Source organism: Gossypium arboreum, chromosome 8 (genome assembly GCF_025698485.1).
Source record: "Gossypium arboreum isolate Shixiya-1 chromosome 8, ASM2569848v2, whole genome shotgun sequence".
Classification (NCBI taxonomy): domain Eukaryota; kingdom Viridiplantae; phylum Streptophyta; class Magnoliopsida; order Malvales; family Malvaceae; genus Gossypium; species Gossypium arboreum.
Window position 1 is genome coordinate 138,845,424 of NC_069077.1, and position 54,421 is coordinate 138,899,844.

General features: G+C 31.5%; 6 protein-coding genes and 1 long non-coding RNA gene across 11 annotated transcripts in view; 4 read left to right on the forward strand and 3 right to left on the reverse strand.

Moving 5' to 3' along the window:
• The first annotated feature begins 6,133 nt into the window (after positions 1-6,133).
• Positions 6,134-7,193, forward strand: LOC128296447 (uncharacterized). Its single transcript, XR_008287064.1, has 2 exons — positions 6,134-6,213; positions 6,904-7,193. It is a non-coding gene; the product is annotated as an uncharacterized LOC128296447 (long non-coding RNA).
• Positions 7,194-10,578: 3,385 nt separating this feature from the next.
• Positions 10,579-14,866, forward strand: LOC108469762 (SURP and G-patch domain-containing protein 1-like protein). Of its 4 annotated transcripts, none has more exons than XM_017770781.2 (9): positions 10,579-10,747; positions 11,201-11,723; positions 12,228-12,354; positions 12,465-12,571; positions 12,836-12,967; positions 13,417-13,551; positions 13,660-13,842; positions 14,169-14,347; positions 14,450-14,866. In XM_017770781.2, the coding sequence occupies exons 2-9, from the start codon at positions 11,333-11,335 to the stop codon at positions 14,474-14,476; spliced, it is 1,281 nt and encodes a 426-aa protein (XP_017626270.1). In that variant the 5' UTR covers positions 10,579-10,747; positions 11,201-11,332; the 3' UTR covers positions 14,477-14,866. The 4 variants fall into 4 exon arrangements, with proteins under 4 accessions (XP_017626270.1, XP_017626272.1, XP_017626269.1 ...); XM_017770783.2 differs by having other exon boundaries at positions 11,268-11,723; XM_017770780.2 differs by having other exon boundaries at positions 10,581-10,747; positions 11,282-11,723.
• A 7,236-nt stretch (positions 14,867-22,102) lies between these two features.
• LOC108470099 (transcription factor bHLH130-like) lies at positions 22,103-25,162 on the forward strand. 2 transcript variants are annotated; one of them, XM_053031889.1, is made up of 7 exons: positions 22,103-22,347; positions 22,553-23,118; positions 23,979-24,271; positions 24,350-24,508; positions 24,603-24,668; positions 24,752-24,820; positions 24,931-25,162. In XM_053031889.1, the coding sequence occupies exons 2-7, from the start codon at positions 22,722-22,724 to the stop codon at positions 24,964-24,966; spliced, it is 1,020 nt and encodes a 339-aa protein (XP_052887849.1). In that variant the 5' UTR covers positions 22,103-22,347; positions 22,553-22,721; the 3' UTR covers positions 24,967-25,162. The 2 variants fall into 2 exon arrangements, with proteins under 2 accessions (XP_052887849.1, XP_017626797.1); XM_017771308.2 differs by having other exon boundaries at positions 22,123-22,347; positions 22,701-23,118.
• Positions 25,163-25,721: 559 nt separating this feature from the next.
• LOC108470098 (uncharacterized) lies at positions 25,722-29,041 on the reverse strand. The gene is made up of 7 exons (XM_017771307.2): positions 28,627-29,041; positions 27,684-27,857; positions 27,493-27,585; positions 27,335-27,403; positions 26,738-26,944; positions 26,121-26,246; positions 25,722-26,037 (listed from the first exon to the last, which is right to left on the reverse strand). The coding sequence occupies exons 1-7, from the start codon at positions 28,891-28,893 to the stop codon at positions 25,882-25,884; spliced, it is 1,092 nt and encodes a 363-aa protein (XP_017626796.1). The 5' UTR covers positions 28,894-29,041; the 3' UTR covers positions 25,722-25,881.
• An 8,619-nt stretch (positions 29,042-37,660) lies between these two features.
• On the reverse strand, positions 37,661-42,098 carry LOC108469079 (sister chromatid cohesion 1 protein 3). The gene is made up of 12 exons (XM_017769971.2): positions 41,783-42,098; positions 40,610-40,871; positions 40,410-40,506; positions 40,266-40,303; positions 39,804-40,180; positions 39,581-39,707; positions 39,360-39,496; positions 38,778-39,286; positions 38,619-38,658; positions 38,484-38,529; positions 38,258-38,393; positions 37,661-38,098 (listed from the first exon to the last, which is right to left on the reverse strand). The coding sequence occupies exons 1-12, from the start codon at positions 41,904-41,906 to the stop codon at positions 37,985-37,987; spliced, it is 2,007 nt and encodes a 668-aa protein (XP_017625460.1). The 5' UTR covers positions 41,907-42,098; the 3' UTR covers positions 37,661-37,984.
• Positions 42,099-44,291: 2,193 nt separating this feature from the next.
• On the reverse strand, positions 44,292-50,980 carry LOC108468816 (protein N-terminal asparagine amidohydrolase). Its single transcript, XM_017769677.2, has 10 exons — positions 50,658-50,980; positions 50,268-50,456; positions 49,105-49,169; positions 48,916-49,015; positions 48,774-48,812; positions 48,486-48,671; positions 46,713-46,891; positions 46,237-46,356; positions 44,811-44,975; positions 44,292-44,580 (listed from the first exon to the last, which is right to left on the reverse strand). Exons 1-10 carry the CDS (start codon positions 50,727-50,729, stop codon positions 44,484-44,486), a joined length of 1,212 nt encoding a protein of 403 aa, XP_017625166.2. The 5' UTR covers positions 50,730-50,980; the 3' UTR covers positions 44,292-44,483.
• A 2,646-nt stretch (positions 50,981-53,626) lies between these two features.
• LOC108468041 (uncharacterized) overlaps positions 53,627-54,421 on the forward strand; it is a 3,714-nt gene continuing 2,919 nt past the window's right edge. Inside the window, exons 1-3 of the mRNA XM_017768892.2 lie at positions 53,627-54,119; positions 54,234-54,286; positions 54,373-54,418. Coding sequence (XP_017624381.1) covers positions 53,721-54,119; positions 54,234-54,286; positions 54,373-54,418 — 498 coding nt within the window. The 5' untranslated portion in view covers positions 53,627-53,720. The remainder of the gene's footprint in view (positions 54,120-54,233; positions 54,287-54,372; positions 54,419-54,421) is intronic.

Sequence of the window (54,421 nt, forward strand, 5' to 3'; positions counted from 1 at the left end):
TCAATTTCAGTAATCAAGCATGATCTTGCAGCTATTCAATTCACCATGATTAATTTCAGCACTAGTTACAAATTAATCCTGCTTTTCATGATTCAAAATTTGGTGAAAATAAAGTTGGGTTTAATTGGTAACATTGAAATAGTTAGAGGTTTTATATTTGAATTTCGTTTTTATGTAAATGTGGGTTTTTTTTAAAAAAAATTATTTTGTGTTATGATAAATATTGATAACGGTGGTAAAACGGTTCCAAAGCAATAAGAAAAGAAAAATAAGAACACATAAATTTTACGAGGAAACTATTTAGAGAAAAACCACGGGCAGAATAGGAGAAATTCATTAATGTTGAAAACAGAATGATACAAGAGGAGTTTCGAATACATCTATTTAAGGGTGAAAAAACCTTCTGCCTTTCGCCCCCAGAGGTCCCCTTATTTTGCTACTGTATTTATTTATTCAACAAGTGATATGATTCAGATCATACAATCTCTAACATTTTGATTATAGTCAATTATTGTAGTGGAATGTGACAATAAATTTTGGAGATCTAATTAAATATTTCAGAGGATTTTATTAAAATTTTCAAAAATTTCAAAGGACCTAATAATAATTTTCCAAAATTTTGAGGAAGCCATGCCAAGTCCCCTTTGGTTTCTCCCACCTTCTACTTCTACCAGTAGTTAGTTAATTTGACTATATGCAAACCCCTTAGATTGAATCAAATTATTCGTTATATTATTAAATGGATCAATTTATTCATCGTAGTATTAAACTATAAGAATGGTAAAACTCGAATCGTCTCATGATTTCCAATTTGGAGCGGATCTTTTTTGTTTGAAAAGTGGATGCTAGGTAGAGGCAGATAGATTTCCTTTTTTGGATAATGGGTATGGAACAGTTACAGTAATTGTTTGCCTTGCTTTGACCTGCTCTACTATATAAAATTATCATTTTATCATTGTATATATAAACTATTAAAAGGGTAAAAATGTAATAAAATAATATAGGAGAACTATATATTTTATGCTTAAATATTTTTTGAAGAATTATGTTAAAATATTTATTGAGTTTAAAAAGATTGAAAATATTAAAGATGAGTAGAAAAAAAATTAATTGAAGCGGAGCAGAGTAAGGATGGATGCATCCAACATCTATGGAGGTGGTAGTGATTTTCAATATTATACAATCATAGCGGGGCAGACCAAGCAAAGCGTGTCAATTGTGAAGCGGTAGTGGATTTAGCAATATCTACCCCAACCTGCTCCATTGTCATCCCTATTAAAAATAATCAAATAAGGCCAAACCGAGACATAAATTTGTCTTCAAAACCATAAAAAGCTTTCAAAACATAAATTTGTTAAGCAATACATAATATTTGATATCAATATCTTATTATTAATATAATAATATTAGGTTTGTTTTAAGTGAACGTTGTGATTGAACCCGAACATATATATCACCATTGATTTTTATCTCACCACTATTGTATTCCATTCTCAAATCTATAATAAATAATCATAGCTCTACCGAACCAACCTTATTGCTTACCTCGATTTTAACTCTTAATGGTCATCAGATGATGAATTAAAAATCAAAGGAGGTTGGAACATTTTTTTTTTAGACCTTTCGGTATTTGGTAGTCACATTAAATTTCACATTAAATTCCAACAAAATTTAAATTTGGGTTTGGATCTCTAAATACGAAGTAAGTTTTTTCAACATTGCTTTTTGAGATGGAGTTGGGCGGCTAGCAGGAGCCTCGACATCCCTAAAATGTAAAATTTTAATATTGCCCCTTTAAGTTTTACAAAATCTTAATCAAGTAAAAGGTAAAATTACACTTTGCCTCAAAAAATGATAAAGATATATTTTATTAAAATTATGAAATTTTATTTTAATTGTCATGAAAATATATAACTTAAATCCGCTTTCCGTAAATTTTATTTAACTTCGCACTTCACTGTTTTCTCTCACAAGACTTGAACTTCATATTTTACTTAAACAATATCAATCTTTTTACGACTCAATCTCGAAATTTATCAATAAGCTTGGGTGACGCAAAGCTTGAGACCGAACATGAAGTTGAACAATGGTTGAAGACAAAGGTCAAGGAGATGAGTTGGTTTAGCAATGGAACCACATGGGGAAACTGATCCAACCCCCGACACATGGATTAAACAAAGGGGGTCCCCCATTAAAACCAGCTTGGAAGTGATGAGATAACATGGGATGGCTTCGTCCCTACCATCACTCTCTTATCACACTCAAACTTCCAAGCGCTCTCACATGCATTTGCTATTCACCAATGACAAAACAGAAATAAGCCCTACCACTTACCGCCATAATATATCACTCATTTATTCCTTTAAATTTTCTCTTTTAACTATGATTTAAAGATTAATACATTTAGAACTCGTGACTCTGTTCAAATTGGATTTTGGTAAAAAATAAAACCTATTTAAAAAATAGGCCCAACCTCGAGCAAGATTCTTTTGCAGGCTTGACCCAAATTTGCAAAAAAAAAATTATTGTTTTGTTATTATTTTCCCACTACTATTTTGTTATTATTGTTTAGATATTATATAACTCTTGTTTTATTGTTAATCTTGCTACTATTTTTGAGGCATTTACTTGTTAAGTTGAACCTATATTAGCTTTATTTAAGCATAAAACGTTTTTAAATCTATTTTCAATTTGTTAGAAAATATTTATTTTAATGTTTTTAGTGTTTTGATGTATTCAGTTTTTAAAATTTTTTATATAAATTTTTTAATATAGATAAGTCGAGTTACACCCTATTTTAACATTGTTATTTAGGTCAAGTTTAAATAAAATTTTAAGTTTATTTTTCAAGCCAAACTTGGGCCAAAAATTTTATTTAGGCCTGGCCCAAACTTGGTCCATTGACACTTGTGGGTAGTGAAATAAAATAAGTATTAGAAAAATGGGCAAACTATCATATTTAAAGGATCTGGCTAAATATGCAAATTGGACATAATTTTTAAGGATTACTTACATAAAAATTATAGGATTATAATGTAATTACAATATGTTAGTTAAACGAGTCTATAAAATTATAATTCTTTATAATTAAATATATATATATATATATATATATATATAACAACGCCTAATAATTAAATTTTCATTCAATTACTTTGTGGTGTCCAAATATATATATATATATATATATATGAATATAAATTTTAAACAAAATTATTTTAAGGATATTACTTACATCATCATCACCAAATAATAATGTAAAATAAAGAAAATATTTATTTGAGAAATAATTCAATTTATTCATGTTTTTGGGCCCAAAAATTTGGACCGGACCTAGTTATTTAAAGCATTCAATGGCCCAAACCTTAGGCCGACTTGATGCTGGGCCTCGGGAATTATAGCGAAGCAAAAAAATATAACAGCAATACATGTGTAGATGTGTTCATAAGCCAGGTCAGGTCAAGCTCAGACTGGATTTAAGTATGATATTAATATATTTATGTTGGGCCAAGCCCGACCGACCTAAAATATAGGCATAAAATTTTACCTAAATCTACCCATATTTGTAAAAGACTAACCGAAGTCCATTTTAACCCACTCATATTATTATTTTTTAAAATTATTTATATTATATTATTTAATATTAAATAAATTTATACATTTTTTATTTATTGAAATATTTTATATAATCATCTTAATATTATTTTAATGTTTATATTAGAGTATGTTATATATTTAGTATAGGTTTATTTTTTAATGTGTTCTAAATTACATGATAAAAGTATTATAAACTTAAAAATGGGTCGGGCTGGGCTTGGGTATTGAATGTTCAAACTCGAGTGTGACCCATATTTTAAACGGGCCTAATATTTTTGTCCAAATCCTCCCAAATTTCAGGTGAGCCATCGGGTTTGGACGAATAACCCAAACCCTTAAACAGATCTATATATGATGCTGGATTTTTATTACTTGTTACTAAAATAAATAAATAAAGCATGTAAAAATATAATATATAATATATTTTTATAATTGTCTATACTTATTATTTATAAAACACTTTATTAAGTTGATAACACCCATCAATCGAATCCTAATTCAGTTGATGTTATTTTAATATTTTTATTTTAACAAAAACTAATAAAAATACGAATAAATTGGAATTATTGTTAAGGAATATATATAATAACAAAATTATTTTTTCTTAAATAAACATTATCCTAATGATATGTTAAAATTATTATAAATATATAGTTATAATTAATATTTAATATTTTTTAAAATTCCTTCAAAATAATTTATTTAAAATTTTATAATTAATACCTAATGAAATATTTTAGAATTATAATTTAATATGTTAATATTATAAGTAACGATTTTATTTTTATTTTTGGTTCTAACCTTTTATTTTAATATTTTTATTAAAATGTGTTCATTTGTCTACATATATATCATCTTATTACTATAAAAATTCAAGATTGACGAAAACGCCATGAGAAATATTTGTATTATATTTAGTATTGTTAATATGATATATTTATTTGTTTTAAATTCCGTTTACTCATAATTTAATTTAAATTTTTTATTTTAACATCGTACATATTTCATGTGTTATTGCGATTAGTTAGTTTCAAACCGTGTTTTAATATTTATTATATGTTATTTTTAAATACACATATGTGTTCTAAATCAATGGTTTCGACACACATACGTATTTGATATGATTTCTAGCATTAATAATGTATTTGATTGAGTTAGTGTCACAAGTTAACTCGACATCGACTCAAGATTGATGACAACACAAAACAATTTATTTTATTTTTTAAAATTTTAATGTCATATATAATTCATGTGTTATTAATAGTCACTTTTGTATGCCTTTTGTTTGCCTTGGGTTACATTTTAGTAATTTATGTTTGAAATGTTACGTTTTAGTTACTTGCGTTATCGTGTTGTAATATTTTAGTCACTGAACTGTTAACTGTCTTTAACGGTGCAATGATAAGCTGACGTGTCACATTAAATCATTATTTCAAATGAAAATTTTAGGTTAAATTATAGAGTTGGTGTAACAGCCTAATTTTCAGTGGTGTCGGAAATGGTGATTTGAGATCACTAAATTCGACAAATAAGATTGAACAAGATAGTAATTTAATATTTATGAGTCAAGTAAGAATTTAGAAGAATTTGTGAAATGGTGAAATTAGTGAATTAAAAGAATTTATTAGGTCAAACGGGTCAAAAATGAGGTATCGAGACCTCAAAGTTGAAAATCGAGCTATAAATATTTTTATAAATATTTATGGAGTGTCATTGAGTTAGTATTAAAGTTTAGTTAGAAAATTTTAACATTTGGATGGCTAATTAATTAAAAGGATTAAATTGAAAGTAGCACAAAATTTGTTAAATTGTGAGTAAATAGCTTAAGTATTTAAAAGATAGATTTAAAGAGCAATTAGACCCAAAGGTTAATGGCTGGACGGTTTGGGTATGAAATAAGCAAGAAAACAATGTGAACAAGGGCAAAATTGGAAATAGATAAAAGTTAATAGTTAAATAATGATGTAATTGAAAAATCTAGACATTTCTTCATATTTTCTCAGCCAAAACGCCATAGAAGGTCTGGAGAAAGCTGGTTTTTCATATTTTTACATCATGTGAGTCTAATTTTGCTTTTTCTTGATAATTTTTATGTTTTTATGACTTTTACAATTAGGTCCATTTGTAGAATTCATTAGTTTTTGATTTTATGGGTGAAATTGGAAGTTACCCTGGATGGATAAGGGAATTTTATGATGAATTATTATGAAATTTAAGTTCTAATTTCATATTAAGGTGGTTTTATTAAGTGATTTTGATAGGAAATGATATTTAGGACCTAATTGTGAAAAAGTTGTGAATTGAAGGTTGCTGTTGAAATTCAGAATATAAAAGGTTTTGAAATAGTTTATAATGATAAAATAAAGTGTTAATTGAGAAAAATTAGTTCAATTGATGGGTGAATTGAGTAGGGACTAAATTGTGAAAACTGTAAATTTTGGGGTAAAAGTGCAATTTTGAAATTTGAACAGCATAAATTGTGAAGTGAAATAGAAATCAAATAAATGCTAATGAGTAGAAATATTTTATATTATAGATCAAGAATCCAAAGAAGAACGAGGAAAAGAAAAGTTGCGAATAGTCCCTAAATTTCAATATCTTCTACAAATTAGCCGGGTAAGTTCATATGGTTGAATTTAGATGTTTATTTGTGAATGATTGAAGTTTATAATGTGTTATTATATACTGAATTTGTTGTGGGATTGTGTAGATTTTGTTAATGAAAGAATAAATGTGGAAATGCAAATTAGGAAAAACGCAGGATTGAGTACGTTCAGATCGTGACGTGTGATGAATTGATGGATAAGACCATGGTTGTTCCATGGCAAAGTGTGAAATGTAGGTATGGTATCATCCATACTTGAGTTGTGAAATGTAGGTATGGTATTATCCATACCGAAGTGTGAAATGTAGGTATGGTATTATCAAATCCATACCGAGTTAAGAAATGTAGGTATGGCATTTCCCATACCGAGTTGAAAATGTAGGTATGGTATTTCAATGAGGAAAACCATACTGAGTTGTGAATCGTGACATTGAGCAACGACGTACTCAATTTCGTAAGCCGTTTCCTAATTTGATTATAAGAAATAAAAGAGAAGTGATCCAAATGGAAGAGATTGAGTAGTTGTTACTGTTGAGCTCAACTATGTGAATTATTATAACAATGGTTGTGAATCGCAGGAAATTTTAGTAACTGTTTTGGTATTGTTTGGAAATATTATGTTTGGTAAGCATTACTTTTAACCTATGAACTTACTAAGCTTCAATAAGCTTACTTGTGTGTGTTTTAATATTTTTATGTAGATTGACTTGAAGTGAAGTGGGTAGATCGGATCAACACAACAAAGCACACTATCCAGATCAATTCCGATAGCTTTTGTTTTATGTTTGAAGATTTATATGGCATGTATAGAGTTTAAATGAAATGAAGTAAAGATGTTATAAACTAGTTAACAACATTTTGTACTAAAATAGTTTTTGGTTAGTAGCAGTAGTCTGAGTTTGAAAATTCACCATAAATCATAAAAATATAATTATAGGTTGAATAAAATATGAAATTAAATCTTATTGAATCTAGTTTCACATAGAAGAAACTGTGTAAGCAAAAGGCTTTCATATCAGGAGATATTTGAATTTTTGTGAGACAAGGTCAGAGTGATTTTGAACTCCCCTATTCTGATTTGTAAAAATCATTAAAAAATTATAAAAAATTAATTAGGAGTCATACTATATATGTATGGATTCCTTATTGAGTCTATTTTAATAGAAATAAACGTCTTGGTTATTTGAATTCTGTACATGGAGAAATTTGGTTCAGTAGTGAACAGGGGTCAGAGCAGCCGAACCCTGAAACAGGGAGACTTCAACTAATAAACTGTACTAATTGGCCCAACCAAAATTCTAGAAAAAATTAGTAAGTAGATATATGAGCCTAGATTTGGGGAAAATTTACGGATTTAGATTTGAGTTTTGTAACTCGAGATATGATTTTTTGCATCTGTAACGCAGTTGGACAGCTTGTCTGGAAAGTGTAATATAAATTGTTTGAATTTGTTTAAGTGCTCAAATAAGTTTAGTAATGCCTCGTGCTCGACTCCGGCGACGGTCTCGGGTAAAGGGGGCATTACAGTTGGTCCCTATATTTTTTCATTTTGAGCAATTTAATTTTTTTTTTCTTTTATGTTCTTTTAATTTTTTTTCTTTATTTTACATTTTATGTTTTCCATTTATGTTGACGAAGCTTTTCTATATTTTTCCATTTGTTAAAACATCCATGCATATAGGTTAAGCTATTTTAGTTTGCCATTTTTTGTTTCTTGCTTTCGTGAATCACAGGGAGAAAGGGAATTCAAGGGGTATAATCGGGTCTAGTTCTTGACTGGATGCAAAGGGTAAGAATTGTGGGTGATGCGGAAAGGGGTTTGGAATATTTGCACGAGAAGGCTCAAACTTCAGTTATCCACAGAGATGTCAGATCTAGCAATGTCTTTCTTTTTGAAGACTTCAAAGCAAATATTGCAGATTTTAACCTTTCAAACTAGGCTCCCGACATGGCTGTTCGTCTTCATTCAACTTTTGTTTTGGGAACCTTCGACTATCATGCACCTGAGTATGTTATCTTAAGTTGCTTTATATCATTGTTCATTTTTTTCCCATCTAACCAATCATTACCAGTTGCTGACATAAATAATTGAAGGGAGGAAAACAAAAAGAAAAGCAGAAAATAATGAAAAAAATGAAAGTTAAAAGAACATAAAAGAAAAAAATTAAATTGCTCAAAACGAAAAAACTATATAGAGACTAATTGTATTTAACCTAAAATTCTCGTTTGAAATGATAATTTAATGTACCACGTTAGCTTACCATTACACCATTAACGGCAATTAACGGCACTATCACTCGATCTGATTCATGCATTTCTATCTTCATGTACACTATCAACGGCATATTCGAGTATCATATACTCTGATTGGATAAAAATTACAGCAGAACACATTCTATGATATACGGGTCGGCGTATGACATCCATTCAAACTAAAGTGCATAATTGTAAATTCTGTTATGTACGAAATTTTATTTTACAAATCATTATATAATTATTATGGGTTTGAAAAAATAAGTTAGTAACATCGGCTTCTGAGCGTTGATCTAACAATAGTAGGATATCTTCGAGTTGCTCGGCCAGTCCTGCGTAACTCAACCCATGGTTCCACCTATACAAGCGATATGTTAATTCAAACATTACAACAAATAAACAACATTTACTATACAAACTACATATTATTAAGAAATGATTTTTACATTGTCACCAATGAGAATATATATGAGTCGTTCACTTGGGGACGTAAAAATGGTAGTCGCCACTAGGCCCATGATTGCAGTAGGACCAAGCAACCACCGATTGACATCTTATCCAGTTCTGTCGCTTGACACAACTCTCGGTACAATGTGGCCAGCACGACTGATCCCTAACTCATTCGTCTGATTTCTTTTAAGTTGATTAGGTGTAGTAGGCACCTTATGTGTATTAATTTCCAAGATTTATCGGGCATTAGAATGCCCCCAATTAACCTTAGGATTAATGCTTGAGCTTATTGTTCTTTGACGACATCGAGCGTGTCATTAGGAAGATATTTAAAATTGGTTTCCAACCACTTCATATCTATTTAACCACAATAAATCTTATTCGACACCTTCCCAATAATACCTCGTAAAGGTTCTCTTTATCGAGAACAACAGTCGGTCCCGTAACGATTGACTAATCCACCGGTAAACCAAGTTGTAAAGCTACGCTATTGCGCTTGATTGTACACTCTTCGCATAGAAGATGGAAAGTGTGTGTATCGGGCCTCCAACTTTTCACCATCGCGCTGATGAATATAGGGTTGAGTTTGTAGCCCCCGAGCATATGAGACGCATGCAAGAACCCTGTGTCTTGAAAATAACCACGAATTTCAATATTTGGACTTATTGACAAGTTATGTATGAACCTCTCAAAAACATGATCATATGCCTATTTATATCGACAAAAAAAATTAATTTAAAAAACAAAAAAACTTTTAAATTTAACTTAATTGAAAATAAAAAAATTTAAAAATTCGTCTACCATTATCACTTGAGTAGCAAAAATGTGCTTATCGTCAAAACAAATCAGAGAAGTTGTTATTCATGAAAATTTAATAAAAATAAATAATATACGAAATAATTAAATAAAATTATAGTATTTTTAAATAAGTGTATAAAAAAATTTAGAACAAAACTTGAGAAAATTGAAAGAACTGAGGATTTAAAAAGAATTAAAAGAGTTAAATTTAAGTGCAAAGAATAAAAAATGACGCGGTATTTATAAGAAAAAAGTATCGTTGGGACACTTTAAAAATTTTATTTTTATTAACTTTTTAAAAAATGACCATTGATAGAAAGCGCGTCCACTGGTGCACTTTTACACACATTCTCGAAAAAAAAAATCCACCTAAAACAGAAAAAAAAGAAAAAAAAAAAAGAGGCATATACCCCTTATTTACCCTTTTGAGACGGCCAATAATAATTCTTATTTGTGTATTAATTTTTGTGGTGATATGATGTGTTGAAGAAAAACAAACAAAAAAGTAAATGCGTAATTTACAATAGAGGTCATTCAATTATGGTCTTTTTCATTTTCTGGTCACTTATCTATGAAGAATTACAAAATAATTACTTAACTATTAGTAATTTTTTTGGTCATTTAACTATGAAAAGTTACAAAATGACCATTTAACTATTTAATTTTTACCTTTTTGGTCACAGCTGATTAACATAAAAATGAAAAGGCCCAAAATCTAAGATTTTGGGTTACCAAAAAAGATAAAATTGAATAATTGAGTGATCATTTTGTAACTTTTTTAAATTCAGTAACTGAAAAAGAAAAATATCATAGTTGAGTGACTACTAATATAGTTTACCCTAAATAAATAAATAATATTCTTTTTTTTTTTCTCTCAACCTGACCGACTCGACCTTCACCTCATTCTCTTTCATTGAATATAAATATATAAATAAACAAAAATTGTAAAAAGGAGAAAAAAAAAGGGAAAAAAACCCTCCATTATTTTCCGATTGGAAGGATCAGATCGAACCTAGAAACCGACAGTATCTTCTCCGTCTTCAGGTCAGTCCCCGGTCTCTCCTTGCTTTTTCTCCGATTCCTCCGCCGGTATCATCCCTTTCCTTTTCTTTTTTATCTGGAATTTTTGAAAACTATTTTAATTGTTTTTATACGGAATCGGCGGTAGCCGTTCGATTTGCGTTCGACGGATCTGATGCTACCCGTTCTTCATAGATCTGAATCTATTGTGTTATTGTTTTATTGTTATAAAAGATTATTGATTTTATCGATTAGGTCAAAGAACCCTAAATAAAGTTTTAGGAGAATCCAATTGATCAGCTGATGGTTGTCATCGGGTATTGGGAATATAGGAACATACGTATTTTGATCTGGTGTTTATTTTGTGTGGGTTATTGAAAAGAAGACATGGATTCTGCTTTTGCAACTGTGATTTTATCGTTTTGTCATGCTTTTTAATTGTTGAGCTTATTTTGGTGCTTTCTTTGTGTGTTATAGTAAATACTATGTGTTGTTATAATGGTCATACCTTAAGACCCTCTGCAACATCTAAATATCTTGGAAGCTTTACTTGTCCAGCAGCAACTTCCTGTCAATAGCGTTTTTAAGTGTTGTTGGCTCTTTTTGCCAATGGAGAAAGGAGTGCCATCTAGCCTTTTTGTTAATGATGGTTCCTTCATGGAGAGGTTTAAACAGCTTCAACAACAGAAGGATGACAAAGACAAGGCTGCGGCTTTGGAGGAATCTAAACCCCCCAAAGTTGTAAAAGGGTCATCAGCTCCCAAGCCTTCCATTGCTTTTAAGCCCAATGATGTACGCAAGACCGCCCAACTTCCTTCAGGGGGCAAACTTGCTTTCAGCTTGAAACAGAAATCAAAGCTTGTGGCACCTCCTGTTAAGTTGGATGCAGATGAGGATGAAGAGGACCAAGATGCAGGGAGGTTAGATGACAAACCAGTTAAAAAGCAAAAATTGGGTCGATCAGATTCCTCTGAACAAGCTTCGAAACAAGTGGATGTTGGTAATTACTGCTTTTTTAATATTGTTGTGTTGCTGTTGGTGACTGGTGGTCCTCAAGGAATTTACATGCTTAGGTTGCATGTCAGATACATTTCCAACTAGAATGAGTTTATGGTTTACGAATGTTTGAATTACTAGTTTATTGCGCCTGCGGTTAAGTTCTTACCGACTTAAATAGAGGTCTAGACAAAAATTCCTCCTTTCTCTTATCAGAAAGAAAATTTTTATAGTTGTCTAGGTTAAAATAGTCCCCTTCATAAACTGCTGTGATTTATGAAGTCATCTGGCCATCTTCTCTGATCTTAAAGTGGTGGATGAAGAGGGCAAAACATTCTTGAATATTTCTTGTCTCATGAATGCAGCTTATATCTTAATTACCAATCAACATTGGTGGAAAGAGATGTTCAATGAAAGATTTGGAATATGTGGCACGCCTGCTACAAGAGTAATTTGCATTCTCTTCTTCATGCTCTTGGTATTAATCAGTTTTATAAGTGATATGCAGCACCAACTTCCCCAAGCGATCTCACTGTGAAGAAAGTTGCTGACAAACTTGCTAGTTTTGTTGCCAAAAATGGAAGGCAGTTTGAACATATTACTCGTCAAAAAAACCCTGGCGACACACCTTTCAAGTATGTTTACTTGGCATTAGTCTTTTTAGTTCAGTTCCACTAGTGCATTGATTTTTTTGGCTCCTTTTTGTTTTCTGTGTTCTGTGTATTTGATATTTTACTGTATCCAGATTCCTTTTCGATGAGAGTTGTTCTGATTACAAATACTATGCATACCGCCTTGCCGAAGAGGAAAAAGCTCTTTTAGAGAATAAGGAAGAACAAACTCCTCAAAGCGGTTAGTATCTTTTCTCTCCTTGACCACGGTATTGGATAGGATCTTTTTGGATTTGTATGCTCTAATTTTCTGTTGCTATTATTTCTTTCTTGTTACTTCATTCTGTTCTGCACCATAGAATATATATCGGAGTTACTGTTCATGCACGACTAGTCTAGGAATTAGCTCCAAAAACCTCAAGAAATTTATGATTGTTGCATATGTAAAGGTGATATGTCCCATCCTTCTGTAATGACATGACCAATGCTTTTCTATGTGGTATAGGCATTTCAGCTTCTAAGTCCACAAGCAGCTCTAGTAGGGCAGCTCCGCAGCAATCAAGTTATCAAATTCCTGCCTCTGCTTTGTATGAGAATGAGGAGCCTAGATCTTCAGGGACTTCAGCGGGAAGAGCAGGTGATGATGCATGAGATATTTGTTGTTAGTTATTTTTATGGGGTGAATATGAGTCTGGCTTTCCTTGGTTTGCATGTCTAGGGTTATCAAGTTCTTTGAATTAAAATTATCTTTCTTTCTTTTGTCTAGCAAATTATACAAATGTCTCCTTGGTCATTCTGTCTGTTTAAAGGTTGTCGATCATGTTCTGTTTTTTTTTTTAATTATAATAATCTGAAAAAGCAACTGTCCTGCTACTTTGTTTTAATAGTAACTGCATTCTTTCTTTCTAATCTTACTTAAGATTGTCAATTAATGATATAAATATTTTTTTTTCCTTCTGTTAAATCGTCCTTGTAGATTGTAAATTCATACATTATCAATTTGCAGTTGTATTGTGATATCAGCAGGTATTACTAATGGACAATTTTGTTTGCCTGATGTTATATACATGCTCCTCTATGACACAGGTTCATCCAGTGCACCTTCAGGTGCAGATCCTATAGCAATGATGGAGTTTTACATGAAGAAGGCTGCTCAGGAAGAAAAGATGAGGACACCTAAGCAGTCCAAAGACGAGATGCCACCACCTCCTTCCCTTCAAGGTGAATTTTGTCCCTGTTTGAAATGTGTATACTTGTGTGTTCACATGGACATGATGTGTTTTCTTTTTTCTTATTGCTAAAACCCATTACCCATATTCTTTTGGCTAGCGGGTCCAGTGAAGAAAGGTCATCATATGGGCGATTATATCCCACAGGAAGAGCTTGAAAAGTTTATGGCTGCCTGCAATGATGCTGCTGCACAAAAAGCTGCAAAGGAGACTGCCCAGAAGGCAAAGATTCAATCTGATAATGTTGGGCATAAACTCTTATCGAAAATGGGTTGGAAAGAAGGTGCTTTATCTACTCTTTCTGACTTGTATACTTGCTCGTCTCTAGCCTGGTTTATGTTGACCAACAGATTGAAACTCAAACTCTAAATTCTGTCTAAAATGAATCATAAGAACTCAGATAAGATAAACCATGTAGGACAAGGGATTTAAATGCATGTGGCAATTAATCTTTTTCTGTATCTTGCAATCAAGCGATGACGCAGGTGCCAGTAATTTTTTATTGTTTATTTTGCCTTTGCGGTAGTATTATCAAACTATTAATTACATATTATGAGCACCGTTTATAGAAGGGAGAAGTTTAATACCTTGGCTTGCATTGGGTTGCAGGTGATGGTTTAGGGAGTTCCAGAAAAGGCATTGCAGATCCAATCATGGCTGGTGATGTAAAGATGAACAATTTGGGGGTCGGTGCTCATAATCCTGGAGAAGTGACGCCAGATGATGATATATACGAGCAATATAAGAAGCGAATGATGCTTGGCTATCGATACAGACCCAATCCCCTGGTATTCAATCTGTTCCTTCATATTAGATTTATTGATAAGGCGTAGAAAACATTTTGGCCTTGGAAGTTGATCTCTGATGATATATTTGGTATTTCTGTGCAGAACAATCCTCGAAAAGCATACTATTGAGAACACAGTTGTGGAAGAAATCTACAATGGGTAGGGTGGGTGGCTGGTTGGAAGAATTAACTCTAAAGAGTTGAAGGATGCTTATTGCATATCATATACATACTATATATTTATGTATATATATTTGTGTTCATGACTGAGGTTTCTTTCTTTTCTATGGGATTCATTTCATTTCGTTTATTCAGGTGTCTAAAGACAGCTTTTTTCCCTTCTTAAAAAATCCAAGACTGTTAAGTGTTAACTGACTACTTTGAATCAACTGGAGGGAAGGTAGTTTTGTATTAAGAAACTTGTAAGATAGCTTCTGTTTGGTTCTGTTTGTGGAAGGGCAGTGTTGGTCCAAAAATAATTTAAATTCAAAGCCAATGTGCCCAATTTGTTACTGGGAAACTCCAACAGTAATCCCCATTTTCTTTTGAAAGTAATCGTTACCAATTTGATCTCATTGATTATCCTTTCACATTTCTCACACCTTTTCCAATGTTAAATATACTTAAATTTTTTTATGATTTGGAAATTTATATTTCACTAAATTTAATATTTTATCATTATTTGGTAAAATTTATTTTTGTTTTTGTCTTGCCTGAGTTTAACATTTAAATTCTTGTCAGAGTATCAATAAGTGTTAGTGTTAAGTGCAATAATTATTTTTAAGGATTGCAGAGGAGATAGAACTATTATAAGATATTAGAAAGTCTCAATGCTTTATATAGCTGAAGACCCTCCTCTTTGTCAAAGGCCAGATTGTTGATACTATCGGCTTCTCTGTTTTCATCTTTAGGAATATATTCAATTAACCATCTTCCTCATTTTGCAAAAGTTACAAGGATATGCCTGATTAATGTAGAATTTGATCCCTTTAGTAAGATCTCCTTAATAGCTCCTATAACTTTCATATTGGTATCACAATTGTATTATGTATTCTACCTTGTATTAATGTCACACCGTTGAAAATGTTCCATAGTTCAGCTTTAAAAACATAACATTTACCAATCTGCGATTGAACTCGAATATCCATGTACCACTATGATCTCTCAATACCCCACCTATTGCAGCATAACCTGTGTTAATTTTAACAGTTCCATCAGATCTTAATCGAATCCATCTTTTTGTTGTCACCATCTTTGCTCTTGAGCTCGATTTCAAAGGGTTCCTCTCTTGCAAGATAAAATATATTGGGCAACCAAGAATCTTTAAAATAGATGTTGGTGATAAAAATATACTTTTTTAAAAGAAAAATATTTTTAATATAAATAAAATGTAATCCAATCTCGAAATTAATTTGAAGTAATAAAAAGAGAGAAAAAAAAAAGAACCTATTTGGTGGAGAAATCAGAAGCGTAAGGGAACATTTCTTATGCCATATTCCCGTTTAAGACTACAAAGAATAAGAAAAAACTTCGCTTGAGATTTATTGCTTACCCATTCTTGAAGCCGACATTCAACTTAGGAGACATGCCTTTTTTTTCTTTTTCTTTTTCTTTTTCTTTTTTAATATCCGATAATTATATTCTGAATCGAATTAATCGAGATAAGACTCTTATGATATTTATTCAATATTCCTATTTACGAATTTACTTAAAAAAAGAACATTGGAATCTACATCATTGCGTTGGTGAGATATATGCTTTGGTACCATATTCACCAACATCAGATGCAGATGACATAATAATAAGTTAGATGCAAAGGGAAAGGCCATAGAAGGAAGGATAAATTCCACTCCTGAATCTCTTCTCTTGTTGGGTCTATTCATGGCATTCACATGCAACCACATTTCCCCTTTACTTCTCTCTACCATCTTCTTTTAACAATTTGGTCCTCCATTATTTTTACTCCTATTTAGGGAGATTTGTATTTTTAATCTTGAGGCCAATTTTTTTTTTTATTTTGGTTCAAAGTAATTTCTCCTGGTTAATTTTTTGGGGTTAATTTTTTGCTATCACTTTTTGCACTCTGTATTAGTCCCTGTACTTTATTTGGTTAATTTTAGTTTATATTTTCTTCGAAATTTGAAATTTCAACTCTAACTTAAATGGTAACAGTTAAATTTGTGCTCCCTAATTAGATCTTTTTCTAGTCTCTATACTTTTCAGATATTAAAATTTTAGTCTTGACTCAAATGACAACCAATAAATTTGCACCCATAAACAACAACAATTAGATTTTGAAAATAGCAACTTAAATTAATGGATTTAACATGTATAATTTGATTAGAACAGAAATTTTAAAAATCGAAAACTACCCATAAATTTTGGTTCAATGTGTAATGCTATATATGAACTTTGATTTTTTGCAATTTTGGATCAATATTATAAAACTATACCAAATCAAAGTTCATGTATCAAATTACACATCAAATTAAAATTCACGTGTAGTTTTGAGATTTCTCCCGAGTTTAAAACAACCAAATTAAAGTACAGACATTAAATTCAACTTTTTATTAAATTAGAAATGATCAAATTATAATAAAAGGACTAAACCCATAAAAGAAAAAACATATAACATGGGGACTTTTTATAGAATTTCACCCTTTTTTAAAGAATGATGGTGACATAAAAGAATCTCGTTCATTCATCTCCATAATTATGACTTGATCCATCCATCCACCTATGGTGGTCACTTGAATTCATAAAACTATATTAAAAATAATAGTACATTATTAATATAATAATCAATGCCGGATCTAGAGGCGTAGGGGGACCTAAAATGAAATTTTTTCTTTTATAATTTATAAAATTTTAAATTAATAATAATATAAAATTATATTTTGATCCTTTTAAATGATAAAAAATTAATTTAATCATCTAAAATTATAAAGATATAAACTATTAAAATAATAAAATTATATTTTTACTATCATAAAAATATATAATTTAATTTTAACCCTCCATTTTTTTTTTTGACTTTACCACAATCCCAAAATCGTATTTTTAGATCTGCCACTGATATTAATAATAATCAAAGATTAAGTTAACGAACCACATTTCCATAAACGTTAATATGTAATTAAGTATTGTTTAAGTTATTGTTAAATTTCCACTTTGAAGCTGTCCTTTAATGTGACCTTTACTAGAAATAAAAGTCAAGTCATCCAAAGTGGGCTTCAAAATATCGTCCTTTGGGTTCATATTTATGGTAAAACCTTTCATTAATTTAATCTTACTCTTAAACAAAATTTTATTTTGACCCTTTATTTGTTATTATATTCAAACTTTTTTTGGGTCAAATTTTGCTATTAGTCCTTATATATTTTTTGAATGTTGAGATTTTAGCCTTGGTTCAAGAGGTAGTGGTTAAATCCGTTGAGTCGGATTCTTTTATTAGTCTCATACTACATATAGGTTGTGAATTTAGTCCTTCCTATATTTTTTTGAATTTTGGAATTTCAGTAATAGTCCAAACGTTTTTAGCAGTTAAATATGTTAAACCAAATTATGTTATTTGTCTCCTACTACACGTAGGTTGTGGATTTAGTCATTATTCTCCAATATAATCATTTTTACTTCCTACACGCTTTGCATTTTGAAATTACAGTCTCGGTTTAAATGATAACTGTTATATCCATTAATTAAAAGTCGACATGGCATTACACATGTGATATATATTATGTTGGCGCATAAAATTTTGAAAATAGCACAAAATTAATAGCTATCATTTGAGTTATGTTTGAAATTTCAAAATCCAAAATGTACATGAACTAAAATTGATCAAATTAGAATATATGAACCAAATCCACAACTTGCACATAATATAAGGACTACTAACAAAATTTTACCAAGGTCTCATTGATTTCGTTGCATGCATGTACATTATGCTTATTTTATTACCAAGGCTTTCTGCTGTCATGCCATAAAATACAAGATGATATATATAATATATATATCATGTTGATACAGCTTTAGAATATTTAACTTTAATTTTTTTTTTGTCTAAAATGTTCTTTACATCCATCAAAAAGGCAAATTCGGATAAGCATTGCCATCGCATATTTTTAGGATCAAAAAAAAAAAAAAAAAAAACATAAAGTAAGTTTTGTTTGATTCTTTATAGGCATATATACATATACATATGCATATATGTGTATGTATATATATATAGGACTGCCGGTGTTGCTGGAAAACATCTACAAAAGATAAGCTGTTTTCCTTCATTGGTGTTCGAATTCATTAGGGTTAACTATTATTTCGTTTTTAAATTGATTCTTAAATTTTAAAATATTTTAATTAAGTCCTTAAAGAATCAACATCGTTCCAATTAAGTTGTTATTATCTTGGATGTTAACGTCTTACATGTTAATATATATATATATATATATATATATATATATATATATAGTGCCGTAAATTTAAAAGGTCATTTTTTCATATGTCAAATGAAAGTTGTTTATGCAGTAGGTATGTATATGTTTACAATTTTATGCACGTGTTTCTAAATATATTCAACGTTGAAACTTAAATTAGCTTTGAGGACTTAATTGAAATAGTTTAAAATCTAAACGATAATTTGGGTTCATTGGTTCAATTAACTTTATTCCAAACGGGACAGAATGGAAAATTTTCTTTATAACCCCTTTCTAAAATTAGAAGATTTAATTTAGTCTTTTTTTAACCTTTGATTAAATGGATAATTACAAGTTTAACCCTTTTAAAAATGTAAACATTTTTAATACCAGAATTATTTTATAATCTTATCTCAATCCCCTTAAACAAAATATCTGAATTCACCCCTGAATAAGGATAAAAGGATGAAATATTCTCCATAATCTTGCTTTGTAGCTTTTAACCTTTGTTTATGATATATATAAAGGTATTGATATTATCAATTGTGTGTGGATCATATATATTGCTAAGAATTGGTCCCCAAATATATATGCTTAGTTTCAATATTTTGTTAGAGTTGAATTAAGATTTAGGCAGCCTGACCTAATCTAAATTTGACAAACTCTTAATGTTTAACACATGTTTTAATTGCTTGTTGGGCATCTGTTGAATAAATTGTCTTTCATAAATTACGAGCCGTCGATTAGGTTTTAGTTCGATTGGTATTAACATTGTTGTCAGCGTAAGAGAACGTAAATTCAAGTGTGTTGAAGTGCATTATCCTCCTATTTAAGGGTTAGGGAGGGGTTATGAGTAGTTATAGATATTGTATAAAAAAGAGCAGATATTATAAAAATCTATAATGAAAAACAAAACGAATGATACCTTCTGCTTGTGAAATTTAAAAACTCATCCTCGATATCTCAAATAATTATTCATAAATTTATGGGTAAATTACATCCAATGTCACTAAATTATTCGAAAGTTTTTATTTAAATCACTGGATTGTTAAAAAAACGTTGTTGTAAAGCCTTTGTTCGAACCACCTACACCAATCGAAAACTTTCATTCCCTTTCTTTTCTGGAGTTCAACTTTTTCCATGAAACAACTTTAAACGTTACAAATCTACAAACTAAAATCCAAACAACTTTTCTTTTCGGTCTTCGATACTGACTATCAGATCAATTTGGATCTAAGATATATTATTCTACTCGTTAATGAATACTAATTTATCATACTAATCGTTAAATTGCTGCTTAGAGCTTGCTAGCTGGATTTTTTCTTCTTCTTCTTTTTTAAAAAACTTAATAATTTAATGATTAAAATAAAAATTTTCGAATAGTTGAAGGATTTAAATGAAAACTTTATTATATAATTATATGACGAGGACATGAATACCGCTTGTGGAAAAACAAGGGAAACTCTCATAAAGTAAGTGGGTTTTTTTTTTTTTATGTCGGCGCAGACTTGGACTATTAAAATATTATTTTCTTAGACTAAAATCCTAATTATTTTATTATATCTATATCATAGTTAAATCCCTAATTTAGGATTACCAATTAATTCAATAAAATACAAAAATAAATAAACAAATATAAAAACAATATTATTGTTTTATATCTATATCAATAATTTTAATTTATTTTAAAAATTATTATTTTTAAGTAAATTTTAAATAATTATTTCGTTTAAGAGTGTAGAAAGTCTTCAAACTTTTTAAAACAATCGCACTCAATTGAATTATTGAATTGTCAAAATACATCAAAAGACCTTTTGATAGTTAAAGTTAACTGCTCCTAATTTTTTTCGTTAAAACCACTACATGTCATGTTGTGACATGTAACAAAAAATGATAAAATAAAAATATTAACTTTTAATAAAAATATTTAAATTTTATTAAAATTATAAATTTTTATAAAAATATAGAAAAATTATTAATTTTATAAAGCGGTAAGAAAATTATAAAAATATAAAATAAAGTTAACGGTTAAAGGGCTTTTTTATGCATTTTATAATTTTTTATGATTTTATAAAATTTATAATTTTATAACTTTATTAATTTTTATTTTTATAATTTTTGTTACATGTCACGCCGTGGTTGTGTCACGGGATGACTTTTACTAAAAAAAATCAAGGACAATTAACTTTAACGGTTAACTATTTAACTTAACAGTCAAAGGGCTTTTTTGATGCATTTTGACAGTTCAAGTACCCAATTGAGTGTAAAAAAAACAAGGACTTAATGAGTTTTTTTTTTTTTAAAATTTGAGAGTTTTTTACATCCTTAATCGTAATTATTTTTTAATTCCTTATTTTTTTAAAAAATTTGAGGACTTATTACGCCGTTAATCCAAATTATTTTGAGGTGCATGCAATGAAAGTAGTATAAGAATATAAAAATATAGTTTGGGGTTGGATGAAGGGTACATAATCTGTCTTCCTTTATTTTGAATAATTAAGAGTTAAAAAAGAGGGTTGACATTTGTACAAAAGTCAACTGATTACTTGGTGTAGGATAGAGCCATGAATATGGTTTTCCAAATTTGTTGAATTTTGTAAGGTAAGCTATGCTATTAGAGTGGGAGTATGTATTCATAAGTTAAATATATGTCAGGCAGTATCGGTGGAAACCGTTGAGTTTGCTTATTTTTGTAAATAACTTTTTACCTGCCTCATTTTTATAATTATTTATTTATTTATATTATTTGTATAAAAAGTTTAAATCAAACCGAATTAAATTATGATTTTATTTTAAAAATACACCCAAAAGAAAATTTAAATTAATCTTTTAAAAATTTTAGTTCGAGTTTAAATTAAATCAGATAAAACTCTTAAATAAAAGATTTTAGATTCGAGATTTTAATTTAAAGATATCTAGCTTTTTACATCTCGAATCCAACAAACATAGTAGGCAGATTGTGTTAGAGAATTTGACATTGGGTGACAATCAAATTAATTAGATCATTGAATCTTAATTCGATTAATTCAATCAATTTATTTAATTTTTAAAATAAAATAAAATAAAATAATTATAAAATTATTATGTTAATTCAAATAAATTTACCGATTTAATTGATCTGACCAGTGAAAACATTGGAAAAAAGTCTTACCCCCCCTAAAGCAACCTTTTTAGACTTCGCAGTCTACGCGCTTAGACTTCGGCTTCACCCATAAGCCAAAAAAGGCCAAAAAGCAAAGGGTATCATATGCTTTCATGTCTAGATAAGGTTGTTTTCAAACTTTTCCTTTATTTAGAAAAAAAAAAAACCCTAAAAAAATTATAAAAAAAAATTGAAAATTAGAAGTCTATTACTACTGTTTCCACAAAACCTGGTAAGTAAGTCTGTTCACACAAAAACAGACTATGGAAAACAAAAACCATGTAATCCGCAAATCAGGGTTAGTTTAGTCAACCCTACCCCCATTTAACGAATACATCATCATCCATACCATGTCTACTATAAGTATCTCCATATCTTTTCATGGGAACTTTGCTCAACAAACAAACAGTTCCTTAATGGTATCAAAGCTGAGAAAAGAACAAACAAAAGGTGAAGCCTCTCTTCTTTCAACTCTTTTTAATGGAAGATTATTGTAAAACACTGTTCCATTTATTTTAGTAAATTGGGTATTGTTTTCGTCTCGAGAAAGAAGAGTTTTTTGAGGTTTTTTCCAATGGTATCCGGGTAGACGTGTTGTTTTTAATGGTGTTTATGTGTTGAGATTGTAAATTTGTTTTGCTTTCTATTTTGGCAGCTGTAAAAGACCATTTAGTCCTTGAGAAGATCAAGAAAAGTTTCACAATTTGAATTTTATCCCGATTATTCAGATATATGCATGAAATCTAGCATTAAAAAAATTTGGGGTTTTGATTGAATTATCATTGATGTATGTATGGTTTTAGGGTTTCAACAAGGAAAAAATAATGGAGACCGCTGATTATTACTATCTGCAACAAAACCAGCAGCAGAGTTGTGGTCTAATGCGGTATCGGTCGATGCCGGCCGAGAACCGTGTCGGGTTCGACGAGTACGGTAGCGATTTTCGGTCATCTTCGAGTTCCGAAATGGAAACATTGTTCATGTTGTGTGGTAATGGTTCATCAGGGAATGTTTCAGAATATGAAGAGAAATCAGTGAAGCAAGAAGAGGAGATGATGTATCAAATTCAAAGCTTGCCATTGGAGAATGTTGAGAGTTCATTTGGTGTTGGTACAAATTTGGGATTGGAGAATTCAATGCAAAGAAATGGGAATGGTTCAAATCCTGTTAGGCAAATCAGTTCTCCATCTCAGTTTTTCTCTAGCCATGGCCTTGATAATGGTACTAATTTCTCTCTTTCCTTTCCCTTTCTTGTTAATTTAAATCATAAAAATAATCTGTTTTAGTTCCATCGGTATAATTGCTTATTCGTGTTAGCTGCCATAGGTGAGTTTTTAAAAGAAGAAATTTACTGATTTTAAATTAATTGTTAAACTTCGAAACATAAAATTATATTGATATACAACATTTTAAAAATAATTAAATTATAATTACATGTGTATTCAACATATGGATAAGTTAAATTTGATATGTTAAAAAATTGGGTGTATTAAATTCCATGGTATTGCTTATTTTTTGAACAAGCTGAATTTAAACTATCCATGGAATAGGAACAAATACCATTTCAGCCATGTGGTTTAAATGCTTTACCCCAACTATAGATCTTGGGATTGTATTTTGAGATTCCTAGTAAAATTTTCAAAATATTTAAGAGTTAAATGAGAATTTTATTAAAAAAAATTTAGGGTTTAGTTAAATTTGTGAAATTAATGAGAATTTTTAAAAATTTAAGAGAAATTAATTAAAAGTTTCAGAAGAGAACAAAATTTCCCAAAATTTTGGCCTTAAGCCACCTCTGCTTCACCTCATATTTGAGGGGCGTTTAATACTTGGAACTGATGACTCTCGATTTTAATACTTTAAGGGCTTAATTAAAATATTTTAAAGTTTTGAGAAAGGTTGCAGTTAACCCTTTTTAAAATTCCAATAAATGCACCAAAAATGTGTTTCCATTTACAGTTATCCTTTGGTCCAAATTCTGAAAAAGGTTCTTTCGGTCCATTCCTTTTTTTTTCATGTTCTTGGCTCATATTTTCATATTGTCTGAAAAGGGAATGGTTTTTTATCATGTAAATTTTTAGGTTTTAATGCAACCAGAAAAATGACTACTTTAAGGGCTTGCAATGGTATCAATGGTGAACCAACATCTAGTGGTAGATTGTATAACCATATCAGCTTCTCCTCTGCGCCAATGCCTCAAATAGCTCAAGTTGAGAATGAAGACTTAGCAAGCAATGGTAATGGTAGAAATGGTATGAACTTCATCCCCAACTTGATGACTGATTCAAGGAATAATGCTTCACTTAGTGGGTTGAAAAGAGCCCGAGAGAGAGACAGCGACTTGTTGAGTGGTTTAAGCCGATTGCAAGCTCGGGTACATAACTTAGAGATTTCGATTCGTTGATTGATTTTTCTCGGGCTTTCGGTAATGAATGTGTGCTTTGTTCATCAGAACCAGGATTGCAGAGACTGTTCTACTGCTTTAACACACCAGTTGAGTTTACCTACAACCTATGAGGAAATGGATGTTTGGCAGTTTCAAAGCTCGGTCCCTTGCAAGATTCGAGCAAAACGAGGTTGCGCTACTCACCCACGTAGCATCGCCGAGAGGGTATATATACACATATCGGTTTCCATCGTTTTATATCTCGATACCCTTTATTCATTGGCCGGTCTTTTGATTCCGTTTACATGCAATTTTTTAGATGAGAAGAACAAGGATCAGTGAACGAATGAGGAAACTGCAAGGTCTTTTCCCGAACATCGACAAGGTAGTTTATTAGACCTTATATCTCTCTTTCTCCATATTTAGAATAAGTCCCTCAATTTCGTGCTTTCATGTCGGGTTTGGCAGCAAACGAATACGGCAGATATGTTGGATATGGCAGTGGAGTACATTAAAGATCTTCAGAAGCAGGTCAAGGTATGTACAATGAAGTAAATAAAAAGATAAATAGGGTTAAAGAATAAAGATGAAGAGGCAATTCTTCTCATATAAACGCTGTTTTGTTTTTGTTTTTTTAATTATCGCAGATATTGAGGGACACTAAAGCAAAATGCAGCTGTTGAAGCAAAAAATACAGAAAATAGATAGCAATATAAAGTATCAAATATGGGGGGAAAGTGAAGATGTAGTCATTTGTAATTGTAATTGTAATGCAATATAATGCATTGAAAGAATAATAGGGTCTTAGATTAGAATATCATAGGGTAGGAAAGCTTTGTGACTTGTGATTTTGAGTGCAAGAGATATACTATTGCTAAAGCCCTTTTTGTTTGTATGTATGTATATAGTGGTCTAAGAACCAGTATCCGGTAATCACATTGAGCTCCGACTAAATCTGGAGTTAAATTGGATCAAACCCCTAAACGGAGGGCAAAATTCTCCTAACACTGTTTTCTCTATCTACAAAGACTTGAAACCGGGACCTAACTTAAGGAGTATTGAGCTTCCGGGACCTAACTTAAGGAGTATTGAGCTTCGTACTGCTCGATTCAACAAACATTAGTAACCTCTTATGATGGTGCTAAAGCTCTTTGTATGTGTAATGTGTATATACATATACATTGGTTTGAGACCCTCCAGTCCAGTAACCACATTAAGCATTGACTAAATCTAAAGTCAAACTGGATCAAACCCCTAAACAAAGGACAAAGTTCTCCCAACACTGTTTTCTCTATCTACAAGACTTGAACCTAAGACCTTACTTAAAGGGATGTCGATAGCTTCTTGGGTATATTCAGCATGTGTATATTTAAACAAACAAAAACAATGCAATGATGAAATCCAATTTATGCACTAATGATAAAATCATAAGAGCGTATTATATTTTAAATTGAATTTGCAAGAATGAATAAAAGAATATCGTATCATTTGACATTTTGATATGCCATAATGTCAATCACACTTCTTGCAAATAAATTATTTAAACCCCCTTGAACAAAGGATAATGTATGATTTGTTACAAGACACGAACCAGTTTGTCATGATTCCCCTTTATTTCCTTTAAGATTAATTACTGAAAGCTCTTGTTCAACGAACTCTCCTGCACATATGGATGGATATTTGCTAGCAAGGGGTGATTCCGCAAAGTGTCCGAGAGGCTTTAACACAGCATCCGAAGCTATGTGCGCAAACAACTGCATGAAAATACCAGAAAATATATCGGATTTTTTTTTTCAAATGCTGGCTTGATAACTATGATGTGGTTCAGTTTACTTACTGTTGAGGATACTCTCCATAGGCTACGATTTTGCTCTGATGCTAACTTTATAGCATCGATTGTCCTCTTTGTGACAACAACTTCATGCATACCAGCAGTACACTCACCAGCAGTCAACCATTCTATCTGCAAGACACGGAAGTGAAATGAAATGCTTATATGTATGTAATGCATCAAGCTTAACTCAATAAACCAAGGAAGAAGTTAGCTAAATCGCCATCCACAATTTTCAGAAATTGCAGGAAGAAAAAAGAATAAATTGAGGAGGTATAAAAACTTTAAGAATCAGTAGTTTTTCATCCTTGGTGCAATGGCTGAGATGTACAAAAGGTGTTCAAGTCCACTACCAACAATCTGAGACTTCTATTACATTTTTAGCTATAATCTATGCCTCTATGGTACTAGACCATTTACAGCAATCAGTGATATCTATCAACCACTCCAAAGAATTACATATTCTTTTGTACAGATAAGGACAAAAATAGGGGATTCATTGGAGCAGTGCATGGATTTATTTTATATTAATTACCAAGAACAGCAAACAACTTGGCTGGCTGGCCACTTCACAAGCAACACCATCATCATCAAGCAATGGAAATTAGTCTCATGTCTCTTACCTGCTTCCCAGTCTGAATTAGAAGACATCCTATAGGAACTTTCACCTCAATCTTTTGCCCATTCCTTAGCCAGATGTTTAGACCAGGGAACCTGCTTCTGCCGTGAATAGTTAGAAAGTTAAGGTCATAGTGGTAGCCTGCAAAAACAGTGCCCTCCTGCCCATAACGTTTGAGGTCACTCCCTGTGGGAGCTAGAAGATGTGGCCCCTGGATTTGGAAGGATAAAGGATTTCTTGTCACGAGCAATGATAGATAAATGATAAGTTTCCTAATGCAAAATGGAAAACAACAAGCAATGTACAATGACTCCATTGCGAATAAAGAATATAAAGCCTGGCGTAGAGAGATAGAACTTGAGTGGCACTGATATGCTTATGTCACCATGAAAAGGTAGGGGTATATAGGTCTTAATATAAAAAGAAAAAAACAAGAGATGCAATGGGCAAGCCTGCATGCCAACAAAGCTTTAAATAGACCATTCAATCTTCATTTCTCTTTATTATTCCACATTATCACAAGAATGAACCGCAGTAAATTGAAGGCAAAATCAATGCGGTACTAAAAAGATTGAATATGAAACTGGTTAAAATTACATACCTGTTTCATAAGGGAAGTAAATGCATCTTTAGGCAACCCAAATCCAATTGCTGCCATTTCAGCAACAGCCTACACAAGAATAGAGATATCACAAACTAAGTTTAGCCTTTACATAGGATGGATCATATAAAGGCAAGCAAACCAAATAAAGAACTCACCTCTATTGCTGATATCATTTTGTACCCCCATGAGTCCATGGTCTCTTTCCATTCAGGGAAACCTTCAGGTATGACAGGTTCTGAATTAAGTTCCTGCAAGGGAAGTAAGGAGAAGATAATGAAAATAGTAAACCTTTATATATTAACATTTTTGTGAGAGGATAGAATAGCAGAGAGGAGAATGAAAATACCTGAAAGCGGGTCTTCGAAGGGCGAGGGCCCACTCTCCACATATATCGCCACTTGGGATCAGGGCCCTTGGGAATTAATGGTTGGTGTTCTTTGGGCATTGCCCTTAACATCTCTTGCATTTCTTCATCAACCAAGCTTCTTGGCACTTCCACTCCCTCTGGTGTTACTCCAACCTGTAATCTCCATTTGCATAAAAAAAATTTAAATCAAGTTGTTATGCAGTTTTAACTCCAATATAAATGAATAGTCAGGTAAAAACTAAGAATTTTTCCCCATCTGAAATACAATCAAGCCCTTTAGTTAGGTGAAGATTTTAGCACCTTTTCTTTCTTTTCAACAAAGCAAAAGAACCTAATTGAGCCAATTTGTATAATTTTGCTATTTTACATGACAGCACCCAATAAGGCACGAAGAAGCATTTTAATCGCTTGAAACTATGTTTGTAACTTGAGTTGAAATTGGATTCATTTGCTATAAATGTAGTTAAGATTCAATGATTATATATTTGAAAAGTATAAAAACAAGAATTTCAAAGTCACAATACCTATAGCTATTTCAAGTTATCCACTGAATAGGCTTTCAACAAATCCAATTTGTGAAAGCTACATCTACATGTGTTTTATCACACATTTGAACAAATTTTAAAAAATCCAAGCTCCTAAACTTAACTTGAATGTTATGCTAAAACTTTATTTGGGCAATGCAATAAACATACTGTACTTTTTCAATAATTTCCTCTCTTTTCCACATATCAATCGAATTTGTTTCCTTTGTAATCATATACTTCTAACAAATCAAATACACTGCACAGTTATTTTCTGTAAAAAATCTGAGCGGCTAGTCAAATTCTAGCCAATTATACTTTTTCGCAAAAAAAAAAGACACTGAAAAATCGAAAACAAAGCATAAATTCGAGGCTAGAAGATGAAAAAAAAAAGGGACCTGGTAATGTAAAAAGGGACGCTCCTGCAAGCGCTTGAATTCGGCTGGCTTCTCGAAGTACTTCTCCATCATATCAATGAACCTATCGTTATCTTCAGCCGTACAGCGTGGATCCTTAACCAGTAAAGCCCCGGTTTCTTTGAGGAGTCGACTCACCTCGTGGCACAACTCGGTGAGTCCACTCACTCGCTTTGTAGACTCACCTTCACGATTGCCGGCATCGGCAATCGCCAAATACGGCGCTAGATCTATCACCGGCAACTCCATCTGTCGATTTTTCTTTTGAGACAAAATTCTGTGATGTTAAAATCTGGATTTTCTTTTATTTATTTATTTATTTTTCCTTTTAAAGAGAGAATACGTGAAGTGAGAGAGGAAAGCAAGTAATATTGTGGGCTATTTTGTGATGGCGGGAGAGGAGAGTTTTATAGGGTGCAGCGGGGCATAGGCTATCACGCTAAGGTTCTCCAATTATGCAATAAGGAATAATAACAAATTTAGGTTTCAATATTTATATATTTTATCAATTTGGTCCTTATTATTTTTGAGCTAAAATTTAACTATTAACCTTTCAAAAAGAATCAAATCACTTTTTCTTAACAGTGCTAACTAAAATATTATTTTTCACCGTGTTTCGTGACAATTCACGTGATAGCCTGCGTATATTTTATGCTAATATGACACCATTTATTTTATATGTCACGTCAATAAATAATTTTAAAATTATTCAAAAAATAAAAAATATGAAAAGGTCATTAAAATTAAAAAATAGCATGAATATATGGATCGTTATACAGGTTGTCATGTTTAAAATTTTATGTTTTTGTTAGTATTTTCGTTAAAAATAATTCAACTCTCTTTAAAATATTCATGATTAAATTTGATTCTTTTAAAAGATTAAATGTCAAATTTAACTAAAATGAATAAAAGTCAAATTAATAAAAAATATAAGTATTAAAGACTAAATTTATTATTATGCCAATAATATCCTAGACTAATTTTAGGAATATAAATTGCAGTTGCTATACTCTTTTTTTCTTTGCGTGTGTTTTATAAAATTCAACCATTATAAAATCGAAGCGAATATTTTCGATTTTTAAAAATGGGAATATTTGTTATTTTGTTCATTGGTTTTCTCTGAAAATTAATTTTATATAATATTTTTAAATTATTTTTATAAATTTAAATATAATAAATTTATTTTATATTATAAAAATACATATTTGGCCAAAAAATATTATAAAAATAAATTTAATCATAAATTAGATAATAAAAATTTTATTCAAAATAAATTAATTATAAATTAGAGACAATACTACGATAAATAATTGTATTCATTTAGTATTCTTAATAAGATGTATTTCATGTGTTTTGTGAAAAATAAAATAGAATCAAATAAATAAAATAAAGAACACATAAATTTTACGTGGAAACCCTTTCGGAAAAAAAACCACAGGCAAGAGGAGAAGAAAATTCACTATGTCGAAAAATTTTTACTCAAATACAAGAGGAATAGACTATGTCTATTTATAGGCTTGCAAAGCCATATTCTAGTAGGATTGAAACACCTTATCCTAATCAATATAAAATAGATGGAGTTTAATAAGGTTTAAAACCTTATTCTAAAATAAAATAAAAGAAGTCTAGTTCTATATGGATTTTACTTTTATTTTATTTTCCATCGTATTTTATTTAAATAAGAATTTGGGTCACTTAATTCTAACAATCTCCACCTTGACACAAATTCTCAATGAACAAGTTCTTCATCGCGAACTTTCAATAAACAAGTTCTTCACCTCTTCCAAAAAACCCTTAAGGGTTTAACTTCAACAATGAACACCAACCAAGTCTAAGCAATGCTCAAACTTGGTTATAGGAAGTGACTTAGTCATCATATCTGCAGGATTTTCATGAGTGCTAATTTTGCTCACAACAATATCACCACGAGCAATAATATCACGAACAAAATGATACCGAATATCAATGTGTTTTGTTCTCTCATGAAACATTTGATCTTTTGTAAGAAAGATGGCACTGATTGTCACCCTTTGCAACAAGCCTTGCTTTATATCCGGGTTCTTCAACTCCCGAGTCCTTCTTTCTTTTTAAACACCCATTTACAACGAATGACCTTTTTACCTTTAGGAAGTTTTACAAGATCCCATGTTACTGTTTTTGTGGAGTGATTCCATCTCCTCTTGCATAGCAAACATCCACTTTTCGAGTCTTCACACTAATCGCCTCGAATAATTAAATGGCTCTTGATTCGCATCTATATCTTCACCACATTTAAAGCATAAGCAACTAGATCAACCTCGGCATACTTCTTTGGAGGTTTAATTTCTCTTCTTGTCCTGTTTTTGGCGATAGAGTATTGCGGTGAAGAAGCAACTCTATTCTCAATTTTGTCTTGGCTTGAGGAGTTGATTCGTATTAATCGATGCTCCACCGCTTTTGGTTTTCTTTATTGGAAGAGTCTTTAAGAGATAAGTTAGGTAGCATAGCGGTTTCATCAAAAACAACATCTCTGCTAATCACAACTTTTCTATTTTCAGGACACCATAACTTATAGCCTTTTACACCACTTTATAACCAAGAAAACGCATTTAATGGATCTCGGTTCCAATTTTCCATTATCAACATGAGCATACGCAGACACCCAAAAATCTTTAAATCGAATAATTAGCGGGATTACCGGACCATACCTCTTGTGGAGTCTTTTCTCAATGGCAGCGGATGGAGATCGGTTGATCAAAAACATGCGATGAGGTCGCTTCGCCCAAAATGACTTCGGTAAGTTGGCATTTGACAACATACATCGAACCTTCTCCATGATCGTTCGTTCATTCGTTCGCAACGCCGCTTTTCTTTGTGGAGTATGACGAACGTCAAGTGTCTCATGATCCTTCCGACTTGCACAATCTATTAAACTCATCGAGCGAACTCTAAGCCATTGTGCGTATGGAGGTATTTTATCTGCTTTTCCGTCTGTTTTTCAATCATAATTTTCCAAGACTTAAATGTGGAAAACACATCGCTTTTCGCTTCTGGGAAGAACGCCCAAACTTTTTCGGAAAAATCATCAATAAAGGTTAGCATATAATTAGCTCCACCTCTCGAAGGCACTCTGGACGGCCCCCCACGATCGAATGGATATACTCCAACGTTTCCTTCGTGTTATGGATTCCTCTAGTGAATCGAACTCTCTTTGCTTCCCAAAACACAATGCTCACGAAATTCGGTTTGCAAATTCCTTGCCCATTAAGAAGTCCTCTTTTGCTTAATTCGCCATGCCATTCTCACTCATATGCCCTAGGCGCATATGCCAAAGTTTAGTAATATCATCATCGACAAGGAAGAGGAAGCGGCAATTGCATCACCGATATGATGAGAACCTGTAAAACATATAACTTGGCAATCTTTCTTTGCCCTTTCATCACAACAAGGGACCCTTTGAAATCTTTAAAACCCCACTTTCAATTGTGTATCTGCACCCTTTTGAATCAAGAGTACTCAACGAAATTAAATTTCTTTTCAATTCGGAACATGCCGCACGTCACTAAGTGTTCGACAACTCCATCAAACATCTTAACTTTAATTGTTCCAACACTGCGATTTTACATGAAGCATTATTTCCCATCAAAACAACACCTTCAGAATCTTGTTTCATAAGTTGTAAACCAATCCCGATTGGGACTCATGTGGAAGGTGCAGCTGAATCAAGTATCCACTCCTCGCTTACTTTAGAATCATTGATGAAGCAACTAGAAGTTCACCATCGCTGTAGTCTTCTACAACATCGCTTCACCGAATTTTTCATTTGTTTTCCTTTTGATTCGCACCTCCTTTTAATCTTATTTTGTAGCTTATAGCACTCAGATTTAATGTGCCCTTTCTTCTTGCGAAGTTGCAAGTTTTACCTCTGTTTGAAGATTTCGATCTACCCTTAGATTTACCACGAGGATTCCGTTCTCGTGTTCTACCACGATCATCATCAACATTCCGGTCTTGTCTCCCACGAACAATGAGACCCTCTCCACGAGAGTTGGGTTTAACCACAAGATGCTTCATCTTATCATACGAGGTTAAAGAATCATAAACCTCATCAAGCGTGAGAGACTCGCGGCTATATAAAATCGTGTCTCTAAAGGTTGAATAAGACGGGCAACGAACAAAGTAGAATCAACCCTAGATCTTCCTTATCATCTTGAACCTCCATGGCCTCCAAGTTTGAGAGAATTTCTTTAAACACCTGTTAAGTGTTCGTGTCTGACGCACCTTCCTCCAAACGATGAGCATAAAGACGCCGCTTCATATGCAACTTGCTTGTTAGAGTTTTCAACATACATATTTGTTCTAGCCTCTTCCATAATGCGTGGCGTTTTCTCTTTCATCACATCCCGCAAAATTTCGTTGGACAAATGCAGATGTAATTGTGTTAATGCCTTTCGATCCTTACGCTTATTCTCTTCATCCGTTAATGTCGAAGGCATCTTATCTATCCTAGCAGGGGCATCCTCTAGATCCATCTGCAAGAAGCGCTTGCATCTTAATTTGCCACAACGCAAATCGGTGTTGCGATCCAACAATGAATTTCATACTTCAAAGACGCCATTACCGTGATCGAGATAAATAACCCGGAAGCTCTGATACCAATTTGTGAAAAATAAAATAGAATCAAATAAATAAAAATAAAGAACACATAAATTTTACGTGGAAACCCTTTCGGAAAAAAAACCACGAGCAGAGGAGAAGAAAATTCACTATGTCGAAAAATTTTTACTCAAATACAAGAGGAATAGACTATGTCTATTTATAGGCTTGCAAAGCCATATTCTAGTAGGATTGAAACACCTTATCTAATCAATATAAAATAGATGGAGTTTAATAAGGTTTAAAACCTTATTCTAAAATAAAATAAAAGAAGTCTAGTTCTATATGGATTTTACTTTTATTTTATTTTCCATCGTATTTTATTTAAATAAGAATTTGGGTCTTAATTCTAACATGTTTCAATTTCGTTTTACTTACAATCTCTTTTTTTTTAATTTTAATATCGTACATACTTCATATGTCATTAGTAGTAGTTAGTTTCAAATCATATATTTTGTTATTTATTATATGTTATTTTTAGACACACATTTGTGTTCTAAATATTTGATTTCTCCACATATACGCATGCGATAGCGTTTCTAGTATATCTAGTGATCGAAAGTTTTTATATAAAAATAATTAAACATTTTTAATAATGCTCATAATATAACATAAAATGTAATGGTCAAATTGTCTAAATAATATTCATACCGAAATTATGCACATTCGTAAAAAGTACTATAGTTTTACATCGGTATGAGTAGATCTCTTCTCTTTATATAGATTATAGTAAAATTTATTAGGAAAAAGTATTCATATCCCTTGAGGTTTGATAAAAAAATTCACTTTATCTTCTTATGTTTTGGAAAATACTCGCTTATTCTTTAAGGTTTGACGAAAAATATAATAAGGTTAAAATTATTATTATTTAAAATTGGGATAAATCTCAAAATTACACATGAGCTTTGATTCATTGTGCATTTTGATACATAAACTTTGTATTCGAATTGAGTGACCCGAATCCTTATTAAAATAAAATACAGTGGTAAAATAAAATAAAAGTAAAATCCATATATAACTATATTTTTTTTTTAGAATAAGGTTTTTAAACCTTATTACAATTCATCTATTTGATATTGATTAGAATAATGTGTTTTAACCTTACTACACTCCTATTAAAATATGGTTTTACAAGCTTATATAGACATAGTCTACTCCTCTTATAATCATTCGAATTCGACATAGTGAGTTATCTTCTCCTCCGCTCATGATTTTTTTTCCGAAAGGGTTTTCACGTAAAAATCTATGTTCTTTATTTTTTCTTTCTCTTTTCTTTGCGATACATTGTCATTATTGACGTTCTATTTTTCACACCTTGATTTGGTGCAATTATACAAATGAAAATTTGGTTGAGGTTCAAATGAATGCATGAAACTTTAATTTTATTCAATCATACATATTTAAAGAAATAAATACATCAATTTATTTTTATGTTGAATAAATTAATTATTTATGTATGCAATCAGGGGCGAAGCTAGAACAAATTGTTAGGGGTGGATAAAATTTTAATTTTTTATAGTTTATATCTTTATAATTTGTAAATGATTAAATCGAATTTTTATAATTTTAGGAGGGGCCAAAGTGCAATTTTACCTTTACTAATTTAAAATTTTTAAAAAATTTAAGGGCCAAAATAATAAATTTACATTTTAGGGGGCGGGCCCATGCAGACCCCCCAGCTTACTGTATGCAATATGTAAAAATAAAATGATGTTATGTAAGTAATTATGTTAATAGTTTGTGATAATTTGATCAAATTAAAATTTCCTGTATAAAATTGCACATTAGACCAAAGTGAATGTATAGTTTTGAGATTTATCCCTTTAATAAAATTTTATATACTACAAATATAATATATACTTGTAACGAGATGAACTGATCAATATATATTTGAATTAGATTTTGAATGAATCGTTACGAACCAGTTAAGTTGGACAAAAACCAATTGAATTAATTTTCTTTATTTTTTTATGAATTTTAAACAATTAATTTAATTAGAACCAGACCGATCAATTGAATCGAAACTAATAATTTAAATAATTTGACTACCGTTACAAAAAACTTAATTTCTTTTGCATATTGAGATCCTCTCTATTACTCTTTTACCAAATGGGAAATGACTGACCATTTTAATTATTAAATATAAACTTATTTTTTCGAAATTACTAAATATAAAATTGTTATTTAATTACATATTAACAAATATAAACATATTAAACGATAAAAACATTTACATTATTATTTAATTATATAAAAGTTATTTATTAAAAAATTATAATTTCAAAAGTAACCTCATAATAAAATATAAATAAATATTAAATAAAAAAATATGACCTCAAATTTTAATATAAAATCATAAACTAAATTCCTCATATTAAACAAAGTAATCTTCGAAACACTAAACTTAATTTAAAGATTTCTACTTGAGTAATGAGATTTTGAGTTAACTGCTTTACTTTCATATTTGATTTTCTGTTTTCGTTCTCGCTGCTTGTAACTTTCTCCCTTTGTGGTTTACTTAGCTAAGGAGTAAACCTTTTCTTATCGCTGCTTATTTTATCGCCATTTGAAACCCTAAATGACGTTTCGGGGGTTTTGTGTAATTTTTTGTACGTTAAGTTGATTGGGGTTTCTGTTGTTTTCGCGGTTATTTAATTATCAATTTGTGATAATATGAATGAATGAATATCTGATATTTTTATAATATTCATTCGTGTAGAATTATGATTGGATTAAATCAAAATTTCCTATATAAAATTGCACATTAGACCAAAGTTAACATATAGTTTTGAGATTTATCCCTTTAATAAAATTTTATATACTACAAATATAATATATACTTGCAATGGGATGAACATATAAATTTGAATCGGATTTTGAATGAACCGTTTGAAGCCAATTAAGCTGTACTAAAAGCCGATTGAATTGTTTTTCTCGATTTTTAATTTTTTATGACTTTTAAATAATTAATTTAATTAGAATCGGAACCAATAATTTAAATGATTCGACCACTACTGTTAAAAAAAACTTAATTTCTTTTACGGATTGAGATCCTCTCCATTACTCTTTTACGAATGAGAAATGATGACCATTTTTAATTATTAAATATAAACTTATTTTTTTCGAAATTATTAAATATAAAATTGTTATTTTATCACGTATTAACAAATATAAACATATTTACACACAAAAAAACAAATATAAACATATCCCATCTGTCGCTCATGCTAGATTTCCTTTCGCCGGACACAATCAATCATTTTGCCCCGTAAATGAACAAGCTGCGAGTCATGGTTATCTCCCTCCTCTTTCTTTACAAGGTTTTACTTGCTTATATCCAGTACAAGAATTCAGCGGCATTTTCGGGGAATGATGCTCCGGCTTATTTTGCGGACTATTTGCATTCGACTGTCTGCTGTCGATATGCCTGTAGATGCACCAAATTCTTCTCGCTTGCATCCATTATGACGGCTGTCGTGATGCTAGATGTGACATTTGCAACACTGTTCGGTATAATGCTGTCGTCAATACATTTAATCCTGACTTTGAACATGTAAAAGGTCTTATTACTGGTAGTGGAGACTCTGGCCAGCCCAGATATGGCAGTTCAGAAGCCATGCAACCTTTTCCGAAGCGTTTGAAGCTGGAAAATCCTACTGCTCCCAGCTTTCCTCATCATGGTATGTTTTATACAGTGGCTCCATTGAATGTTCAACCAAGTTCTGCCGAGCTTCCACCCTTGGTGCAGTTGTCAGAATCTCCTGTATCTTACAATTCTGAGGCGGGCGTTGAATTGCTACCAAAGCTTTTAGATGATTCTACAATGGCCAACAGGATGGGTATGAATATGGAGGTGAACACTGAATTGCTACCATATCTTATAGAAGATTGTACAAGTGCTAAGGAGATGGGTAAGACTAAGGAGATAAACGTTGAATTGTTACCAAGATTCTACAAGTCCAAAAGAGATGGGTCATAATATAAAGCAGTGGAGCATGGAATTGATATCAAAGCTTATAGAAGATTCTCCTAGTGCTAAAGAGATAGATATGAATATGGAGGAGAACGTTGAATTGATGTCAAAGCTTATAGAAGATTCTTCAAATGCTAAAGAGATGAGTAAGGATGTGGCAGAAAGTTTTCCTGGTCCTCCAGAGGTGGATATCACTGGTTATAAAGTGGTGGAAACTGATGCTGTTGGCAGTCATAGAGAAGAGGGTATTGGCTTCATAAATGTTATTGATAATGCAAGAGGCGACTTTAACAATTTGGAAACCAATGCTTTGCCCAGCTTCTCTGAAGAACTTGCAGCTGGTTGTGAAGAGGGAGAAACAAAAGCCAGGGCTAATTACACAAAAAGTTACAAACATATGTAAAACAATTTTGAAATTGCATTAGTTGTATAAATATTATTGAGTGATTCACTTAATTTTACATCCGCTTATATCTTTTTCAAATCCATCTGACATGTCTATGATATCTTTCGAAAACATACAAAAATCAAGAGCACTCTAAATAAATAATCTAATCCATGTATTGAAAACAAAGTATACAAGATTATCCCAACTTGTTCCTGTAAATTACACTATTCAAACAGTCCACTAAATCCATCCTAGAGATTCTGCAATTTTTTCTTCTCTAATATTCTACAAAAAATTTCAACCAACCCCCATAGCCAATGTTTGGCCATCATCATCACTTTTAGCTACACTGATTTGGATGGATCAACCTTGGATAACATTGAAGGATTCAACTGAAGAGTTATATCACCATAAGCTTCTTCTTGTCGTACATCAATCATTCCATAACTCTTCAATACCTGCAACAAAACCCAATCAATCAATACATACATTGAAATGCCTTAGAAACTTACCAATGTCTCGAAGAACATTCGAGCACACATTTGCCTTGTTTTTCCTTCTAAAATATTTACATACATACAGCTAAAAGCCTACATTGAAATACCTTAGAAACTTACCACGGTCTCGAAGAACATTCGAGCACATATTTTTCTTGTTTTTCCTTCCAAAATCTTGTTTAAACTAAGATCTATATGACCATCTTCTGAGATTGGGGTAATAGGGGAATGACTTTTCAAGTATTTAGCCACTGCCCTGCAAATGCATCAAAACAATCGATGTTGGTTTCTTTGTTTCTAATAAAAAAAGTTGAATCTTGTGAGTGGTCTAATAAAAATAATTTACCTTGTTCTTGCAGATAAGGAACCAACCCCTTGGCTTGCTGCCGATTCTGCAGTAGAATGCAAAGAGAATATGGATATGAAAGAGATAATTAAGACAAGACTGTATACATAGAATCTTAAGGTGTACTCAACTTACCTGTCGGTGTATTAGCATCTTCTTCCAGAAAATAAAGATCCTGCAATACAATTCTTATGTTTTAAGGCAAGACACCATCAAGGCACGCCAAAATGGATTAAAATGGAAAACTATTAAAGAATAGGAGACATCAATAAAACATTCAGGCAAAAGACATACTGTTTCAGAAGTCTCAAATTCGGGAATGGTTGAAAACCCGGAGTTCCCTAGACATGATTGCTCTTCCATAAATGTTCTAGGTGTATCGATGTCAGACCAACGAGTTGCAGTTGATGCTGCAAAGTTTGTTGTGCTAGCAGTTCCAGCTGTAGGTGCCAACTCTGATTCTAAACTGCGAGCTGAGAAAGGAGTATCCTCTCTTCTGAATGGAGAAGGCATGGATCCAGCTGCGAAAGACTCAAATTCAGGGAAAACATTGTCAGCAGCATTGCCTTCGATATGCCGAAGACGTTCAGTTTCCATATCCATTCCAGGTGCTGAACCCGGAGACAATCCAGCTCTAGGATCTGGTGTAGCGGGCCCAACCCTGAGCTCGGAGCTGGCTTCATTTGTAGGAACAGTGAACTGTGTTACCATAGGTTCGGGGACAATTTCCTCTGGCACCACCAACTGAGATTTTATAGAGATACCATCTCTTTTGAACATAATACATATATCTTCACTCAGCCCTGCAAGTGTACAAGTACCAACTTTCTAAGAACCTATCTTTTGATTTTAGATTTGGAACCAAGCAGAACGTACCGGTTAATGAAGGCTCATTAAAAACCTGGTCCATTTTTCTATCATTATTTGACTTCCATATACCCAAAGCAGAGCAAGGGATTTTCTTTTTCTTCCTTACCAGATCACTACAATCTTCAAGTGCCCTCTTCATGAATCTTTGCATACATACATATCAATAATCAGTAACAAAAAAGGACAAAAGGAGAGAAAGACTATATAAATAACAAACGAGCTAATACCTATTGGGTAACACCAATTTCTCATCAAACTTCTGCCTTGTTTTTCGTCTCTGCCTTGGCTGTGGAGGTGGTGGAGGTGGTGGAGGTGGTGGAGATGGTGGAATGACCAGTTCAGGTGATTCATGCACTGAGACAAAATAAAAACTACTGTCAGTTCAGTTCCATTTTACTTAAAATTGAAAAAGACAATAGTTTTAGGCATCATTTCACACAGTTCACCCACCAAAAGCCTCCGGAGGCCCGTTCGAAGCAGAAGTAGGTGGGTTTGAGTGCTGCTGAAAAGGCATAGACAGCTCTCCAGAAGCTAATAAGTTCAAACTAGGAGAACATATTTCCTTCTCGTCCAAGGCTTGCTCCAAAGCGTCTGTGTTTTTGTCATCCGGACACATTGAGGGGAGCTTTTGGGTGGAAAAATCATGAGAAGCATCACGCAAAATTTCGATTTCCGGAAGATCTTGAGAACCTTCATTGCTAACAGACTCAAGTACTTGTGTTTGATTACTTGGGCCTGCATTCTGAACACTAGGCACTTGTTCTTGATTGTCTGGACCAGGATCTTCAAAACCTTCATGGCCACTCTCTGGAGGTTCATGAAGGTTGCTATAATTGTGAAAAAGAAAAAACAAATCATAAATGTGAAACAAGGATTGGCCTTTAAGAATATTGATGAAATTATGGGGCTTACTCATTCATCTGAGGTAATGCATCATCCATCATGATATCCTGAAGAATACATGTTTTGATAGTAAATATGTAATCCCAGCAGTTTAAAGCAATTGATAAATGAACCCTAAACTTCAATTTGCTAAAGGAAACAAAAAGGACTTACATCATCAAAAGTTATAGCAACATAAGCATCCCTCTCAACAGGAATTTGATCTGTCAGTGTTATATCTTCAGGACTCTTGAGATGATTATCTGAAGCACTGAAAATGAAAAAAAAAAGTTGCATATATCATCACATTACTTGATATCTAGATATCACACAAAAAACATAATTTTTTTGTTAATTAATCCAGAAAGTCTTACTCTTCAGTATACACATCAACATCCAAATCCATGGCATCCAAATCCAAAGTTTCTGGCAAAGTGATTGCTTGAACTGGTGCTTGTCTTGCATCCTCAGGCAAATTAACTTGTGTTGTAGCAAACACCTTGCTTAAACCAATAAGGATGATATTGCAATCATGAAAAAGATAATCAACTTTCTTAGAGTATATACGAGAAATGCCTAAAAGCAAGTGGGCTGACATTCTTAACGCAATGGGAACTTCAGGGAACATAATATGATCTGCATTTAGAGGAAAACCGGGTTATTAAACGGCATTTTTTTCAAAGTTTCATTAATACAAAATATAATTACAAATACAAATATATGTCCACATCGTGGAGTCAAACTAATACAATGCACAGCAAATGAAAAATCAAACAAAAGCTGAACTAATCCAAAAAAAAAAAAAAAAAACTAGACAAAACTCACATATGACATTCGCACATAGTAGGAGAAAGATCCACATATCACAATTACATGCAGATTAACACGCATGATGATTGAAGAGAATAGATGTTAAAGTGATTTCATTTCTCAATTCAGTACCAAGCAAACTTATAAATTGTCGTTAAGGGTTGAAATACTCAATTGCAAAACGAAATATACAACACACTAACGCTTTGTTTTTAAAGAATGGGGCCAAAACCAAATGTGATAGCACTTGGCATTAGCAAGCACGGCAGATTAACATGTATAATGATTAAAGAAAATAAGAGCTAAAGGGTTCTTTTTTCTCAGTTCAGTTCAAAGCAAAGCTTGTAACTTTGCATCAATGGTTGAACCATTCAAAACTGCAAAGCAAAAATGGGGCCAAACCCAAACGTGATTGCATTTAATAATCGCAATGGCAAGGCATATTAACATGCATATAGATGGTAAAAGGCAATTTTTCTCTCAATTCAGTTCCAAGCAAAGCTTAGAGATTTTCATTAACGGTTGAACTATTCAAAATTGCAAAGCAAGAAGAGATGGACTTTTATTGATCCAATGTCTTTTATAATCTCTTAAAAAATGTTAATGAAAAATAATAACTAATAGGTAGCAATGAATAAAAAAAAAAAAGAGAAAGAAATTGGGCTAAACCCTGGCACTTAGCATTAGCATTAGCAATAAAAAAAAGGTGGAATTTAGGGTTCTTGAGGAAGACGGACCGACGGTGGAGAGGATATCGATGGAGGCGTAATGAGACTTCTTGAGGCGGTGCTGGAGATGAGCGGCGGTCCACACCGTACCAAGCGGCGCCTTACGAGACAAAAACGTATGGGAATAAAACATCTTTCGATTCTTTTTCCACTTTGATTAACTATTTCTGTTCGTTCAGAGATTAGAGTGTGTTTGAGAAGAGAGAGAGAGAGAGACAATCGAAAAGGAAGAAACTTTCGGGTCGGAACTTAAAAACAGTTTAAAACTCAGAACTGTGTTAATGGCTAAAAACAGGGAGGGAAAATGTGAGCGCGGGAACGTGAGGAGGTTAAGCGCCAATTTAAAGATTTTCTACAAAAATATGTTTTTTATTACGGAAAACGGACTTGGCTTTCATCAATATTTACGGTGTTGCCACTGAATTTTTGACCGTCCGGAACCGGACCAATTTTGTATTGGGTTAAATTCTGCTGTTAGTCCTTGTACTTTAATTTGATCATTTTTAATCCTTGTACTTTTTGAATTTTAAATTTCAGTTATCATCAAATGATAATAGTTAAATTCATTAAGTTCAGTTTGCTATTTCCAAAATCTGATGCTATGAACATATTATCATATGTTTAACGCCATGTCAGTTTGTTGTTTTCATATATTACTCATTGAAAATTCAGTTAATGGATTAACGACTATCATTTGTGTCCAGGGACGAAGCTAGAAAATTTTTTTAGGGGGGACCAAAATCAAATTGTAACTTTTACGATAATAAAAATGTAGTTTCATCATTTTAATAACCTATATCTTTATAATTTTTAAATTATTAAATCCAATTCTTATTATTTCTAGGAGGGCCAAAGTGTAATTTTGCCTTTATTAGTTTAAAATTTTTAAAATTTCCAAAGGCCAAAATGAATTTTTTTTCCATTTAGAGGGGTCGAGGCCCCTGCCAGCCCTCCTAGCTACACCCATGTTTGCGTCAATATTGAAATTTCAAATTCAAAAAGTATAGGGGTTTAAAATGATCCAATTAGAGAATATGGACTAAGTCTACAATTATATACATAGTACAGGACTAATAATTAAACTTAGCCTAACATATTTAACTATTACTGTTTGGGCTTGGACTAAAATTGATCAATTCTAAATGTACAGAGACTAAATTTGATCAAATTAAAATATACAGACTATATTCAAAACTTTTTCAAAATACAATGACTAATAGCATAATTTAACCTTTATATTATCGGTATTATATAAACTCGATTAGGGCTCACTCACCATTTAAGTGAAAAAATTATGTAGCAAATATATTTATAAAAAAAATAATGTTAAAAATAAATGAGATTTTAATTTAAACAATCATGTTAAAATATCATAATTTGGTGTTTTGATTCGAATCATATCATGTAGTTATTTTTTTAAAATTTTACATAATATAAAATTATTAAAATATCTCTATAGTAATATTTAATGTTATATATATATATATATATGATTCTAATTCAATTAATCCTTTATATATAATATGATTTTTATTTAAGAATTTTTGTTTGCCTAAAAATATGCTATTTATATTTTGTAAAATAGTTAAAAATTTTAAGTTTATTAATTAATTTTTATTATTTTCTAAATTCATGTATTATTAAAAAGTATGTATGCTTTTATATATAAACTCGAGTTATTTGAAAATAAGAAAACAACACATTCTTTGTCTTCAGACAAAAATGGTTAACTTTGACTTATACTCTCTTTTGTTTATTTGTAAAATTTTATACTCGATTATTTAGTATATTTATGGTGGAAATTTTAATTTTACAAATAAAGTTAAAATTTTATCACGTGTCTATAAATTACATTTAAAAAGATTAAAAATAATTAAACAATATATCCAACAAAATCTCAAACTCACTTATAAAATTGAAAATTTTCAATACAAATATACTAAATAATAGCTCTAATCTTATTCCCACTTGTTATGTTATGATGATGAGTGAAAGTACCTTGAAATGTAATTCTAATATAGAAATTGAATCAAATTAATCTTTATACTATCAATTTGACCAATTTAACCTATATATTTTAAAAATTAAATAAAGTTAAAATTAAATAAAATAAATATTTTATATTAAAATAATATATATTTTCATTTGTAATTTAATTTTAAATAAAAAATTACAAATCATACAAGTTTTGAAAATATTAATAAACAATAAAATTTAACTTTATTAAGATTTAATCTTATTTGAAAATTATACTAAATCCATGGACAGAAGGATAGTTTGCATGCAAAATTGGATTAAAAAATTGGATAAAATTGAAGAGAAAGTGTGAAAGCGCGCTTTTTCACAGTTAACAGAAAAACTCATCAGCATGACAAGCTTTCTGCTGACGTGTCAAGGAAAGCACGTCCAATTGGACAATTTTTTTTTGAAATTTGCAGAAAACACTTTTAGTTAGATGCACTTTTCCTAACGTGTTAGCAAAAAGTTTACTTAGATAGACAAACTTTCACACACTCTCTTCAAATTTCGAAAAATTGATCTATTTAGCCAATTAACAATTTTCTTTTGACATATATGGCTAATTTAGCCAATATATATAATTTAAGGGGAACCATAAATAAAACCTTTTACCTAGAACAAAAATTGATAATATATTTTTATTTTCTTTCCCCTCACTCACTCATTCACTTTTATTTTCTATCTATCGTACTCAAAATGATTTCCATTTCACTTTTTCATTTTCTTTCCATCCCTGCATTTTTCCACTCTTTCCAGACACATCCTTAGGGTGAACATGTTCAAAATGCCTGCACCAACAAACATGACACCAGCATTTATTTTCACAATTTATAGTTCAATTAGCTACTGCTTCCAATTAGCTACTTACCTTACCAATACAGGGTTTATCATCAAAGCAAAAAAAAAAAAAAAAAAAAGAAAGAGAAACCCAGCAATCTGGGTATCTTTCCACATGTTCATGGAAAATGTGGCCTGTATTTAACCCAATGATGCATACAACATTGAACAGAAAGCTTACTGCATAACTTGTAAGCTCTTTAATGGAGTTGAGTATGTTCCTTGTCCTTGTGATGAAAAACCAGCTCTTTTCCAGCCGCCGTCACCTGTCCTCTCAAACACTCGTGGTTGCCTCATCGGAAAAGTCGTTCTCCAGTCTGGATTCTTAATTAGATAGTTCCACAACCTTTAACAGAGATCGAGTATATCGCTTAGATTAAACTCATTGACTTGAATGTAAAACACAGTACGCGAGCCAAATCATCCATGCCGCAACCAATTTCCAGACATAATCACTTTTTTGGACCTCCAACTTTATAAAAAAAAATCATTTTTGCTCTCTATTTATTTTTAAGTCCTTTTTAACTCTTAAACTTTGGTTTTTTATCAAATCAGCCAGGATGAAAAAGTTAAACATGAATTAAGTATAAAAACTATAAAAAATATTTTTTAAAATTTTAAAAATTAATTTAATGCTGGCATGTTATTTACATAGCAATCTACATGTATGTTATGTTAGCAAAGTTAACAAATGCTAATTGTTCTATCCATTTTTGGGTAAATTGACCAAAAAATACAAGTTCAAGAACTAAAAGAAGTCAAAAAAATAAAGGACTAACATGACTTTTTCTATAAAGTTGGAGAGCCAAAAAATTCAATACGCCACATTTCTGGTTAATTATCAAGCTAACATACAAGTGCAATATCACTTAGAGACCCTTTATATGTTCTAGTGTTTGCAAATGCCTGGAAGTTTCTATCCTCATAATGATACTACTATCCTATCTGTACATTCTTTTCTTTTCTTTTTCACTTTAATTTTGGCGCACCCTTTTTTACCTTTTTTTGTTAAACTTTGCTATCAGTTCTTGTGCTTTGCAAAAGATGTAGATTTAATCCCTGTACTTCTCAAATTGGAAAATTTTAATCCCTGTACTTTACACATGATAATATGTAGATTAAATTGGATTTTAGTGAGTAATATGTAGAAATAATAAATTGATATAACATTATACATGATAATATGTTACTCGCACCAAATTTTGGAAATAGTAAAACTCAACTTAATAAATTTAACAATTATCATTTGGTGAGGATTAAAAATTTAAATTTTAAAAGTGCAGGAACTAAAAATGATCAAATTAAAGTACAAGGGTTAAATCCATAACTTTTGAAAAATACAGGGACTAATAGTGGTATTTAACCAATTTTTTCTTATTATTGAGAGATTGTCATAAATTGTTCCTAGTCACTTGGAACCCAAAATGCAAAATCACTTAATTCTGAACTAGATGAGTGCTAGCTTAACCTCTTAATTGCTTAACATCCTACAGTCAAATTTAGATACTAACCAAGGCAAGTGCAAATGTATAACAATATGATTATATGTATGTATGCATGCGGGTGTGTGTGTGAATGTGAAGAACCATAAACATGAATGTGCTGACCTTCTCTCATTATCCACAAACTCTGGACCCTCAGCAAGAGGTGAAGTAGAGCATGAAGCAAGTATTTCTGAATCAGAAAGGCTTTGAAGTGACAAAACAATTTGTACGAGGCGTTTGGTCCTATGTCAACAACAAAAACAAGAATAAAATTAACAAATCCGAGTTCATAAAAGCATATTTATTTTTTGAACTATAACTTCTGATCATATTTACTCTTTCGGACACAATGCCTAAAACTAACCATAGCCCTATCCAATTCATAAATAAGAAGATAATATACTTCAGCGCACTTGAACCCACATATTCCTGCATTAGCAACAATACCCATGCCAATCGAACTAAGACTCATTCGACATAAAAGCATATTTGTTTATTTTTACAGGAAAAAAATTAGCTAATAATGTAAAATTAAACATGATTTGTACAATTGATAGTCATAAGTAGAAGAAACAATAAGTTGTTAAATAACATTATACCAACTGCAAGGAGCAATGATGAATCTATCAGTTTTAGTGTCATAAGTATCCAGTAATTTTCCCTGCCAACTGGGGTCTTCATACGAAGAAGAGACTCGAAGCCTCCGAACAATTTCATCCGGGCATCGTGAAGTTTTATCAAAGCTGGCAGGGATGAGGGTTCCTGAAGAAGTTTCCACCTGAAAACATGTAAAGGAAAACAACTATTGGAGCTTGAAGTTCGCAGCTACTCTCACATTGAGGATTCAACTTATTTTTTTTTATAGGATTCTGTTTCTGGACAAAAATTGAACTGAACTGCTCCATTCAGTTTTTAACCATTAAAATCGAAACCGAAACCATATGGAATAAAAACCGAAATAACCAAAACCGATAATTGCAGTTTGGTTCGATTCGGTTCGGCAATTTTTAGAATATTTGGACTTTGTAAAAGAAAAAAACAATATCACTTTGTTTTAGGCTCAAAAATCTAATGCAATACCTGCTCTAAATTCATTTTACATTTATAAAGTGAGTTAAATAATTAAATTAATATCATAATCATCATAAGACTATTTAAAACATCATTTTAAGTTAAGCTATTAAATTGATAAATTATTTAAAGTTGTTAAAAGGATAGCTAATACATAAATCATTTATATAACTAATGTTTTATTGTGTCATTTCTTTTAATTAATTTAATTAGTTGCTAGATTTGATTAGTTATAATTGACTCATTACAATATATCATATAATTAATTTAATTTATAACTATCAAATATATAAATAATAGACAACTTATGAATAATTATTTCTTTTATAAATAAAATATTATAAATTTTAATAAACTATTTTTCTAAAATTAAAATTATGCATATAATTATGATTATTATATTTAAGAGATATTCACTTACTCCAATAAAAACTACACTTTCATAATCTTTTGTGAAATATTTACATAACTTTTAAGTTTTTATGATCATATCTAATTTTAATAAAAATAATAATCGGGTTAAATAAATTAGTCCATATAAACATTAGAATGATGAATTTATTATTCTATTAGAAGTATTCCTTTATACATATTTTCTTTTCATTCGTTTTTATTTAGATAAAATGGGTTTTATGTGGAAAAACTGAATTCGAACCGATTGTACAGTTTGGGTGATAATATCAACCCAAAACCCAACCAAAAATTACAAATAGGTTTGGATCATTTTTTGGTTTTATCGGTTTATTTGCTCAACCCTAGTCCAAGTTAAGCCCTGAACTTAACAATTGTTCTCACATTGAGGCTTAAATTTTTCTTTATCCAAGTTAGTTCCTAAACTTGGCACCTGTTCTCATATTAGGGCCTGAAGTTTGCAATTGTTCCCACGTTGAAGCCTGAACTTTAAGTTTTTCAAGATAATATCAAGGACTAACTTAGATTTAAAAAAAGGTTGAAGCTGCAATATGAGAACAATTTTCAAGTTTAAGGCTTGACTTGAACAAAAATAGTTCAAGCCTTAACGTCGGAATAGTTACCAAGTTAAAGCCTCAAAAAGTTATTTAACCCTTGTATTTATAAAAAAAGTTTCAAACAGCAAAAGTGACATAAACTCGTAATCTGAAATACAGCATTTACCCATCAGACTTTAAGAACCATCTTCTTTTGTTTTTCTGTTTTTGTCATTGTGAATTTAAACAAATTTCTTTTGTCATGAACCACTAGAAATGGGATAGAATGCTTCACTAAGCCCTTAACTTCCATTTTCCATTTTAGATAGAGGAATTGTGAAAGCTTGAACTTACCAGGAGTCCATTGAAAATGGGAAGCGCATTTCCCTGAGAATCGTATTTGGTGTTATGTCGAAGAACACAGAGAGTCTTTACATGAAATTTTTCCGGCCTCTTCTGCATGGTTTCCACTATTTTTCTGCATAAAGGAATGGAATAACCATCTCGTTTCCGCTGTGATATACTTCGGCCACTAGCATGCTGTATGACAGGTCAAAAGATTCAACTTAATCATTCTTATTCCGAGCAGGTTACTACAACTCTGTTAAAATCAACAACAAACGAGAAGATCAAGGACCATACATTAGGTGAAACATCTTCGAAAGCACCGACCAAATGCACCTGCATTTTAAAATTCAAAAGCTTTAATTTGAGAACCAGTATCATGTTTCGATTATGATAAATCACCAATGAATCAACAAAAGGGGAATATAATTAAGATTACATCCAAATCAGCATCTAAATTGTGATCAACAACTAGTGCCAACATCTGGGAGAAGCCAATATCTACAATTTTTGGAGAATCCATATGGGAAACGGATGTCCTGAATGAAAAACACGAAATGAGAATTACATATCTGGTAAAAAAAAAAAATCCATCAAGCAATTCTGAATCTCTACTGCAAATTCTTACATCCCGTTTTTTCGGTTCCGAATGACAACACCCACGCAGGTTGTGGCTTCATCAGTGCCAACATACTTTCCATGCAAGAAATGAAATAAGGTGAAGGCAATCAATAGAGCTATTGAATCAAGAAAAAGAGAGGGGGTGAAACAAGGCAGAATATTTATGGTAAAAAAGATGTTCAAAAAACAACAGAAACTCCACACCTAGAGAGGCAAAACACATGAAGAAGGCATATAAATATACAATGAGTAAGCACCATTCGAGACAAAGTCTACAAAAAGATGATGAAAAGGTTATCTTCGGTTGAGGATTCGATGAAGGGGAGCATTGATCCGTGCAATGTAAGAAAATGAAAAACAATAACCAAATACTCTTTCAAGTCTTAAAAGAAGATTAATCATCCCACAAGGTATTCAGAAAATCAAATGAAATAAAATTCACATGTCTGAGATTGGCATTAGTCTTTCAAGTCTCAGCTAAAGCATACAAGCAAACCGATACCCTTTCCAGCCCATGACATTTAGGTCTGTAAGCTTCTACTCACCATGAAATATAATCTCCCAAATGCTGCAAGAAAAAATTTTCCCTAAAAACTGAAGCTTAACATCTGTGCCAAACACCACGTTGAGAGCTAAGAACCTAGGAATTTTTGTCTTCTACATGTCATATTGCAAAGTAATTAGAAACAAGAAAACTTGGAATGAGGCATAGATTAAGGCTTCCTCTGGATCACTGGTGAGGTTAAAATCAGCAATGGCAGTAAGATTAGTTACTATAGCAGTGAAGTTGAGTAATGTACAAGTGAGATTAAAATCAGCGGTGAGTCGTGTGTTTCGATTCAACCGCAGCTGTAGGAATGACTTGAGAATAGAAAATGTTCATTTAAGACATTAGATATTCATAAAATAAAAGTAGATGTGACTTCAACAATGAAGCAGCAGGAATTTATGTCACATGAACTCGGGCATGATTAGACTTTTTTTTAACGATTTTCCACATATTTGGAGGATTTTAGAGTTCATATCTTCATATATGTTTGGATATAATACTTTAAGGAAAATAAAAAGTCTGAGCAACATAGGCAAGAAAGTCTGTATCTCAGTTATTCACATTAGATAATTAAAGGAGTTTGAAATGAAACTCGGAAGGAAGTAAAAGAGAAAACATACATGGACAAGTGAGGGATCTACAGTAGCGTATTCCCTCTGGAATAAGTAAACATATCTAGAGCTGTTAGACGATGTTATTAGCTTGGAATCCATGGATGCTGAGACTTTCCTTTCCTGGATAGACTTGAAAGAAAGTGTGGCAGACACTAAAACTTGGTGTTCCATCAATGCCGCTAATAAATCCGATGGCTGTTCACAAAAAAAACCATCAAAATGAAAGAAACGTTGGGTTGAATTCAATATGACATAATCCATCATCGATTATCAGAAAGTGTTAAATTGAGCAAATAACAAAGAAAACGAAGAAATGAAAACACACACACGCGCACACACAATACGTTTGAACAAATCTTTGCAAATTTGAATTTGGGTAATTTGAAAGGAAAATACCTGAGACTTGGACGATGATGATGATGAAGAAGAAAAGTTGAGAGAGAAGGGAAGTCCATCCACAAAAATCATGATGATGATGAATTGATGATAATTTTCAACTCAAAAGTCAAAACTAAAACCCTTCACTTTCTTGAGCACCTGAACCCAAATTGCTTTAACTAAAAAAAAAAGTTTTCCAGATTTTGTATTTGATCTCGAAACAAAACAATTTGATCTTTGATTACAAGTTTTTCAAATCGAAATTCTCCCTCTCTGAGTCTCTCTGTGTACTCTGCAAGTTCTTTATTTTCAATTAAATTTTAAAACATTGCGTACATGTGACGGGTAATTTTTTAAAAATTTTATACGAAAAGAAGGAGACATTATTTTTACTTTTTATTTTGGGTTAATAACATTAACCATTCTCAAACTATAGCATAAGTTTTAAATTAGTCCTTAATCTTCAAAACATTCTAATTGAATATTAAAAGTATTAATATTGTATCAACCAGGTCCTTACACAAGCTTAGCTAGGGAAGAAGCTCGTGAAAAATGTCAAATATATTGAATTGAGATTCTGAATGGAGACTAAGTAATAGTTATTTCGTGCCCAGCAATAATAGACAAGTTAAACAACCCTGCTCGTAATTGAATTCAGCCCAACCAAACATTCGTTTTGGAGAGTTTGACTGTAGAAATCAAAATCGGGCCTGAATGGAATAGCCATTCAACCCAACCAAACATGCTGTCAATGTGATTGGAATTTGATGTAGAGTATATAAAACATGTGTATTAAATTTTTAAATACGGATGCACTTATCACATTGATAGTTTAGGTTTGACATATTAAAATAGTGAATGTTGAAGAGTACTACTTTTTTTTATATGTTAAATATGAATTTACAAATTGATTTATGTGTTTTTCATATGCTCTTCATTAAATTTGAGTGTATGAGTGAATATTCAATCGAGTCGAGTTGAATCGAGTTAAAAAATTTCGAGTTAGTCGAGTTGACGAATCTTATTTTAGCAACCAAACTTAATTTGATTGTTTTTTTTTTCAAACTGAATTGAATCGAGTAAAAAAATTTTGAGTCAAGTCGAGTCGAGTTAATGAATCCTATTATTTATACTCAATGCTACATTTACATGGACTGATTATTTAACTAGTTGATGAAGTACAAGATTATTTAATTACATAAACAATATAATGATTTTGCCTTTTAACTCAATGAGTAAACATTTATCACAACGACCTAGTTTTGCTTTTCTTATTCAGATTTCTAGATAACTCGAATTGTGTAATTCATATTCGAGTTAAACCGAAAAACTTAATATTTTACTCAAGTTGATCTGAATAACTTGATTAACTTAAATAACTCGAACTATTTAATTCAAATTTTGAATTTTTTATCGAATTTTTCAAATCGAATCAAATTTTGCTCAGCCATACTTGAGTTGACATTTGACATCCAAACTAATGACTAAGGTGACAAAAATATTTATTTAATATAATACTATACTTTGAGAATTTAATTAGAATATTCTTAAATTTGAGAAGTAGGGACATAGCTAGTGGCACCCGTCGATTTCTCGAACATTTCGAAAGCCATGCTATATATCTTTGAATAAATTGGTAAATTTTCATTTGCCATCCTCACATTTTTAAATTATTTTTACATCACCACTTACCGATGTAAAATTACATTTAACAACTCCAAAAATTTTAATTTAGTTTTATTAGTAGGGATGTTCAAACGGTTGTTTTGGTTATTAGCTGAACCAAACTAGCATTAATCGAATTGTATGATCCTTTAATCATTAATCAAATCAATTTTTTTTCAAAAAAATAAAAGAATCGAAAATTTTCGGTTAATTCGATCAGTTATTTGAATAATTGAAATTTAGATGTTATTGTCTTTTGGTTAAAACAAGTATAAAACATGTAAAAAAATGCATTATTAATGCTCATTTGTCTTGAAAGTTAACCGATTGAACCGAAGTTTCAAGTCTTAAAATACTACATAATTAAAAGTACTACATAAGTTCAATTAATTCGGTTAATTACCCAGTTTCAAACTAAATTAACTGATAATTAAAATTCTAAAAAATTATTAACCGACCTTCGACTTAACTAAATTCAACCACCAACCAATTAATTGAATTAAATCAGTTCAATCAGTTAAGTCGATTTTAATCGAAGTTTGAACATCCTTACTTATTAGACTATTAGTGGTTGTTAGCTGGTCAGATAATCTGTTATTCTGTTAATTAGTTATGGTACCAGAGTTAGGGTGTGTTCAGTATTATTTTTAAGAAACACTTTTGAAATAAAAGGCACTTTTGAATAAAAATATTCCTAAACAAATTACTTTTTAAGAGAAAAAGTGATTCTTTCAAACAAAAATTTAGTCCAAAAGTAGTTTTTTGAAAGTTAAATTTTTTTACCTTTATTCGATTTTTTTTTTTTTTTTTTGCTAAAGGCACTTTTGAATAAAAATATTCCTAAATCAGGTCTTCTAGTTTTGATGATCGAAACGACCGCAATCGGTTTGACAGAGTTAGAGGGTGGTTCGACTGAGTCGTTGTTGAGTTCATCCATTTATGGCAGCAAGGGATTCACTAATTAGCGTATGAATACCAGGTTAGATGAGACAAAATTTTCATTATGGAAGCAACAAATTTAAAATTTACATTTATTATAATATTCAGTACAAAATTACAAACTGAATATTACATTTATTCTTAATAATATTTTTTATATATTAATTTTGGAACTTGACATTTTTTTAATTTTAATCAAAATATGATGAGGTGTCACTATTATATTATACCACATCATTATTGAAAATTTTCGTCATTAAAAAATTAAATTTAAAGATCAAATTGGAAAAAATTACTAAATTTTGAAATTAATGCGGACAAAAAGTTTAGGGACAAAGATGGAAAATAAATTAAATTTAAGGACTAAATATTAATTTATCAATAAAACAAAAAAACAGCTGCTAGAATTTAATAACACCCGCTTCTATATTTTAGGTTTTCGAATTGAAAATTTTAGGGCGCGCAAGGTTGAAGAAGATGTCAAACACAAGTTCGAGTCCGACGACCGCAATTCGGGGATCAAGCAGCGGAGCGAACGCGGCGTCTACGGCGGTGGTAATGGCAGCAGGAGGGGGAGGAGTGACTATGACTATGAGAGGGCCATGCCCACCGACAACGGCAACAGCATCAACGATTACAACTTCATATCACGAACAGCAATGCCTGCCAACAGCGGCGGTGGTGTACCCAGTAGCGTCCTCCGGTAGGGGTTTCCTTTCAACAAACCACTCTTGTCGCCCTATCCTTCCTTATCATCCTCATCCTCATTCTCATCCCTTTGGCAACCCCAGGCCGCCGCCTCCACCGCCACCACTTCCCCATCCTACTCACTTCCATCCTCCTCTTAAAGGCCTACCCCCTTCTCTCCATCCCAAGGTTCGTTATTTCTCTTTTTTTTTAGACGTTTACCGTTTTGGGTTTTCAAATTTCAATCTCCACTTGATGTGCTTTTTATTCCAAATTCAACTTTTTTTATTATTATATATTTAGGTTGCTTCATCGCCATTTCCACATGCCGAAACTAAAGGATATAAAGGTGTTAGGTAGTATCTCTCATCTTTAAGAATAAATTGCATATCTCGTTTCAACCTTAAAGCCAATTCTAACTTCTTTACTCTGCTTTGCCCAGGGAGAGAACCAAAGATGATTCTCTTGTCAATGTTAGGGACCGAAAGGTA

What these genes read in the sequence shown, in the direction of transcription:
- LOC108469762 (XM_017770781.2), top strand. Translation starts at nt 11,333, where the DNA reads ATGGAGAAAGGAGTGCCATCTAGCCTTTTTGTTAATGATGGTTCCTTC. An exon ending in TTCGAAACAAGTGGATGTTG is followed by an intron (nt 11,724 to 12,227) that starts GTAATTACTGCT and finishes AGTGATATGCAG; the next exon opens with CACCAACTTCCCCAAGCGAT. An exon ending in GACTTCAGCGGGAAGAGCAG is followed by an intron (nt 12,968 to 13,416) that starts GTGATGATGCAT and finishes TCTATGACACAG; the next exon opens with GTTCATCCAGTGCACCTTCA.
- LOC108470099 (XM_053031889.1), top strand. Translation starts at nt 22,722, where the DNA reads ATGGAGACCGCTGATTATTACTATCTGCAACAAAACCAGCAGCAGAGT. An exon ending in TAGCCATGGCCTTGATAATG is followed by an intron (nt 23,119 to 23,978) that starts GTACTAATTTCT and finishes GTAAATTTTTAG; the next exon opens with GTTTTAATGCAACCAGAAAA. An exon ending in TAAGCCGATTGCAAGCTCGG is followed by an intron (nt 24,272 to 24,349) that starts GTACATAACTTA and finishes TTTGTTCATCAG; the next exon opens with AACCAGGATTGCAGAGACTG.
- LOC108470098 (XM_017771307.2), bottom strand. Translation starts at nt 28,893, where the DNA reads ATGGAGTTGCCGGTGATAGATCTAGCGCCGTATTTGGCGATTGCCGAT. An exon ending in CTTCGAAGACCCGCTTTCAG is followed by an intron (nt 27,586 to 27,683) that starts GTATTTTCATTC and finishes CTTCCCTTGCAG; the next exon opens with GAACTTAATTCAGAACCTGT. An exon ending in TATGGAGAGTATCCTCAACA is followed by an intron (nt 26,038 to 26,120) that starts GTAAGTAAACTG and finishes ATTTTCATGCAG; the next exon opens with TTGTTTGCGCACATAGCTTC.
- LOC108469079 (XM_017769971.2), bottom strand. Translation starts at nt 41,906, where the DNA reads ATGTTTTATTCCCATACGTTTTTGTCTCGTAAGGCGCCGCTTGGTACG. An exon ending in CGATATCCTCTCCACCGTCG is followed by an intron (nt 40,872 to 41,782) that starts GTCCGTCTTCCT and finishes CTCTAAATGCAG; the next exon opens with ATCATATTATGTTCCCTGAA. An exon ending in AGATGCTAATACACCGACAG is followed by an intron (nt 38,530 to 38,618) that starts GTAAGTTGAGTA and finishes ATTCTACTGCAG; the next exon opens with AATCGGCAGCAAGCCAAGGG.
- LOC108468816 (XM_017769677.2), bottom strand. Translation starts at nt 50,729, where the DNA reads ATGATTTTTGTGGATGGACTTCCCTTCTCTCTCAACTTTTCTTCTTCA. An exon ending in TAGATCCCTCACTTGTCCAT is followed by an intron (nt 49,170 to 50,267) that starts GTATGTTTTCTC and finishes TTGCATGGAAAG; the next exon opens with TATGTTGGCACTGATGAAGC. An exon ending in TCGAAGATGTTTCACCTAAT is followed by an intron (nt 48,672 to 48,773) that starts GTATGGTCCTTG and finishes CCTGTCATACAG; the next exon opens with CATGCTAGTGGCCGAAGTAT.